This window comes from Sciurus carolinensis, chromosome 13, assembly GCF_902686445.1.
Source record: "Sciurus carolinensis chromosome 13, mSciCar1.2, whole genome shotgun sequence".
Classification (NCBI taxonomy): Eukaryota; Metazoa; Chordata; class Mammalia; order Rodentia; family Sciuridae; genus Sciurus; species Sciurus carolinensis.
The window spans coordinates 227790-296550 of record NC_062225.1 but is presented as its reverse complement, the minus strand read 5'-3'; the positions used below and the strand labels follow the sequence as shown (position 1 = coordinate 296550).

Genomic DNA, 68761 nt, shown 5'->3' with positions numbered 1-68761 from the left:
GCAAAGAAAACTTCTTCAGTTGCTGCCCCAGCCTCCTCCCTAGAGGAGCAAGCCCAGCTTCCGTGGAGTCAGGTCATCTTCTCCCCAGCCTGCTGGGCGGATGGCACGGACTGTCTGCTGCGCTCGGTTCTCTATGGCGTGGAAGTGGGAGCATCAGATCTGCTAACCTTCCTCTGCTCTCCCAGGAGATTCCCCTTTCTCCTCAGCCTTGTCCCTAGCTGCATTTCAGCGAACCACGGATAGATGGACTGAGGGGTGGAGGGGGAGCGTGGCAGGGAGGCACACAGGTAGGAACCACGGATAGATGGACTGAGGGGTGGAGGGGGAGCGTGGCAGGGAGGCACACAGGTAGGAACCACGGATAGATGGACTGAGGGGTGGAGGGGGAGCGTGGCAGGGAGGCACACAGGTAGTGACAGTCCCCCCTTCTGCTGTCCCCCAGGGGGAGTGGGGGCTGGGTTTGGAACGGAACGTGAGAACAGCACAATAAACTTAATGTCTAGGGCAGTGGCCCCCCCACAAAAAATGTATGGATTACGTTCAGCTGTGTTTATAGGTGTATATGAGTGAATTTCATCTTTAGTCTTGAATTCCATCCCCAAGATGTGTGTACACAAAAATTTTCCAAAATTATCAAGCATAGGCAAATACCCCAAGTCTAACACACACCGGGCTGCGGCCTGGGTCAGGAGTGGCCCCAAAGGACCCTGTGTGGGAGGCTCGGTCCTGGCCGTGCAGCCGCAGGGAAAGGTGGAGCCCTCCTGGGGCTGGCGGGAGGGCTGTCTGCCCTCAGGAAAGGAGCAGTCTGCGGCCAGGTGCTCCCCTGTAGCCGCAGGGCCAGGTGCCCTGGAGACCTCTGACCGGAGAGCCAGCCAAGCCTTTCCTCCTTTAAGTTCTCTATCTGAAGTGTGTCGCCCAGTGATGAACTAACTAACGCAATCCAAAATCCAAGACTCTTTTGGTTCCAAGCATTTGAAGTAAGGGGCACAACGCAAATGTCACAATATACAAGACGTTTTTTTAAAAAGGCGTGTGACAGTATAATTCCCAAACGTCGACAAGCTGAATTTCGTCACCGACCTTCATTGTAAATTGTATATCATAGATTCAGTTAGGTGTGACTTCCCTTCTGGACCCCAGGAGATGGCTCTGCACACCTTCCAGGGCGGGCACAGCACTGGGGAGCTACTGCTGCAGTCGGGGGTCTGCCACCACCTCATCAGCTGCCCGCTTCCTGGTCACACTAGCCAGATGGACACTCTTCTCAAGCACCCACGGAGACCTTCATGGAAATATGCTACCCCGGGGCCGACAAGCGGGTGTCGGGAGGTCAGGGTGAGCCCGGAGCATCTGAAGGTGACTCTGGATGGCCGCCAGCGAAACCGGCAATGCTGAGACGTCTGGGAGAAGGAATGGAGGGAAGTTGGAAGATGTTCTGACGGAATGGAAATGAAGCACAGCCCAGAAGGTCCGAGCGCCGCAGACCTCGGGAAGAACAGCTCCCCGCACCACACCTGCCTCAGAACCAGGACGCCCCTGTCGACCGTGCTGGGAACCGAAAACGGAGCCCAAAGTACGCTGAAGAAAGGAGATAATCAAAACCAGAGCAAAAAGTGATGAAATGAAATCAGAAAAACAGTAAAGAAAATCCGCAAATCAAAAATCTGTTTCTTAGAGAAAATTAATAAAATAGACCTCTAGCTAAATTGATCAGGAAACAAAAGAAAGAAACAAATTAACAATACCGACCCTGTGAGAGGTGATACGGTGGTAAGTTTTAAAGATAACGCAATATTGTGCACAAGAGACCAGAAATCACTTGAAATTATAACGGAACAAGATATTCTGATGAAGTGTAATGTTCATACAGAATTGTCACTCGATCGTTGTTGCCTATGAGATGTAATTACAATGCATAATATGTAAAAAAGGCAACAAAAAGAATCATCTATTTTCCAGAGTCTGACCCAACGTCATCTGCCACATCATCACCTCGATTCCTGAATGTCCGGAACTGGGAAGTCATGGTTACTGCTTTAAGCTGCTGAGTTTGGGGATTATTTGTTATGTGGCGCTAGATGATTTCGCTGCAGCCCTGCTGGGCACGTCCTCCGGCCTGGAGGGCTGAGTAACAGACAGAAAGACCGTAGGGAGCTTCCGTTCCTCGGAGCTGTTGGATCCACACTTCATCACTTTTTTTCTCATAGTCTATTGAGTCACGGATTTTAGGCAATTACTTGATTATAAAGAGAAAGAGACTCCGATCACAGAAGAAAAAAATAAAATAATAAAATAAAAGGAGTCTGTTACAGCATTTTTCTTTGTATGTATAAGGATACTGTATTGAGAGATTAAAAAGTTTAACCATCTTGAACCTTCACCAACATATATTAAATGTAATTTATTCAATTGCTAACATTTACTGGACTTATAGTTAAAATTTTCATTTTCAACAGATGAAATGGAGGTAAGTAGGGTTGATATTAATAGGGTTTTCGTGACAGTCGGTGACTGAGACGTTCTAGCGTTTGGATCACAGAACAGACTCTTAGATCAGAACTACTCCACTATTTAAACACTAGTGTTAGATTGAAAGAGGGGCGAGGGAGATAAAATAGAAACTTACGATCCGTTTTTTGAGGATGATGAAACGTGTCATTTTTCTCCCCGACAAGGATGCTGCCACTTTAAACCCAGCATAAAGCACCCACAGGCGCACACTTGTGCGTGACGTGTCCCGGAAAGTCGGTGATAGAGTCGCGAGGTTAGTGACTCAGGCCAGTGAACACAAACTGCCCACCGACAGCGGCCGGAGAGTGGAACTAAGTTGGATTTTCTCAGTGGTGAATGCCACATTCTATTCACTGGAAAATAGGCAAGAATTTTTTTCTCCTGACTATAAAATAGTGACGTATTTTATATAAAAAAAAAGGACTGGAGAAAAGAGTCAGAGGAGATGAAAAGTCACATGACAAGGAAGAGTGGACGCAAACAAAACCCGCTGTTACTATGGTTTCTTTCAGGATCACATGAATATTTCACTCTGAGTCTCAAGAGTTGTCACACAGAATTCTTGTCAGCCAAGTAGTAAATTGACTATGTGAAAATACAGCAAATTTTGAAAATTTCAGTTTTGGAAATAATTAAGAAACCATAGAAAAGAAATCATGTGTGTCATAGAGCATGTCCCCACATAAGAACCCACACACATCCCCACATGCATGTCCCACACACATGTTCCCACACATGTCCCATGCATGCATGTCCCCACACATGTATGTCCACACACACATATCCCCACACACGCATGTCTTCCCACACAGGTCCCCACCGGCATGATCAACATGTCTCCACACATGTCCCATGCACACATGTCCCCACACACGTCCCCACACACGTCTCCTCATGCATGTCCCCCCTCATATCATCCCAACACACATGGATGTACCCATGCATGTTCATGCACAATGTCCAAATGCATGCATGTCCACACACTCATGTCCCCATACACACATGTCCCCACGCACACATGTATCCATGCATACATGTCCCCAAGCACGCATATCTCAACACATGCATGTCCCCACACGCATGTCCACACATTCATGTTCCCCCAACACGTCCCAACACACGTGGATGTACCGATGCATATCCATGCACACGTGTCCACATGCACACATGTCCACACTCATGTCCCTAACCACGCATATCCCCACACATGCGTGTCCAAACACGTCCCCATGCAAGCCCCCTACACGTCCCATGCATGAATGTCCCCATGCATGTCCACACACGCATGTACCTGCACATGTCCATGTGCACACATGTCCACACACACATGTATCCACACACAAGTCCCCAAGCGCACATATCCCCACACATGCATGTCCCCACAAATATTTCCCCATGCAAATCCCCACACACAAGTCCCACGATGTCCCCACACATGTCGACACACATGTCCCACACATGTCCATATGTGCATGTCCCCATGCATGCATGTCCCTGTGTGTGCTCCTGCAGAGACGTTTGCTCTGAAGAGACACTGCCCACAGGGGGCTATTTAATGGAAGTGGTTCCAACTTGTTGCTCTACTGTGTTTGGGAACTTCTGTTTTGATGTAAGATCAGGCAGAAACCGACCATTCCTAGGATTCTTGGCTCCCCTGCCCTTCAGTGCTGAGTCGGCCTCCCCTTGGTCACCTTGTGCTGGGCCGAGCACGTGTGGCCCCGCTGGCCTCCCCTTGGTGACCTGGTGCTGGGTTGACCACGTGGGGCCCTGCCGGCCTCCCCTTGGTGACCTGGTGCTGGGTTGACCACGTGCGGCCCTGCCGGCCTCCCCTTGGTGACCTCAGGTTGCGTTGAGCACGTGGGGCCCTGCCGGCCTCCCCTTGGTGACCTGGTGCTGGGTTGAGCACGTGCGGCCCTGCCGGCCTCCCCTTGGTGACCTGGTGCTGGGTTGAGCACGTGCGGCCCTGCCGGCCTCCCCTTGGTGACCTGGTGCTGGGTTGAGCACGTGCGGCCCTGCCGGCCTCCCCTTGGTGACCTCAGACTGGGTTGAGCACGTGCGGCCCTGCCGGCCTCCCCTTGGTGACCTGGTGCTGGGTTGAGCACGTGGGGCCCTGCCGGCCTCCCCTTGGTGACCTCAGACTGGGTTGAGCACGTGCGGCCCTGCCGGCCTCCCCTTGGTGACCTCAGGCTGGGTTGAGCACGTGCGGCCCCGCCGGCCTCCCCTTGGTGACCTCAGGTTGCGTTGAGCACGTGCGGCCCTGCCGGCCTCCCCTTAGTGACCTGGTGCTGGGTTGAGCACGTGCGGCCCTGCCGGCCTCCCCTTGGTGACCTGGTGCTGGGTTGAGCACGTGGGGCCCTGCCGGCCTCCCCTTGGTGACCTCAGACTGGGTTGAGCACGTGCGGCCCTGCCGGCCTCCCCTTGGTGACCTGGTGCTGGGTTGAGCACGTGCGGCCCTGCCGGCCTCCCCTTGGTGACCTGGTGCTGGGTTGAGCACGTGCGGCCCTGCCGGCCTCCCCTTGGTGACCTGGTGCTGGGTTGAGCACGTGCGGCCCTGCCGGCCTCCCCTTGGTGACCTGGTGCTGGGTTGAGCACGTGCGGCCCTGCCGGCCTCCCCTTGGTGACCTGGTGCTGGGTTGAGCACGTGCGGCCCTGCCGGCCTCCCCTTGGTGACCTGGTGCTGGGTTGAGCACGTGCGGCCCTGCCGGCCTCCCCTTGGTGACCTGGTGCTGGGTTGAGCACGTGCGGCCCTGCCGGCCTCCCCTTGGTGACCTCAGACTGGGTTGAGCACGTGGGGCCCTGCCGGCCTCCCCTTGGTGACCTCAGGTTGCGTTGAGCACGTGGGGCCCTGCCGGCCTCCCCTTGGTGACCTGGTGCTGGGTTGAGCACGTGGGGCCCTGCCGGCCTCCCCTTGGTGACCTGGTGCTGGGTTGAGCACTTGCGGCCCTGCCGGCCTCCCCTTGGTGACCTCAGGCTGGGTTGAGCACGTGGGGCCCTGCCGCCTCCCCTTGGTGACCTCAGGCTGGGTTGAGCACGTGCGGCCCCGCCGGCCTCCCCTTGGTGACCACTCAAACACTGATCACAGGACTCGCTCCCCTTCATGTGCTGCTTAATCTCCAAAGTCTGAACTTGGAGACGAATCCCCTGGTGCCGCTTGGGGTGGATGCACACTCAGAAGGCTTAAGTGAACAGAATATTTGGTTACAAATCAAAATAAGCAACAATTTAAAAGAGGTGTGTCGGAGGGAAGGGGCTGGAGGCATGCAGATAGCGGCTGGCCGTCCGTCGCCAGCGGCAGTGGCTGCAGGCGCCAGGGCCCATCTCCGCGCCCATCTCTGTGTCCTCCGTGCCCCAGCTGGCGGTACTCCACAGGAAACTGGGATGAGGAGCTGACTTGGGAAGAGGTGGACAGATTGTCCACATTTCGTGGACATATCACTGACCCACCGCCAACGGTATTACACAGAGGAAATCACGGAATTTAAGAAGGTAGGTTTTACCTTCTGATCTCTTAGGATATCTTCAATTTGAGTCAAACACGGAAATGAAATAAAATAATGTTAAAACTGTTGTTATTAAACTTTCAAAAAATAACAGAAACTTTGAAATAACATCTAAGGAAATCTTATTCATTGCATTTTGATTTACAAATTTTTATTAATATATCTGGGCGTGGAGATGCATGCCTGTAATTCCAGCAGCTTGGGAGGCTAAGGCAGGAGGGTGGCAAGTTCAAAGCCAACCTCAGCAACTTAAGGGGGCCTTAAGCAACTTAGTGAGATCTGTCTCAAAATAAAATATTAAAAAGGGCTGGGGATGTGGCTCAGTGGTTAAGCAGCCTGGGTTCAATCCCTGGTACAAAAAAAAAAAAGAAAGAAAAAAAATTCATGTAGCTCAAGTGTTAGTGACATGAGATTTTCCTTCATAATGAAGAAAAACATGACCCTTTCCCTTTTGTTCAGAGGAACAAGGTGGTGGTTATGACTATAAACAAGATTGTTTTCTGCCTGTAGTGCCACAGAACCGTGGGGCTGTTGGAGGCAGCGGGTGTGGGAGGCCTGTGGATCCCGGGTCCAGGGGGCACGGCTGGTGGGCAGCCTGGAGCAGCTCCAGGGACCCTGCCTCCTGCTCCTGCCCTGTGCGCTGGACCGAGGCTGGGATCCAGGACCTGGCTTCTAGCCGTCAGTGTTCCATGGGGGAGTCACTCTGAGATTCGGTCCCGAGCGAGGGTGCCTGTCTGCTTGCTCGTTCCAGGGACTCTACAGTGAGGCTGGCGTGGCAGAGGGTGAGGGTGGTGCCGGCCAGCAGCCTGCGAGCGGCCGAGACACGTCCAGCAAACTGTGAGGACCCCGTCCTGCCGGAGCCCCGTGGAAGACCCTGGGAACACTGGCCCCCAGAGGAGTCCCCAGGTGACTACGGCCCGGCAGCAGCTGAGGGTGGCCCGGTGTGTGCTCCCAGGTTCCAGGCCCACCGCGACCGTGAGAGTACCTGCTACGGCGTTCAGCTTCAGAGTAAGCGTGGAATGACTCCGAGCAGTGAGTGACTGACGCTGCCCCAGGTAGCTTGCGGTCTGACTGTGTCACGGAAGTGGAATTGTGGCTGGCACACACCGTGTTTACTGTGTCAGGTGTCTTTCCAAGCATTTTACATATATGATCTTCATAGCTGTGAGGTAAGCATTATAACTATTGCCATTTTGTAGATGAAGAAACGGTGGCAACAAGAGCTTAAATAACTGGCTCACAATCACACAGCTGAGATTCAAACTCAGTTTGGTGCCATAGTTGTTCTTTTTTTTGTGGTACTAGGGATCGCAGGCTGGTCACGGGCACACACGGCTGCGCCTACTGTGATGCCGTATTGCAGTGCCTCTGACCATTTCAGATACCACGGTGCAAGTATGCACATGTATGCAGGTGGCACAGCGCAGGGAAGGTCAACAGCTGTGGGATGAGGAGAAGGGGGTGCAGACATGCACGCGGTATCATAAGGCGGAAGGCAAGCCAGGCAAATGCTGGTAGAGACCACCACTGTCCTAGCGGGGGGCATGTGTTACTACCCTCTCTTTTCATTATTGTTATTTTATCACTCCTTTCTAAAGCGTGCCATCTCTTGCAGTGGTCTTCTGAGTATGGTGAGCATCGTTTCCATTGCTCAACATGCGCTTCCTGAGCTCTAGTGAGCCATTACTTTCAGAAAGCCTCACACCTGACTCTGAACCCAGGGCAATCACAGAGGCTCAGAAGGAGTTGAACAACAGAAATCACCTTGTTTGTTTTACACCTGTGGTGATTTAGAGGATTAGTAACGGAGGCATCTGCCTCTTGTAAGGCACAGTTTATACGGTGCCCAGGGGCTGTCCACAGCGGCTGCTCTGGGGACAGGGGATGACAGGTCACAAACTGGAGAACCACAGCAAGTTTCTATATTTAAATGCAACTTTAATCTGCATCAGACACAGTTATACTATTGATTATTTGATAGGAAAAACGGGGAGAATAGAAGAAAGGGGGAATTAAGTGTATCAGAAATTGGAGGAACACTAAAGAAAGAAGAGTCTGTAGATAAAATAATCAGGGACAGAAGAAGAGTGGTTGCCTTTCCCCTTCATCACAACCACCCTCGAAAGGCCATTTAAACATTTTTTAGGTGTGTGTATATTTGCATACAATTGTAAAGAAATAATGCGGGATCTCATACAGCCTTCACTAGGTTTCCCCAGTCATAACACCTTGCATAACTACAGCACAATATCACAACCAGGAAATGAACACGACACAACCCATTGGTTTACTCACTTCTGTGAAATTCATCACGTGTAGACTGTGTGTCCATTACAATCAAGAGACGTGACAGTCCCATCCCAAGGACCCCTCATGGCTTTTAGCCACAGCCACTGTCCTCCCTCCCACTGTCCTAATCTCTGCAACTGTCAGCCCATTCTCCATGTCTACTGTTTTGTCACTTCAAGAACACTATGTAAAAGGAAACTTTGAGACTAGCTTTTAAGCTTAGCATAATTCCCTTAAAATTCACCTACGTGGTTGTGTTTCATGGCATGGAAGTACCCAATCTGTATGATCATTCGCCCCTGAAGGGCGTCTGGGGCATTTTCTGTTTGGGGCTATTACAAATAAAGCTGATATGAACATTTGTATACCGGTTTTTGTGAGAACATGAAATTTCATTTCTCCGGGATAAGTGCCCAAGGATGTGATTGCCAGGTGGCACAGTGGTGGGGATCCATCCTTATCCAGCACTCAGAGCAGGCGGAGCCATGGGACACCGAGGCCTGACTCCCAGGAACTGGCAGCCTCGGAGGAGGCCTGTCCCGGATCACAGGGGTGCGTGGCCCTGTGTGGGAGTGGTGCACCACCTGGTCACGTGAGCAATGGCTGCCCTACCTCCACCCGTCCTGTTCATCACAGAAGCCCCTCCGGTCTGGCCCTTTCCTGTGTGCTATGAATAAAGGGGTGGTGGGCTACTCCATGTTGTTAGAGGCCAGATCTGGCATGGCCCGACGCGTCACGCCACCTCTCACTTAAAGAGAGCACCGGCTCTTGTGTTTATGATCAGATAAGTTTGTGGGTATTTAATCAATTGATAGTCAACAATGTCCTCAGCAATCAACCCTTTGCTCATCCGCGTGGGACATGGCTGAAAACCCTTACACATAGTAAGTGCACGTTTAACTCTAAGAAAGAATCTGCCATGCTTTATTCCGGAACGGTCGTATCGTTTTACATTTCCACCAGCAGCCTATGAGGGCCCCACCTTCTCCACATCTCCCTGCAGCACTGGTGTAGCACTATATTTTGTTTTGGCTACACTGATAGGTGTACAGTACTACATTGTTGTGGGTCAATGTGGGTCAATTTGTATTTTGTTAGTACATAATAATTATTAAGTATCTTTCCATGTGCTACCTCTTATGCTTTTTAGTGAAATAGATGTTCTTGTCCTTTACTTTCTCGGGATTAGATTTTTCCCCACTGCTTTGAGTTTCATGAGTTCTTTATATGTTCTGGTTGCAAGTTGTCAGATGTATGGTTTGCAGATATATCCTCTCAGACAATACTGTTTTCCCCAAGCTCTTTTCAGTGTCTTTTGCAGAACAAAAGCTTTCTATTTAGATAATTTTCAGTTTGCGAATTTTACATTTTATGAATTGTGTTTTGGTGTCAAATCCAAGAACTCTTTGCCTAAACTGAAATCCCAAAAATATTCGCTGATTTTTTTAAAGTCTTACATTTTACGTTAAATCCTTTATATTTAGGTCAGTGATACATTTTGAGTTAATTTTGCTTCTTCTATTTTGGTATCGGGGACTGAACTCAGGGGCACTTGATCAGAGCCGCATTTCCAGCCCTCTTTGAGACAGAGCTTCACCAAGTTGCTGAGGCTGCCCTCACGCTTGCAATCCTCCTGCCTCGGCCTCTGGAGTAGCCTAATCGCAGGGTCCAGGCAGGCCTTCCCTGCGTAGGCCCACTCTGTGTCCTCTCTTCTATCCCACCGGCCTATCTGCCTGTGTCATACCTCACAGTCTTGGTTACCTAGTGAGATACTGAAACTAAAAGCAGTTCTTTTCACTTTATCCTTTTCAAATTTGTCTGAGCTATTTTAGGGGTTGCATTTTTCTATAGAAATTTTACAGTGAGCTTGCCTATGCTTTAACACATCTCGCCTGAGATTTTCTTCAGAATGAAATTAAAACCTACCATAATCAATTTGGGAGATTGATATTTTTATTATATTGATTCTTCCATCTCAGAAACATGTTTCTCCAATGTTTAGAATAAACTCTACCAAGTCATAGCATATAATTATTTTTTATATTGCTAGATTCAGCTCACTGGTATTTTTTTTTTAACACAGGGCTTGAACCCAGGCCTGTGGAAGCTGGGTACACACCCTCCCAAGTAACACCTTTGTCACTTGTATTTTTGCAACTAAATTCATGAGAAATACCTACCAATCTACAGTTTTATTTCCATGTGCTCTTTGTCTGATTTTGGTATTAGGGCAATACCAGTTTCATGAAGTGAGCTGAAAAGTATTCTTCCTCTTCTATTTTCTAGAAGAGATTGTATAGCATTGGTTTTAAATCTACTTAAAAGGTCTAGCAGAATTTTCTGGTGAAACTGTATGAGCCTGGAGGTCTCTTTTTTTTTTCAGTGCTGGGGATTGAACCCAGGGCCTTGTGCATGCCAGGCAAGCACTCTACCAACTGAGCTATCTCCCCAGCCCTTTTTTCTGAGAGCTTTAGAATCATGAAATCGATGTCCCTGATTTTGGGCTACTGGAATCATGATCCATGTGCGTGAGCTGTGGCGGTCTGTGTTTTTCAGCAATTGGCTTTCTTCGCCCAGGTGGCTGGACTTCTATGTGCAGAATTAGGTGGTATTCCTTTATCACTCTTCTGACCTCTATAGAGTCTATAGTGCTGGCCTGTGTCATCTCTGATATTGCTGATCTGAGCGTTCTTTTATTTTTTTTCCATCTTGCCAGAGGTTTGTTGGCCCTGCTTTGCTCATTGTCTCTTCTGTTTTCTGTGTTCAACTTCACTGGTGTCTTTTTTTTAATATTTCCTTCCTTTTACTTGCTTTGGGTCAGTTTCTTTTTTCTTGAGGTGAAACTTCACCTCTATCCATTTCTTGATACATGGATGATTATTCTTACTTAATACTGGGGACTGAACCCAGAGATGCTCTACCACACTGAGCTACACCCCCATTCCTTTTTATTTTTTGTGACAGGGTTTTACTAAGTTGCCTAGGATGGCCTTGAAATCGCAATCCTCCTACCTCAGTCTCCCAGATTGCTGGGATTACAGGTGAGCACCACCAAGACCGGCTTGACACATGGATTACTTAAATGTTTTGTTGCCAGTGTTTGAAGATTTTCCTTTTACAGTTCTGCTATTCATTTCTAGTTTGATTCCATTGTGCTCAGAGAACATACTTAGTACCAACTTCGTTGAGGTTCATGTTCCAGGAGACGATCCATCTTGGTATGTGTTCCACCAGCACCTATCAAGAATGCGTGCTCTCAGACATCACTTCCCTAGTTCTCCCATGAGTACGTGACCAGTTAACTCCACATCACGTACGACCACGAAAATGAGAAGTTATTCTCCACATATGTATGACACATCAAAATACATTCTACTTTCATGTGTAACTAAAAATAAAAAAGATTTAAAAATTAATGTGTGTTCTACTGTTAAACAGAATGTTCTGTTGATTAGATCCTGTTGGTGTGATGATTTTGAGTTCTTCTAGTTGTTTTATCAATAGTTAATAGGTGCGGAAGGGTCTATAATTTTGAATTGATCAACTTCACATAGTTTCAATTTTTTGTTTTCTTTTTGTTTCACGTATTTTGTAGCTTTGTTGTGTAGTGTATTTATACTTTGAATTGCTATGCTTCTTTGTGGATTAACTTTTTCTTCATGATATAATGTCCACCTCTATCTCTGGTAATTTTCTTTGCTCAGAAATCTTGTGTGGTAGTAGTATAGTAATTCTTGCTTTCTTTTAATCGATGTTTGCATGATGACATTTTACATTCAGCCTGCCTACTTCATTGTATTTGCAATGAGCTTTTGTAGACCTCATGTAGTTGGGGCGTGATTATTGATCTACTCTTCCAATTTTGTCTTTTGACTGCTCTGTTTGTAAATGTCCTTTACACCTTTTTATATTGTTGTTTTGCACAGTTCATTTGTTTTCGTGTATCCCCCCTATTTTTTTCCTGTCAACAGGTGGGCTACTTTTGTAACCATCACCTCTACCCATTTCTAGAAGCTTTCCATCATCCCCAAAGAAACTCTGTGTCTGTTAAATAACTCCTGTCATCCCCTTTATTGGTAGAGCTTTTTTGTTTTTGTTTTGAGGCAGGGTCTTGCTAAGCTGCTTAGGGCCTCACTGAATTGCTGAGGCTAGCTTTGAACTTGCAATCCTCCGGCCTCGGCCTCGACCCCAGCCTCAGAGCTGCTGGGATTATAGGTGTACTCCCATCACGCCAGGTGATAGTGTTTTCAAATGTATCTTTTTGTAGAGTTTTTAAAATTGGTGCCATAGGTTTTACAATATGAAAACATCTTCTGATGCCATCAATTTCCAAGTTCAAGTGAGTATAGAAACCCGACCTCCTTTCACATCATTGCCTCCCTGTTTATAATTGTTTTATTTCCTCAACACGTACTTAGAACCACACCAAACAGTGTTATAATTTTTGCTTCTGTCAATTTAGAAATTTAAAGATCTCAAGAGAAGGAAAGTCTATTGTAGGTGTTATCCTTACTGTTTCCTTCCTCCTGTCTTCCAAGGGTCTTTCCTTTTTCTCCTCTTTCTGCCTAGAACAGTTCTTTAACCATTTTTTGATAGGTCTGCTGGGGATGAATCCTCTTAGGTTTCCTTTATCTGAGAGGTTTGATTTCTCTCTCATCACCAAAGGCTATATCCACAGGATTCTGGGTTGACAATTCTTTTACTACTTGAAAAAAATGGATGTTTCTTCCTTCCTCCCTCCACAGTTTCAGGTGGAAAACCTACTGTCAATTCAAACTGGCGTTCCACTATAAGTAATGTATCATTTATTTCTGGTTGCTTTCCATATTTTTCTTTATCTTCAGTGTTCACACGTTTGGTTATCATGTGTTGTGGCAGAGACTTCTTTGAGATTATCCTATTTGGTATTTGCTCAGTTTCTTGAATCTGTTGGATAACATCTTTTGCCAAGTTGGGGGAAATTTTAGCTATTTCTTCAAAAGCTTTTGTTTATTTTAACCTATTTTATAAATCCTCATGACTCTGCTCATTCCCCATCCCACAGGAATTTTTTCCTTCTGGTTTGGATTAGGTATCTTCTATTGGTCTGACCTCAGATTTGTTGATTCTATCCTGGTATTTTCACTCTACTATTGAGCCTAAACAGCATGTTTTTCACTTAACTATATTCTTCAATTTCAGTTCTAGCATTTTCATTTAGTTCTTTGATAATTTCTCTTTCTTTCTTTCTTTCTTTCTTTCTTTCTTTCTTTCTTTCTTTATAGAGATAGGTCTTTCTTTATAGAGACCCTGCTAAGTTACTGAGACTGGCTTTGAATTTGTGATCCTCCTGCCTCAGCCTCCCAAGCCACTGGGAATAATTTCTGTTTCTTTGCTGGATTTTTACTTTGTTTCAAGACTATAACAGTTGAAGCACTTTTATGATGGCTATTATATCACTGTTCAACAATTTCAACCTTCGATTCATCTCAACATTTGACATCTGTTGCTTGCCTCTTTCACTCGTGTTGATATTCCTGTTTTAAATATGTAAATATATATATGCATTTATATATGTGTGTGTGTGTGTGTGTGTGTATATTTCTTTTTTGTTCTGGGGATTTAAGTCAGGGGTCCTTCACTGCTGAGCTACATGCCCAATCTTTTATTTTTTATTTTGAGACAGGGTCTCGCTAAGGTGCTAAGGTTGGCCTAGAACTTGTGATCCTCTTGCCTCAGCCTCCCGGGGTGCTGGGATTACAGGGATGCGCCATTGTGTCTGGCTCTTGGATAATTGCTTAATTGTACCCTGGACATTTTAGATAGCATATTATGAAACTCTGGATCCTGTCTTCATTTTTTCCTAGCAGGCAGTGCCCGGTGGGCCAGGTGGGCACCACGCGGGTCAAACTGCAGGCCGCGCACAGCCCTCCTGTGAGTGGTGCTGTGGAAGTCCAGCGGCAGCTCTGCCCGTGGCGTGGCACCAGCTCCTACCGCCTCCTGCTGGTGGCCAGGGTGTGTGCTCACCGCTGTGCTGGACCTGCTGAGAGAACCACTGGGCTCTGGAGCGCTGCCTCTCCCACAGCTCCCTAGTCAGCCTCCCAATCCACCCACAGGGCAGTGGACAGCTGCCTCCAGTCCGTGGCCTACGGCTGGGAAGGTCAACTCTGAGGCTGGACCACTGAAATGTGGGGCACGGAGTGCGGTTGTTCTGTTGGTTTGCTGGTTGGTTCTACACTCGCTGGTTCCTTCTCTGTTCTTCCTTTCTCTATGTACGCCTGAGTTCCTGGACTACCGTTTTCCTTCTGAGGGTTCACGGGTTACACACACACGATATAACACTGCAAGGTGAATAAATCATTCTTTCTTTTTAAAACATACAGGATCATTTGGTGAGGGTTCTTGCCAGAGGTTGACAAGCTTGTTTTTTGGGTAACGTCCAGATTTCTTTAAGGGAGGATCTGGACTCACCTTGGTGGAGCCAAAGTCTCCTCAAAAGGCTATTTTAAAACCCTTGCTTGGTTTAGGACCTGGAGTCTCCCCAAGTGGCTAAGAGCCATGAGTCCTTCACTCAACAGCTCACACCCTAGACACCTGCTCTGCATAAGCAGAAGCCCAGGGAGGCCTGACATCCCCAGCCCCCCACGCAAGGAGCGGAGCTGTCCCTGTTCGAACACGACACACCTGCACAAACCAGGAAAAACCAGCGCTAGCCCTCTGCAGACTCACTAGAGAAGCGAGGTCAGAGCGTCAACTGACGCCTGCTGCCGACGGGCGGGCAGGCTGACACGGCATCGCAGGCTGGGCCAGCCAGGCAGGGCTCCACCGTGCACGCTGGAGAGAAACCCCTGCAGCTTCTGGGAGGGAACGGGGACAAGTCATCATTCCAAAATGATGAGAGCACTTGAAAATAACAAGATACATTAAGAGGCTGCAAACGGAGCTGGGTGTGGACGTCCACGTGGAGAGCGGTGACTTGGACCATGGCTTCTGATTCCCTCAGTTGGGAGCCTCCTGTGCAAAGGTGCAGGTCAAGATGGCCCAGTGCCACGGTGACACACGGCCAGAGGCTACCGCAAAGGCACACAGCTGTATCAGTTGGAACCCTGAGCACAGGTACCAAATCCCAGGGACAGAGAATTCTGGGCATAGCAAGATGACCTCGATGTCTCACAAGTTTCACTGTGCCCTTCAGATTGCCTGTATTTCTGAAACTTTCTCACAAAGAACCCTCAGATGACAAAACCTATACAATAAACATGCTGAGCTCGCTCTGGGTCAGTCAGTCTCCATTAGAGGGCTGCCCCCTGGCCCCAGCTTCTCTCTCTCTGTTTATCTTTTTTCACCCCACATCGCCCCTCACAGGTTTCTGAATCCACGGCCGTTCTGATAGCGGCAGGGCCACACCTTGAATCCCAGTCACTCAAGGCTGAAGCAGGAGGATCAAAGTTTGAGGTCAGCCTGAGAAAGCTAGCCTGACCTGGTCTCAAAAAAAAATTTAAAAAGGGCTAGGGATGTGACTCAACGGTAGAGCACTTGCCAAGCCTGGGTTCATCCCCAGCACCACACAAGGGGGGAGAGAAAGGCTGCTTTGAGAACTGAGGTAAGCACAATTTTGAAACGGAGTGCCTAGCCTATTGTAAGCTCTCAGTAAATAGCAGCTATTATGAGAGATAAATCAAGCCCCACAACCCCAAAACAAAATACAAAACAACATTATTGCTTACAATCCTATTATGATTCAGATCACAAGCTTTCGTAAACAGGAGGGTGCGCCTGCCCCATTGCTGTTTGGTGGCTCCTCACTCACTACTGCTTAATAAGCACTGCCGCCTCTGCGATTTCAAGGCATCTGTTCCAAGTTTCTCATTTTATAGATGAGGAAACTGAGTTTGGGAGGGGCTGGATAAACTACTAGCACTTCTTCTCCACCTGGTAAAGCACACAGAAGAGTGATCAGGAAACAACAGGAAGACAACTAGATTCCAGAAAGATCCAGACAAATCAGGCCTGCAGTAGCAGGTCCACGGTAATAAACACTCCTATGGACTGGGCACCAGGCATGAGGGTACTGCCTGCCTTTGCCTCTGGAGGTGGTGGAGGCCAGGCTGGAGGCTCACTGTTGAGGATAGGCTGACTCTAAAAGGGCAGTGCGGTCCAAAAATGGGTGGTGGACACAGAAGGAATGTGTAATTTTCAACACTGCCCCGTCCCTAAAAGTGAGGCATGATCTCACTCTGCCAACAGACAGCACTTACACATCAGGTGCCCAAACACACAGGGGACAGAAGAGCAGAAGGTAATCAGATGGGTACCTTTTGCCAGTAGTTGTGCTTTCGTGCATTTCTCAAGTTGGTCTTTGTAGTAATTTCTAAAAATGTCTCAGTTGGAGATTTCAGTTTTTGCCTGAAGAAAATTGAAAAGGAGTGATATTTTTCCTAATGTATTTTATCAGTTACCAGTATTTTTATACCAGATGTGACTAGAATTAAGTCAGGATATTAGTTAAGGTCTGTGTAAATCTTGCTGATTCATTTTCACAATTGTAATGATAAAGTCTTTCTTATTTGAAAGCGTATCTTGCAGGAAAGAACATTTTTAAATCAGTTAAAAAATTTTTTTATGGTTTCTCAAATCTGAAAGAAATGAAATTTTGGCTATATTTTTTTTAACCATGCCTCATTTGGTTTCAGATTTCTAAGTATAAATCAAGAGTTATACATTTTTTTATTAGAGAAATAAATGGATAACAAAAGAAACTTATAAAATAGTACCTGTGACAGTTACCTTTTATAAAAATACACATATGGGTGTATGTATTTGCACAGGAAAATCTCTGGAAACTCCAAATGTTAAAGCTGATTTTTTCCCTTCTGGGAGTTGAGATTTCATGGGATCTTTCATTTCCAATTATTTTATTTTCTAATTTTCCTACACTGAATATGTTTTTGGTCTGAAGACAAAAGATTTCTTTTTCCTCCTCCCCCCCCCCCCCCCGGGCCCCCTTGCAAGGCTGGGATGGAGCCCAAAGCCTTGTGTATATATGTGTCTCACCACTAAGTTACATTTTTAAAAAATGTTTAACTACATGTTATAAAGAATCAAATTTAGGGGCTGGGGAGATAGCTCAGTTGGTAGAGTGCTTGCCTTGCAAGCACAAGGCCTTGGGTTCGATCCCTAGCACCCCCCCAAAAAAAAGAATCAAATTTAGAGAGGAGAACCAAAGCAAAGCACAGAGTAATTACAAATTAAAGGTTCTCCAGATTGAACAGGATGTGGAGGCAAGTGTCCATTCCACAGGAGAGTGGGTATTCTGGTGTTTTTGTTTGTTTGTTTTGGTTGCATGGTACAAATACAATCATAGAAAAACAATTTTGCAGTTGCTCTAAAAACTAATCCCCCCATTTGTTTCTAAAGATCCTTCTCTGAGGATAAAGCAATTATGCACTGGGTAGGAAGGACCAAAGCAAACTAAAGAGGGAACAAAAAAGTCTCTGCCCATACAATACTATTTTTGTCTCTTTTCTCAACTAAATTTGGAGCCAGTCTCCTCTAATTTGTTCATCCTCTCCTTTAGCAAGTATTAGATCAGTACCTTTTGCCAATAGTTGTGCTTTCTCTGCTTTTCCTCTGCCGATTACATCACAAGAGAAAAAAAAGCAGTCAGTCCTGCCCTGGGAGCTGGTAATGTAGTTGAATAAACCAGGTACACACAGGGAAACCAGAAACATGGGGTGGTATGCACAGGAGCATCAGACTAGCTCATATGGCAAGGCAGGGTTGATGACCGGGTGGGGCAGGGGGTCCTTTGGCTCAGCACTGTCCAACACAACTTCCTACAGGGATGGAAATGCTCGCTGGCTGATTAACAAAGTGGCCCCTGAGTATTCAAAATGTGGTTAGTACAATTAGGCCGTAAAGGTTAACTTCAATTTTAATTTAGATAGCTACATATAGCTGATGCGTACTGTACTGAGCAGTGTGGTCCTAGTTCTAGAAGGTGTCAATAAATAAAGCCTGTCCTGTTACTTGAAGAAAGGGACGGTCTGAAAGCTGAAGAGAGGCAGATTCCAGGACAAAAAGCATGACTCAGCTGTACTCACACCAGGAGCTGACTGCTGGTGTCTGGGTAGGGCTTGTAATAGGTTATCACACTGTGCAGACCATGCAGTTGAGTGAAGACTTGAAGCTGTTGATAATGAGGAGTCTTGATTATTTTTGCTCAGTGGACAGTAATAGCTCTTTCCTTGTGCCAGGCATTATGATGAATGCCCTACATGGATACTTTCATTTAATTATTGTAACAACTTTTGAGGGGTGGGGAGACAAGGGTGACTTGAGCTTATGGAGGAGATTCTTGGAGGAATGGGATGAACAAATATAGACTTGTCTGTGCAGTGCGAGAATGAAAGGATTAAGTAAGAGAAAAACGGCTTGAGGAAAGTTAAGTGAAGGTAGCCCCTACACACCTAGGGTCAGACTCTTTCAGCCTGAAAGGAGGAAGAACCCAGAGCAAGAGGAAGAGTTGGCAGGAATGAGATGAGGTAGCAGTCCCAGGTTTGCACAGGGGAGAGGGGAGTCCTGTTCCTTTAGGTACAGAGAAGTTTCACAAAACTGACGGTAGAAATTTTTCAGAGAGGCAAGGTTGCCAAAGCTGGATGGTTTCTTATCTCAGTGAAGCACGAACTAGGGCCAACTGCCAAGACAAAAGGGAGAAAGAGAAATGGGACGCATGGGGAGGAGAAAGCTCTTCACAGCACCAGGTGGGGTTGCCCTAGTAACCACCTGTTTATCATGCGACCGGCATGGATGGTCACGTGTATTGCCCAATTCAGTCTAACAAGCCCGTGAACTATTATTTATTCCAATTATTTCCAAGTCATAAAAAAGGAAATTAAGGCTCAAAAAGGTTACCACCTTGGTTAAAAAACACCGACGACCATGATGTCCAGCACCACTCTAGGTAAGAAGGGGCTGCCCTCATACTTGCACTGAAGCAGTGCGGACGGAACGAAATAAATGAGGCCGAGCTCACGTCGGGAAAGGGTCACGACAGCAGGTCTCACAATGAACGCGGCAGCGGCGCGGGGCGGACGCGCGGGCAGGCCTGGGAGCTCGGCAGCCCGGCAGGGGCAGAGGCTCTGCGGCCGGGGAGGCAGGTCAGTGCGGTCGAGCTGAGTGCTCGGGGGTTCGGGCCGCGCTGGCGGCGCCCGGGGAAGTCGGGAAGGAGCGGGCGAGGCAGGAACCGGGTCCGGCCCGGCGGGGCGGGCCTTCCGGGCCAGGGCCAGGCGGCCGGCTGGCGCCGCGAAGCTGCCGGCGCGGCACGGGCGAGGTCGCCGGGCAGGAGCGCCTCCAGGCCGCGGGCGTGGAGCGTGGCCGCGTCGCCGGCGCCCGGACGACCAGCAGCGCCCTGCTCTCCAGGACCCCAGTCGAGACCCGTGGGCAGCCGGGCTGTTTTCCACTCGGGCGGCTGGCCCTTCTGCCAAAACTGCGGAAGGTCGGGCCTCTCCCTCGAGAGGGCTGGGGAGACGAGAGGCACTGTGGCCGAAGCGAGGCTGCGGAGCGACCCTGTCGACGCCCGCCGCCAGGCTCGCCAGGGTTTCCAGAAAGGACTGGCTGCCCCGGGCCCTCACGTCACCCCTCCAACAGCGAGCCCATTGGTCTGGCCCTCCACGCGGATTGGCTGGGGGCTCACGCCGCGGCCGGGGATTGGAGGACGTGGGCTTCCGGCCTCTCCCACGCCCATTGGCTCTTTCCCCGGAGCGCTGGGGCCCCCGCCCTTGTTTACGCAGCGCGCAGTCGCCCCGCCCTCCGCGCGCGGCTGTGCGGCGTACACCCGGCGGCTGGCCAATCGCGGCTCGCGCGCCCCTGCGCCACCCCTCACGCCCGCGTGGTACGGCCCGCGCTCCCCCGCGGTGTGGTACCGCCCTCCGCCCCTCCCCCTCGGGTCGCGGGCCTGGTGCGGCCGGGAGGACCGGGTCGGCGGCGGCGGCTCCGGGAAAACAAAACAATCGCGGCGCCGCGGGGCTGAGCGCGGCGAGCGGGACCGGGACGCGGCGAAGGGCCGGGCGCCATGGGGCGGGCGCGCGCGGGGCTCCCCCGGCGCCGTGGCTAGCGCGCCGCCTCCGCGCCGGGCCGCCGGGACGCGCGCGGGAGCCTCGCGGCCGGCCGCCGCGGACGCCGCCCGGCATGGAGCAGTGCGTGACGGTGGAGCGCGAGCTGGAGAAGGTGCTGCTCAAGTTCTCGGGCTACGCGCAGCTGTGCGAGCGCGGCCTGGAGGAGCTCATCGACTACGCGGGCGGCCTCAAGCGCGAGATCCTGCAGAGCCACGGTAGGGCCGCGCGCGGCGCCCGCTCCCCGCGCCCGCGCCCGCGCCCCGCTCCCGGCGCCCTCTCCCCGCGCTCCGCTCCCGGCGCACCACTCCCGGTACCCGCTACCGACGCCCCACTCCCGGTGCCCGCTCCCCGCGCCCGCTCGCGGCGCCCTCTCCCCGCGCTCGGCTCCCGGCGCACCACTCCCGGTGCCCGCTACCGACGCCCCACTCCCGGTGCCCGCTCCCCGCGCCCGCGCCCGCTCGCGGCGCCCTCTCCCCGCGCTCGGCTCCCGGCGCACCACTCCCGGTACCCGCTACCGACGCCCCACTCCCGGTGCCCGCTCCCCGCGCCCGCGCCCGCTCGCGGCGCCCTCTCCCCGCGCTCCGCTCCCGGCGCACCACTCCCGGTACCCACTACCGACGCCCCACTCTCGGTGCCCGCTCCCCGCGCCCCACTCCCGGTGCCCGCTCCCCGCGCCCCACTCCCGGCGTGCCCCACTCCTAGTGCCAGCTCCAGGCGCCTGGTGCCCCGCGCTCGCTCCCCGCTCCCGGCGCCCGCTCTCCGCGCTCGTTCTCTGCTCCCGTTTCCTGCTCCCCGGGCCCGTTCCCCGCTTTCTGTGCCCGCTCCTGGCGCCCCACTCCCCGCGCCCGGCTCGCTGCGCCGCTGCTGCCTACTCCCGGCGCCCGCTCTCCGCGCTCGACATTCGCTTGCCTCTCTTGGCGCCCTGCGCCCCCCTCCCGGCGCCGGCTCTCCGCGTCCCGATCCCCATCCCGGCTCCCTGCTCCTCGCGCCCCGACCACCCGAGGCTGCGACCTGCCTTGGCCCTTCAGCGGTCCTTGGCCTCCGGTTGCCCTCGACCTCCTGTGGTCGCCAGTCCGGGCAGTAAGCAACCCTTTCGACTCCCCTGCCCGGCCCGGGGCCGGCCTCCCTCCTGCGCTTTCCATTTGGAAGCGAGTGTGGTCCCAGCTGTGGTTCTCGGGCCGCGCTCCCGCAGCTTCTAACTCATCACTTGGTGGTCCCTAGCAGACCGCGGCGCAGTCACCCAGCCTCGGGATCCCTGGAGTAGCCTCTGATGAGAACGAGAAGCGAATTGCAGCAGGAATTGCGGATTACTCGCTTTACCTGGTTGAGTTTGTTCTTGTTTTCCTTGTTGTCAGGTTTTCTGCAGAAGGCATTCTGCCAAGATGATCTGTTACTGCCTTAAGCCCTGGGGACAGAGCCTTGCAGAGTTGACTTGTGGAAGTGGCTTGGGAATGCGTTTTGTTTGGGGTTTTAAAGTAACAAGAAAGATCAGGCTCTTGTGTCGGAATAGTCATAGAGGCGATTGCTTCTGAGTGAGGAATAAAGAACATTTTTCGAGGGATTAATTCAAGAGTGTGAGCCTTTCTCTACCCGGGGACTCTTACAACTCTGAGCACAGAAGCCACTTTTGAACTTTGAGAAAGAGCATGGTGGCTAAATGCTAATACTGTAAAACCACTTTAACTAGTAAGTGCTGCCATAGTAGCATGTGGGGAAAGCAGACTTTGGCACTGCCTGTGGAAGAAAAGGCTGACGGTGTTGCTGGTGTCTGAACTTGGCACAAATAGGAAGTAGGGCGTGGTGAGGCAAGAGGTTGCATTTGGGACGTAAGAGAGAAGGGTTTAATGAAGATTGTCAGTGGGTAGACACATTAGTCAAGTCTGCTTTCCCTTGTCATTTCAAGGGGACAGCAGAGGTGATCACTTAGGATGCCTAGAGCAAAGACCCTAGGGTCCAGCCACAAGCTGGAGGGTGGAAAGCCAAGGCGGAGACCTCAGAAAGGGAAGGGGCCGGGCTTAGGAGAAAAGAGGCTGCTCTGCTGTCATCACAGTCTGGGAGCCAGTGACCCTGTGCTTGCAGTTTGTGGAGTTCTTAGAACAAGTGGGCTTACCTGGGGTTGGGAAGGCCATGGTTGTGGAGAAGGAGCTGGAGGCTGCTCCTGCTCAGCCCTTGAAGCACCTCCCCAGGAAACCTGTCTTGTTAGCGGTTGAAAGGAGGGAGCCAGGGAGTGGAAGGAATGAACGAAGGGTCCAGAATCAGAGATCAGATGGGTGATTGAGGGGTGGGTAGGCTGGATTTAAGAGGGAAAGGGTGGAAAATGAAGAACCTTCCACGAGAGAGAAGATATTGGAGGGGTATGTGGTTAGGAGGTCTGTTTTAGGGAATCAAGGGCCCGTACCAGGTGGAATTGCTGAGGCAGGAATTTGTTTTAGCCCCTCTACTTGGTATAGGAAGTTCATTTCAGAATCATCCCAGAGATAAAGATACCTGGAGATGAAATAAGTCTTCACCTGTTGAATTTGAAGCACCTAAAAATCGAACTATCAGACATTTAAAAACAGCCCATGACTCCTTGTTCCTGTGCAAGGGTGTGAAGCCTCTGTCCTCGTGACAGCCCTTGGTCTGTTCTCTGCCCCAGGACCACTGTTCCTCTGTACCATGCAGTGTTGCTGTTAAGTGTGAACTTTACTGGGCCCTTTCTCTCGTGCTTGGCTTTGTGACACACTGCGCTGGGTCGTTAGCGACCTTCCTGGTCAGAGCACCTATCTGGGAACCACCCTTCTGTCTGAAAGGTCAGGGCTTGAACAACAGATGCTGTACTTCTACTTGGCAATTTACCAGCCATTATTTTACTCCCAAAAGTTTATTTTGTTTCCAGGATCTACCACCCTAGGAAGAAGGCTGGTTCTGTTTGGGCCTCGCTTTCCTCTGACTGGGTCTCTGTTGATCCTGGGAGCTGAGGTGGCTCTGAGGAAGCCCTAGGCTTCAGTGGGCCACTTTAGTCCTCTAGCGTTTTGTTTTGTCACACTAGGGATTGAACCTGGGACACTTTACCACTGAGCTACACCCCCAACCCTGTTAAGAAGGTTGTCTTTAGGTTGAGACAGGTCTCAGTTGCTCAGCCTGGCCTTGAACTCACCATCCTCCTGCCTCAGCCTCCGAGTCCCTGGGCTGATGACGGGTGTGCAGCCTGGCTGGCCCTGCCTTGAGGAGGACCCGTCTTGGGTTCCTTTAGCCTTTCTTTCTTCTTTGTGTTCCCATCATATCTTGATCGTGGAGACACTGGTCACGTGGGGACGCTCCTTGGACCTGCTGGCACCTCAGCGCCAGTCAGAGTGAATCTGATCGAGATGTCGCAGGTCTCCTCTCCTGTTTTCATTTTGTCTGGATTTCGCTTTGTTTATTTTTGTGTTAACACTTTTAAACAAGTGGGACAACAAAGTTTTCCCTTCAGAAGCCTTAGTGGTGCCTGATTTCTTCTGACTTTTTTAAATTTTATTTTTTTAAAGGAAACCAATCTAGGCTGAATTCTGGAGTAAAGCCATCCGAGGTCCGAGTTTTCATTTGCACCCTTAGAATTTTGTTTCCTAAGTAGATTTTTTTGTGTATCTGCATCAAAACTCGTGTTCCATTTTGCTCTCCGCTGAATTGTGTCTGTCCTCTTTGTGAAGGTGGAGTTAACTTTGAATAACTCGTCAGAGCTCAAATGCAATACGTGTAATATTTATAAACCCGGCTATTCTAGTGCTCTGCCTCCAGGATATTCATAGTGATTTCTGGGGAATCTGACTCTGTTTCTACCAGATAGTCTGGGCCTAGGCGGGAGGTTGTGGGGTTGCTGGAACCCTGGGTGTTGGCAGCACCCCCTCAGGTTGGGCTCACGCTTCTGTTCCGTGGGCTCCGGTGCGGTGGGGCTCTTCTCTCCCTCTGTGTTTAAGACTCGTCGCCTGTGCTTGGTGGTGCAGTGGCACCTTTAAATGGCCTTTGATGAGCTGCCGGGCCCCAGGGGAAGCTGCCTGCTTTCAGGGCTGTGGTGCAGTTGTCCGAGGCCCTCCCCAACCTCCTGTGACGAAAATAAGGGGCAGGCAGAAAATTGGAAGAGCAGATAGCAAATAGGAATTGCTGAGAAATAAAGTTGTCCTTCCTGGGGACGTCGTCGTCTCGATAGGGTTAGGGCCAGAACACTGAGCGAGTCTGGTCACGTAGTTGAACACGTGTGATCAGCACCGAGTCCAAAATGCTAGAACTACCTTGGAAGTTAGTTTTGAAAATGCCGGTTCAACTAGAAAGTTCAGGGTTTTTGGCTTTGTGGCATCCAGACGCTCCTTTGAACTTGCCCTTCTGTAGGAGTGCTGGTACTGGTGAAGAGGTGTGTTTCACTGGCTCTCGGACACACCTTGGAGTAGTTTTCTTTTACAGACAGACTGACTCAAAGGTGACGAAGCCAGTGAATTCCAGAAGTGTGTGTGGGGTGTAATTTAAAGAGGGAGGACGCTTGCCACCGGGTGTGGGCGGAGGACTCTTGTGTCTTATTTGAGAATTGGTGCGTGTGTGTATATGCAAAGAATCCTTGGATTTTCTACTCAGCAATTCCATTGGCAAATAGGGACAGCACTATTTCACAATTTATTTGGTATTTGGTGTTGATAGTGGCAGTCTCCAGTGCTGGCCTGAGAGTAGGCAGCATATAATTTATTGTTTTTATATTCATTCATAAGTAGTTACTGAATGCCTATTATACGGCAGTTCTCACGCGTAACCTGAGGACTGGACAGTCATTGCCTCTCTTCAGTTGATTTCACGGGAGTGATAAGACGGTTAACTATTAACAATGAAGTGTGCAACCCCAGTCAGGAATGACAGGATGCTGTGGACACAGACACTATCTAATTGTTGTTTCTGTGAAACTAGTGGGCGGGAATCCTGAAATGGCCAGGCATGGAAGCCCAAGGGCAGATCTTGAAGTCTTTCTTAGTTAGGCTTTGCAAAAAGCAGTTCAGGAGTTAACCCAGTTGTGCCTAATTTTTATTTATTTTTTTGGTACTGGGGATTGAACCCAGGGGTACTTAACCAGTGAGCCACATCCCTATCCCTTTTTCTTTTTCTTTTTAGGGTCTTACTAAGTTGCATAGGGCCTCACTAAATTGTTGAGGCTGGCCTCTAACTTGCAAACCTCCTGCCTGGGCCTCCTAAATTGTTAGGATTACAGGAGGGTACCACACCCAGCAGTTGTATCTGATCTAGTTTGGCAGATGTCTGCTTTTGGAAAGGACTGTGACTGCTGCAGTTCCTGAGAACGTCATACTTACAGGCTATTTATAACAGCAGTTCTATTTTATTGAAAGGAAACCACTTTAACTTAGACCGCATGTGTGGATTCCTTGCGTGGACTTAACTTGCTAGTTCTTGATTTGATCAGGTCCTAGAGCGTGTCTGTAGCCTTCGGCAATGGCACTCCCCGTTACCATGCTTGCATTCGAGGTCTGGCTCCAGAGAGTTGGGAGGGCGGTTGTGGCAACAGAAGACACAGTGGGTACAGGACTTTGTCCTGGGTGACAAGTGACTGCCATCGTGGCCAGGCTGAATCTGGTTTAATTATGGCTCAGTACTTCCCGGGCTTTATATCCAGGAACTGGACCTAATCAGATTTATTTCACAGCAAGGTTCTCCTGGAAGCAGGTCATGTTTCCACAGAGACCAGAGAACATCAGAACTGCCCCTCGGAGTGGGCCGGACGTCGGTCGAGTCTTAGCCTGGCTGTGCTAGTGGCTCGCACCCTGTCTCTTCTTGGCTGCTTTCCACGGGATCCATTTGCAGATGCATCAGAGGAATCCTTGCCTCTGTCTCTGAGCAGGGCTTTCCCAGGTCCTCTTTCAGTCATTCCACTGAACTTGTCCTGGGCCTGCAGACCCAGCCCTGTGCTGCCCAAGCAGGAAGGCCCTCTGAGAAGCACCTCCTGGAGGTTCGCTGCTGCGCAGGCTGGCAGAGCCGCCTGCTTGCCTCGGCCGTCTCATTCAGCCTGTCTTGGAACAAGCCATCTCTAGGCCACCTGTGACTGTCCCTTGTAGGGTTGGCTTTCCTTGGAGAGTACTGAGCATTCATTAATTAATTGACCATATACACAAGTATCTATCATTTACAAAACCAAAACAAAGAGAAGAGGAACTTGTGGATGGTAAAGGAAAAGAAGGAGCTAGTATAGCTCTGTACCCCAACTATGAGTTGCTGATGTTGGAAATTCTGTGGAGTGCAGAGTTGGCGCTTGGAAGTCCCAGAGGGCCCCTCTGCTCCGTCCAGCTTGGCCTCTGCCTCCTCGTTTTGAACCTGGCTTGTTGTTTGTTGTTTACTGGTTACAGAACAGATGGGTGGGTGGGTGTTATGGCTCCCCCTGCTCCAGTGGGGCAGGAACTGTCACCAGTGGGGCTACACTGGGAGACAAGGGGACCGTGTCCTGGTGTCGCCAGGGGCTGACAAGAGACCTCAGGTTTCATAGAAAGCAGAATGAGATGGGGGGTGGGAGGGGCTAGCATTAGGTTTAGGGTTAGGTTTAGAGTTAGGCTAAGGAGAGCAGTAAGAATGAAGGAAAGAAGGACTGTGTAGAGGGAAAAGAGGGGTGGGAGGGGTGGGAGGGGTGGGAGGGGTGCGGGGGAGGGGAAAAATATAATAAACATCATTACCCTATGTAAACGTAAAAAAAAATAAATAAATAAATTAAAAAAAAAAAAAAAAAAAAAAAAGAAAGAAAGCAGAATGAGGACACCACTCGGGGCTTTTCACAGCTGCCACCGCAGGTGACCCTGACCAGGTGTGTCTGTCCATCATCTCCTCAGGACTGGTCAGGCAAGCCTCGCTGGGAATCGGAAGTTGCTGTTGCCTGGCAGGGTGGGCGTTTATCAGATCAGACCTTGTTCCTGGCATCCCAGTGACTTGGAGTAAAGGGGATGGAGCCAGAGATGCCAAGCCTTTAACCCTGCTTTAGCCGCGCTTTGGACGTTTACAGGAAAAGCAGAGTCTCAACTCCTCGTTACAGTCCCTCCACCCTGTCTCTCGCCCGTTCCGATCTGGTTGTGCAGGTTTCTTGGCTTGGTGATAATAGTCTTCAAATGGTGGTTGAAGGAAACAAACGAGAAGGGTCAGATGCTTACGCTTCGAAGCACAAGTGTCAATGTCAGAAAGCAGCAGACGCAGCGCGGTCGAAGTCTGAGGAAACCCAGCCAGATAAGTCACAGAGGGTCCTCTCTTAACAGGCCCATGAGCGTGGACGCCTAAGAACACACTGGAGACCAGGAAAAGGTCGTCACTGCGCGTTTTGTCTAAGTCGGGCCTCGCGCAGCCCAGTCCCTCTCCGGAGGTGCCGCTTCTCAGGCTGGCGGACTCTTGGGGGGCTGGCTTGGTGCACGTCTTCCCGTGTGTGCCTCCTGTTGGCCACCTTTCTCCTGCCCTCCTGCCAGCACGTCTCCTGTGGTCCTGCTGCCCTGCTGAACCTCTTTCCTTCCTTCTGTCGAGGTCTGCCAAGACTCCTCAGGGCGCTTTGAGGAGCTTTTGAGGAGCCTCTGCTCCTTCAGTCTTTTCCTCTACCAGTTCTGCCGCCTGTCAGGATGTGTCAGGCCTTGCTGATCACAGGTGCTTCCCTGGGAAGTGTCAGGACAGTGCCTGTGCAGTGACCCTCCTGCAGATTGTGCACTGGTTGGCTTCCTGCTCTCTGGGGTTCTTGTGATCCCCTCCTCAGGAGATCGGGTGTTACGGTGTAAGGATTCTTTGGTTGGGGGGTGATTTGCTGACCTACCCTCCCCTTCTGCAGGAGCTGGGCTGGTGGATCTCCATGCTGGCACTTGGCACAGGCTTCCCAGCACAGCCCCTGGAAGGCCCTGCGCCGGCCACCCCTGCAGTGGCCTGTTCTGACAGCCGTTCCGGGCTTTCTGAGCCTGGCTCACTCTGCTCTCCTCAAGGCTGCCACGCCTCGCCCGCTCCCGTCTGACGGCCCACGGCCTGTTTGTCCTTGGGGCCTTCTGACTGTGATGCATGAGGCCCTGAACATGGGTGCGTAGGTTCCAGCCGAGCTGGATGGAGTCACGTGCTGAGCGTCTTCCTGAGGAAGGGCCGCCTTGCTCGCTGGGAGGCTGTGGTCTCACTTCCTCGGCAGCAGCGCTCGGTGTCCTCTGCGTTGGAGCCACCTTGTGGGTGTGGAGTAGTATCTCGTGTTGATTTGGATCTCCCTGATGATTAATGATGTGAAGCACCCTTTCACATGCTTATTGGTCATTTACACGTAGTGTGGGAAAACGTCTCTTCAGTTCTTGTGCCCATTTTTAAATTGAATTGGTGGTCACGTAATATTGTCAGGTCGTAAGAGTTCTTAATTTACTCTGGATATGTTAACACGATTTGTAGGTATTTTCTCCCCTTCTGTGAATTGTCTTTTCACTTAAAAGTGTTTGAAGCACAAAAGTTTTTCATTTTGATGAAGTCCATCTTAATTGTTCTTTGGTTGCTTTTTGTTTTGGTGTTGTACTTAAGAAACCATTGACTAGTCCAGGATCAGGAAAGCACCTGGTTCTTTTGTGTGAACCTAATATTTGTGTGAACCTAGTACTTTCTGCTCTTACTTTTTTTTCTCAATATGATGCAATTTTTTTTTTTTTTTTTTTTTTGCAGGTGGATATATTGTCCTGGCAACATGCACTGAATATGGCTTTCTTTGGTTGGGGGGCACTGGGGATTGAATTCAGGGGCACTTGACCACTGAGCCACATCCCAGCCCTATTTTGTATTTATTTAGAGACAGGGTCTCACTGAGTTGCTTAGTGCCTCGCTTCTGCTGAGGCTGGCTGTGAACTCCAGATCCTCCTGCCTCAGCCTCCCGAGCTGCAGGGGTTACAGGCATCGGCATCACTCCATTGTCTCACCAAGTGTCTGACACATTGGCAGGCACTTCTTGTCCAAGACTGAAGTCCCTGTTCATAGTGAGACCTCTGTCTTCCCTGGGGCTTGCGTCGATACCGAGGGTGACCTGTCACTGGGTGCTGGGAGTGAGTGGTGGCGAGAACAGTCAGCTAGAGCCGAGAGCAGAGAACGAGGTCCCCGGAGGAGGTGGGGTTTGGTAGGCTTGGTACAGAAAGGCCCAAAATGTACAGAGCATTGTTGCTGAAGCAGCCAGTCTTTGGTTCCAAAGGATGTATAGAACGCCTTTTAGAAAATTTTGAAATTTTCCTGGAAATTGGAAGCGTCTGATAGAAACTTTGTGCAGCATGTTGGAAGGTAAGAGCAGTTCCTGTCCCTGCTGTGTCCGCCTGGGTGCACGTGGGCACTGGCGCCTGCTTCCCAGCACAAGCTCCGCAGCCCTGCAGACTGCGTGGTTGTTAGTTCTTTCATCCTCTCTGCAGGCAACTCTGTCTTTTTGCCAGGCTTAGGGGCACAGATCTTGGGGACACCTGGGGGAAGCCCTGATGGCCAGGCATGGAGAGGCCCCCCCGAGTCCCTGCCCTCGGCTCGTCTTGCGGCTCTGTCCTGCGTTCTGCTGGCAGAATGCTCGTACTGAGCCATTGCGTCAGCTCCTGTGCTTCCTCTGCCTACAGCCTTGTGGATCTCCCTTTGACTCAAAACGAAAGCCAGTCTTTTTTGTTTTTTAAAGATTTTTCTTTGTTCTTTTCAGTTACACACGACAGCCGTGACAGTAGAATGTATTTTGACATGTCAAACACACATGGAGCATAGCTTCCCGTTTTCCCTGGTGTTGCACATCTTGTGTGCACATGGCTTCAGGAAGGTCACGTTCCACTCCTGCTCTGTTCCTGTTCTCACCCCCTCATCCCCTTGGTCTGTCCAGTGAACTTCTGTTCCTGCCTCCTTGTTGTGAGTCAGCATCGCATATCAGAGGATATTCTGCCTGTGGTTTTTTGGGATGGGCTTATTTCACTAGCACTATACTCTCCAGTTCCATTTACCTGCAGGTGCCCTGATTTCATTCTTCTTTAAGGCTGAGTGATATCCCATTGTGTACGTCCACATTTTCTTCCATTCATCTGTCGAGGGGCAGCGAGGCTGGTTCCGTGGCTTAGCTGTTGTGAACTGAGCCCCTGTGAATGTGTGGTGGCCGCATCACCACAGCGTCCTTCGGGTGTATGCTGAGGAGTCGAGTGGCTGGGTCAAATGGTGGGTCCATTCCAAGTGTAAAGCCAGAGTCTTTACAAGGCCTAAAAAACGCCACAAAACCAGGACCCCATCACCTTTTGAACCTCCTGTCTTCCTTTGCCAGAAATTTACCTGAGACACACTGGTCTGTCCCCTCAGCCTGGGACGCTTACCCCCAGGTCCCACGGGCTGATTCTTCGCTTCTTCCGAGTCTTCACGCACACGTCCTGACCTCAGTGAGGCCTGCTGTGCGTCTGCCCTGTTTGTGCAGCTGGTTGAACCCACATCCTCCCTCTTGCTCTGCCCTCCTCCACTAGCGGGCGCCATTTTTTTGTCCTACATGACTTGCTTACTGTGTTGTTGGTCTCTCTCCAGAAGGTAAGTGCTAGGGCAGGGATTTTTGGTTATTACAGTGGGTGTGCATAGTAGGTATTTGTTCAGCGAAGAAACACTCTTGGCTTTGTGTTCTTGGACTTGCTCTTTTTCAGATTCTTGGGCCCTACCTGTTGAGTCAGAAGCTTTGGGGAGGGGACAGCTCTTGAACCAGGTCACTGGTGATTCTGATGTACACAAATGTAAGAACCATCCCTGTGATATTGGGTGGCACTCCAGAGACCAGGCCTGTTGCCCACTGGTGAGATGTGGAGATGTAACTAATTCAAATATTGGACCGGATTTGTTTGTTCTTTCTCTCCTTCTCTTCCTTCGCTTTTCCTGCTAGAGGAACATTTTGGAGGCAGGTAGCACAGGGAAAGAGGCCATAAGCTTTAGGAAGCTTCAGTGAATGTCTTAGGGGTCCTGAGACCACCCTTAGGTCCAGAGAACCAGGAGGACCTTTACGACTTGCGATAGTGGCGCTTGTCAGTAAGATTTATTACAGCAGAAGGATGCTGAGCAGAATCAGCAGAAGGAAGAGGCTCGTAGGGTGACGTCCAGAGGAGCGGGCAGAATGTCTCCAAGGGTCCTCTCCCAAAGCAGCCACAGGGGACATGCTTAGCCCCCCAGACTTGGGACAGCACGAAACGTGGCCTCAGGGAAGTCCCTGGCGAGTCAGTGCCAGGGTTTGTTGGGGACAGGTCACACAGTGCCCTCTCCCTGGTATGGACCAGAGGGCAAGCAGGTGTTCAGTGGGCCACGTTGTCCAACTGTTCGGGACAGTTCTTTCCTTTCAGGGGTGGTGGACCCCCTGAACCCAGGCTCCAGGTGCTGGACAGGGCCAGCTCTGCAAGCCTACCTTTGTAAGGACGTGGTCTCCGACCTGCTGTGATCTCTGCTGCACTTCCTGGTATCCAGAGAAGTGTGTTTGACTTCCTGCTGCTTAATTGTATGGAATAAAAAGCATTTAGACTAAATCTAAGAAAGTTCAGTGACGACCAGAAGGCTGTTTTGTTTTGTTTCTGGCATCAGGGTTGAGCCCAGAGGCACTCAACCACTGAGCCGCGTCTCCAACCCTTTATATATTTTATTTAGAGACAGGGCCTCGCTTAGGGTCTTGCTAAATTGTTGAGGCTGACTTTGAACTCACAATCCTCCTGCCTCAGACTCCTGAGCCTCCGGGATTACAGGTGTGTGCCACCACGCTTGGACATAACCAAAAGGTTTTGAGAATATGCCTTAAACATTTTAACTGAGTTGAGTAAGTGAATCTATTCACTTAGTCATAATTCTCTGAAAAATACTGCATTGGTGGTGTTACTCAGTTTGTGCTGATGTTCATTACAGAAGTGGTTTATTTCATACTGATTTTCTTATTCCCAAAGAGTACTGTCTTTCTGGTATTCACTTGAGAAAATAAGGTCTGTGAAGCGTCCCTGTGCTTCCGAGCGGGTCCTGCCTCTCTTCCTTTTCCTCGCCTTCTGCTGTTCTGGAGGGTCTCTGTGAAACTTGCTGTCTTTGGGTTTGCTTTAGTGAGTAATCTACCTTTCTTTTTTTATAGGCCAAGATGCTGAATTATCAGGGACACTTTCACTTGTTTTGACACAGTGCTGTAAAAGAATAAAGGATACTGTTCAAAAGTTGGCCTCAGACCACAAAGACATCCACAGCAGTGTCTCTCGGGTTGGAAAAGCCATTGACAAGGTTGGTATCCAGGGCACCCTGCTCAGCCTTCTCGCTGGCGCGGTGCCGGCAGCCTCCCCAGACGCCCCGCGCTTCCTCTGCCTTTGCTTGTGATGACTTTTGCTGAGCTGGTTTTACTGTTATTCTTATTGACGTGCCCTATTATTTTAAAACAAAAATGAAAACAAAACAAAACCCTCTCCCTTTTTTATAGCTTTGCTGTGTGTCCATGTGCTTCTGTGGTCAGAGCCCTGACGCACGCAGGTCAGGGTGGCCGTACCCGGGGTGCGGGAGCTTGCTGCAGGAGGCGCGGCCTACCTCAGAGTGCCTGCTCTGTGCGTCCGTCCGGGGTGTGGGACCGCCCTGGCATGGTCTTCCCTGCTGGGTCCGGCCTGTGTTCCTGGGGTGCCAGGTGCCTTTCTTTAGCGTTGCCTTTTTTTGGTGCTGGGGACTGAACCCAAGGGTGCTTTCCCCGAGCTGTATTCTCAGCCCTTTCTAATTTTTATTTGAGATGGGGCTTGCCGAGCTGCCTGGTGCCTCGATAAGCTGCTCCCCAGTTGCTGGGGTCACAGGCGTGGGCCTCCCTCTGGGCGGAAGGGAGTTGTTTGCTAGCTGTCGAGGCCTCCTTGTAGGGTGGCTTTTTTCTAGTGACGTTTCTTGAATAAGTGGTCTTCTGACTTAGTGGTTAACGCAACTGTTTGAGTTTTTGGCCCTGGACCAGTTTTCCCCACGGGATTCGGGATTCACAGTCCTAGTGGGGAACAGGCCAGGGTTACCCGCCGCCCCATAACTGTGCTTCGGCCACCGGGGAGACGGCGACTGGTCCTGGGCACTCTGCTTATGCAGAGGGTGGGAGGGGGGTGGTTCTTCATCGCGGAGGCATCTGCCTCGCTGTCCGCAGTGCTCAGTCTGCATGGGGACCAGCGAGAACTGTGGGCAAGTGTTGGGCGCTGTGTGTCTAACGTGGCGTCAGGCGGGCGGCCCAGCTGCTGGGATGACCCCAGGCAGCAGCAGTACTGAAAGGCTAGGTTCAGGGTATCTTGGGAGCTGCTCTTCACCGGAGGTGTGGACGGCGGGGCTGAGAGTGCCTGGCGCTCAGGGCCTTGTGTTGGCCGTGGCCTCCAGAAGCATCCCTGGCTTTCCAGAGAGGTCTCACCACGGCCGTGGTGCAGCAAGGGCGTGGCTCAGCAGGAGAGGTCAGAGTGGTGTGCACAGGGTTCCGCCACACTGCTGGTCGGTGGTGGCAGTCGCAGCCAGGCCTGGGAGGCGGTGAGCACTGACACCTCTGAGGTCGAGCAGCCTGTTCCGCAACCCCTCGGCGGTGCCACGGCTGTGGCCTCGGACCTGCCCGGGGCCGTGGCGTTGGAATTCTTCAGTCGGAACCTGGAGTGGTTATTGATGTGTGTTGGCCTAAGGGTCGTGGGGGTGGAAGTGGGGCACTTCAGGGATGGTCTTGAATGGCTCGTGGGTGGGGGCCCTCAGTTCTTCTAGGGCAGAACTCCTGGTGGTGGTAAGAAGCTTCAGATTTTGGTGGTGGACGGTGACCAAGGCATCCTCGTGATTCTGATGACTCAAAGCACAGAGAGAACCCTGGGAGGTTCCTGGGGACATCTGCTTGACTGCCAGGCTGGCTGCTGGACAGCAGAACCAGAAGGTGCCCTGATGGTGAGAAGATCTGATGCTTCCGAGGTGGCCAGTCAGAGCTCTTGCTGGGAAGAGGTCCCCGGTTCTCAAAATCAGCAGGGGATCTCAGGAGCCACGGCTGGCGTGTGTGGACTGCCCACCCCCAGGATCAGGATGGCCAGGCAGGCGAGGCGCAGCGGGAGGACTGTCCTCTCTGGTTGCCCAGTTCACGGGTTGTGCTGTTGAGATGGTCAGAGCACTTCTGCTCCTAGCACCTCGCGGCTGGTGACTCTGAGCCATCTTCTGGTCTGTACAAAGTACTCACCACGGTTGTGGGTGTGTGGATTCATCTCTAAGGCAAAGCGTGTAGGGGTACCTGGCGACAGACGCAGAAGTGTCTCTGCGTGCAGGGGCAGGCTGTGGTGGTGGTCTGCGCCCCTTCTGAGGACAGGTGTTTAGGGGCAGGTTGTCGTGGTGGTCTGCGCCCCTTCTGAGGACAGGTGTTCGGGGGCAGGCTGTGGTGGTGGTCTGCGCCCCTTCTGAGGACAGGTGTTTAGGGGCAGGCTGTCGTGGTGGTCTGCGCCCCTTCTGAGGACAGGTGTTTAGGGGCAGGCTGTGGTGGTGGTCTGCGCCCCTTCTGAGGACAGGTGTTTGGGGGCAGGCTGTGGTGGTGGTCTGCGCCCCTTCTGAGGACAGGTGTTTAGGGGCAGGCTGTGGTGGTGGTCTGCGCCCCTTCTGAGGACAGGTGTTTAGGGGCAGGCTGTGGTGGTGGTCTGCGCCCCTTCTGAGGACAGGTGTTTAGGGGCAGGCTGTGGTGGTGGTCTGCGCCCCTTCTGAGGGCAGGTGTTTGAGGCAGTTCCTGATTGCATGATGTACTCTTTGGAGAACATTTTATTTTCATGTATTTGGAAATTATAAGGACATTTTACAGTTTCTTTCAAGATTGTTTCATGTTCCTATGAATGTAGGTTCTAGGTGACCTAAATTCTTCCATCCGTCCCATGTGACTTTTTAATAAAAGTCTGTTTTGGTTGTAGGTGGACACAGCACCTCTATTTTGTTTATTTTTACGAGCCCTGAGCCGCAGCCCCTGGGTAACGCTCTGTGTGTGGATCCTGCAAGTGCGCTTGGGGGGTGGTCCAGACTCGGGAGCCCGGGTCTCAGCCAGGGTCCACGCCTTTCAGTCCACTCTTGCCGTGTTTTTGATGCTGTCTGACTGGGCTGAGGGTCGTGGCTCCCCACCTGAAGCCCTAGCCTTGTGCACAGGCGGGCTTCTTGCTTGCAGGAGGAGTTCTGCGGAGGTGCTTCCCGCGTGCGGCTCCTCTGCTCCCGTCGGAGCCTGGTCATTCCTGCGGCTTGAAGGCTGGGCGGACACGAGGCGCTGCTGAGCTGCAGGATGGGGCTGGAGATGCGAGTGGCAGCTGGATGCTGCCCCAGCAGCGAGTGCCAGCTCGTGGACTTGCCTGCCTCTCCAGGTGGCCGGCGAGAGCCAGGGCCTTGTGCTTGCAAGGCAGGCACTCGACCCGCTGAGCTGTGTCCCACCTGGGGAGTCCACCGGCCTGGCCTCCCTTCTCAGAGGCTCTGGGTGGAGTGTGGTTGTCGCCCCTTCTGCAGGTGGTCTTCAGAGGCCAGCCCCAGGGCGCGTGCCGAGGTCCAGCCCTGCACCAGGAGCTGTGGAGTGCTCTCTGTGAGGATCGAGCTCAGAGCACCTGACCACTGAGCCGCACCCCAGCCCTGTTTTGTATCTTATTTAGAGACAGGGTCTCCCTGAGCTGCGATGCGCCTTGCCATTGCCAAGACTGGCTTTGAACTCACAATCCTCTTGTCTTAGCCTCCCGAGCCGCTGGGATTGCAGGCGTGCGCCACCATGTCCGGCAGGAAGAAACTTTTGAGGGAATTTTTGACATGCTAAATGGTAATTTTTTTCCTTTAACAGTTTAAGACTTCTTGTGTATTTCAGTTCTAGTTATTCTCCATAATGTAAGCAGAAGTCTGTGGTGTCAGCCAAGACATTTTCTAGGCGTTCGGTTATAAAGAACCAAAAAAAATTGAAGATTTCTGCTTAATGTGTTGACTGTTTTCATATGCCATAGCCTGAGCATTATTTTATTTTTTAAAAATATTTTATAGTTGTAGATGGATACAATACCTTTATTTTGTTTATTTTTATGTGGTGCTGAGGATCAAACCCAGTGCCTCACATGTGCTAGGCAAGTGCTCTACCACTGAGCCCCAGCCCAGCCCTAGCCCTGAGCATTATGTTAACAAAGCACATCAGCTCTTGGATTCCATGACGTGTTTTTTTTTTTTTTTTTTTTTTTTTTTTTGGTACTTGTAAAAATAGTAGGTTGGGCTGTTTTTAACTGCATTCCCTGCTTTTAGAAAATGTAGAATTCTGTCTGTTTAGGGCACTTATTCACTGTTTTTAATTTGTCATTGGCTTTTTAAGTTTATTTCCTGAGTAAGAAAAGCCAGTAAAAACAACTACTGCTGCAGACTTCCAGGTGTGTATTTCCGTGTTAAAATAATAATACTGAGACTTTAAAGCTAAAACAGGACGTGCCCACTGCAAGATTCCAGGCCAGTCTGGTCATGTGAGGGTGCTTTTTTTATGCACACAGTAGCTGGAAAGTTCTGCGGCGACAGCAGGGGAGTGCCGTCCCTCCTGGGTGACCTGAGACAAGGAGCAGCAGTGTGCTTCTCTTAGGACGGAGGAGGGACAGCAGCAGCTCACCCTGCGGGTGGGCACACCTCAGGCAGAAGGCCCCGCGGGTGTGGGTGGGTCCAGCAGGAGACCAGAGAAGAGTAAGCCAGGGAAGCAGCGGAGGGTGGAGGAAGCAGGGATCAGAGCAGGTCAGCCCTTCACGCGGGGCCATGCGTGTCCGGGTGCTGGTAGGCCTTCCCTCCTTACGTACAGGGAGGCTGAGGCTCAGAGGTGTTGACCGACCTGCTCCAGGTGTGAGCTTGGCAGTGGTGGGCACAGCTTGGGAGACGCGCTCACCCAGCTGTCCCCTCTTGTCCCCACTTGTGCTGGAAGATCAACCTGCGATGGCCGGGCCGCTCGTGTCAGGAGGGACAGGGTCGTTGGAAAATGTGCCACTAGGTGGAGCGTGTGCACTGGTGACACCAAGGCCCGGGATGGGGACTGCCCAGGGGTGTGCGAGGGCGGGAGAGGGTCTGTGTCCCCTCCACAGGGCAGAGTGGCGAGGCAGGGTGAGCCAGCTCTGCCTGGCTCCTGGCACGTGTGCCGCGGACGGGTCCTTCCCTCCTGGAGGAGTGTTAGTGTTAGGAAAGGGAAACGGAAACGAGAAAGACTGGGTGATGCCCGCTTGGTGAGCAGAACCAAGTTGAGTGCAGAAGGATATGATTTGTTAGGGTGTTGGGGTAGGATTTTTAGAATTAATGAAAGTATGTAGTTGACAAACTAATAAGAAAATAGTGATAAAGAGCCAGAAACGAGTGAAATAAGAGCCGGGTGGTGGTGTGCAGCTACAGTCTCAGTGACTCCGAAGGCCGAGGCAGGAGGATCACAAGTTCAAAGCCAGCACCAGCAACCTAGGGAAACCTTGTGTCAGGATGAAAATAAAAGGGCTGGGCTGTGGCTCAGTGGCACAAGGTCCCTGTTCACTCTCCAGTACCAACATCAATAAGTAAGCCACATCAAATTATCCTCCACCCAAAAACACGATCCAAGAAAGTGAAGCAGGCACCATCCAAGTTTTCACAAGCCATTTAGTTATTCGTGAAAACATGTGGCCAAGATGAAAGACGTTGCTTTTTAAATCATGCGATGTGAATAGGAGCTGCCTTCCTCCCAGTCCTGCGCTTGGCCACAGCGCTTGTTCTGAGGACTGGCCTGGCCGACCGGCGTGGCCCAGGTGTGCTGGGGGGCGGTGGCCCTGCGCCCTCCCCAGCCTTTCCGTTTGCCTTTGAGGAGGGAGGGGCTGGAATACGAGCTTCGGCGCCATGAGTAGCCCTGGCAGCATCGCCAGGGAAGGGCACAGCCTCCCAGGCCGGTCACCCTCCTGCCTGCCCGTCTTCAAATTCAGTGTGCTTGGCAAGAGGACTTGTCACAGGAACCGCGTGTCCTGACTCGGGCAGGGCTTGGTGCGTGTGGCTCCTCGCTGGCCTCAGCCCCTGTGGGCAGGTGGAGCTGCCCTCGCAGTCTGAGGGCGGCACTGTGTCTGTGGCTTGGTGTAGGTCTGACGTCCTGCTCCAAACACACACTGCATCATGGAGGTCAGGGGGGGGCTGGGGAAGGCAGAGCAGGCCCAACGGGGACCCAGCGCTGCAGCCAGCGTGGGCCGCAGGTCAGGGCCCCACGGCCCAGGGGGCCCGCTCTGCCTGCAGTCGAAGGTGCTTAGCCTAGTGCTGCTCAGGTGAGGCAAGAGGAGGACCTCGCGCCTTCGTGCGCGCCAGCCGATGCAAACGGTCTGAAGTTAGTGGACGTGGGGTCAGTACCTCTGTGGTCGTACACTTTGGTCTGTTTGGTTTTGTTTCTGTTTCTTATTACGACTCTTAAGCGTAGCATCCGAAGATTTGATGGCCAGGTCCACTCGGATTCAGCTGCTGCATCTTGAAGTGCAGCTGGATGGAGACAGAGGGTTTGACTTAATCTCCAGCACTTTGTAAGTGGGGGTGATTGTCCCTGGATGTAAATGTGAACACCGAGACTTAGGTTAAGCCACCTGCCCCAGGTGACAGGGCTAGAGAAGAAACTAAAGATCTGGGGTTCCTTGGCGGAAATATTCCTTTGTGCCCTAGGGTGCTGACTGTGTGCATTGATTCTACTCCTCTGCCTCTCACATAAGAGATACATTGTTGGGGGGAAGTAATAAATAAGCGCTTGAATAAACTTCTCTGGTCGGTTCAGGTAAGGAGTCATCTGTGGGGAGAGCAAATGACCAGGCCAGAAGTAAGAGTACGCGGTCAGGACACAAAACCGTGACAGATGGCGAGATTTGCAGCATTTTAAGGATCTTCAAAAGGCTGTTTTTGCTTTTCGTGGTGCTGGGGATCTTGAAAGCTGAGTGGCTTGTTACGTGCTCCACTTTCACGAAATCAGTGCCCACCCTGTGAATCTGCCCCCATGCCCCCGGGGGTGTGGAGCGCCTCAGGAGGTGGCGTTGGCTTCTGAAGGCGCGTCTACCGTGCCCACCGCACCGCACTGCCAGGCGGCTCCCACCGGTGGTCTGCGGGCACGCTTGCTGGACGCGCTCGGGACGGCCTGCTTCGTGCTGGGCCAGGACCCGCCTGGGCTTCCCCAGGCTCTGCCACTTCCACACCAGCGTACGGTCCCACCGGACGCCACGGTTGTGTCCCATCTCTCCTCACTGACACCTGGAATCATCAGGCTCCGCAGGTGGCAGAGACATGGTGTCCAGGTGTGCCCCAGCGTTGCCCCTTCTGCGAGCCTCAGGGTGTCCGCAAAGTCAGGAGCCTTTGGTTCCGACTTCAGCCTTCTTGTTGGAGGGAGCCGCCATTTTACGCGGGTTCTCGCCCAGCAGCCTTCGCAGTCGCCCTCGCTGCCGGCCAGGCGAGCCCCCGCTGGGAGGGAGGCCAGCGGCTCCTCCGCACAGCCTCGCGCGTCGTGGGCCCACGCTCTGCTTCTTCCTGGAGGTCGGCGGGGCGGTCACGAAGATACGTGGACGGGGTCGGAGGCCGGCACGTAAGATCTAGCACAGATGCTGAACTTCACCTCACCACCGCTGGCTGCGCAGTCGTCGCGAGCAGTGAAGCTGGTCCTGAGCGTCTGACCCCTGGGACCATGTAGGTGACGTGGCGGGGGCGGTAGACCTGTCCCCGCGAGGCGTAGTGGAGTCCCTGGACCTCCCGGCCGCGGCCTCCTTTCCCGAGCCATGACAGCTCCGCGGAGGGACACACCCGGTTCTTACGTGAATCTTAACCTTCCACTGAAGGACTTCGTGCAGGCGCTACTCTGCTTAAAAATGTGGGAGGAGAAAGTATGATGAAGCCGAAGGCGGCGACGCAGGCGGGTGTTCCCGGCGGAGGCGCGGTGCCGCCTGTGTCCGCGGCAGCCATGCCGTGCTGGACCCAGCAGCCCGAGCCTGCGGCGCAGCCTGTCTCTGAGAGGTCTCCTGCCGCCCTGGGGTGGGAGAGCAGTTACAGAGGTGCGCCTTCTGAGCCTGGCCACTGTGCATGGAGCTGGGGTTCTGGGGCGCCCCACGCTCCCCAGCCACGTGGTAGTGACGGCAGTGAGCTTGGGGAGGACGGGTGTGGAGGGGCCGTGGAGGGCTGAGCCACGGCCAGAGCTGTTAAGTGGCAGACTGTCGGCGTTTACTTCTCTGTGGTCGAGAGAAGTATTCAAGGATCCTTCTGTTCGGTGGGAGCAGAGGCTCTCTGCTGGTGGAGACTGTAGTCGGTATCTGTGTTGAACTGATTAAAAATCAGCGAGGGGTCTCAGTCACAGGGATTCTGGTGAGGCCTTCAGTTAGACACGAAGAGGGACAGGCAGATCCTGAGTTCACAACAAGCTGTTGTCTCCAGGTGCCTTCTTGATTCGTTCTGATGGACCTTGGTGGAGTGGAATGTGAGGCGAGGCCCGTCGCCTCTGGACGGCTCGTAGGATCCGGAGAGAGGCAGAGCGCTCCAGGCCTGTGGATGTCACAGAAATAGAAACACTTGCCTAAAAGCATGGATGGGCTGTTGTGGAGCTCACTCTCCACAAGCAGAACCTGGTAGCGGAATGGACCTCCGGAGTCTTGCACAAGCAGCGCTTTCTGGGTGTTAGGGAACAGGCAGTCCAGTGTGTGCACGGGCCTCGTTGCCTTAGCATCAAGGTACTTTGTAGTCTTTATTTTTTTAAATATTTTTAGCTGTACGTGGACACGTTATCTTTATTGTTATCTTTTTTACGCGGTGCTGAGTCAGCCCGGAGCCTCCCAGGTAAGCAGGTGCTGCAGCCCCGCCCTGCCCGTGCTCTGTAGTATTTCTGTTGTTTAGGCAAGAGGACGTCTGTAACCAGAGAGTAAAAATTCAGGCTGGTGGCCGTCCCGGCGTTTCCAGAAACAGGGTGGAGAGCTCTGGGGAAGGAAGTGCTGCCTCCTGGCACTGTAGAGGCAGGTTCGGGGTGGCTCTCGCCGCTGCGTCCTGCCTGCTCTGAAGTCGTCAAGTAGTCCCAGCTTGGCCCACGCTAGTGAGCAGCGGCTGGTTGCCCTGTCTCATGGAGGTCGTGTGCTTTTTGAACAGCAGGTGCTGGAGGCTTGTTCGGTAGTGCCCGTCGGGCCTGGGCGGCGGGAGCTGCTCCTTCAGGCGTCCGGCTTCCTGCTCTGTCCAGGGAGCTCCCGGGAGCAGCCCTGGCCGCGGAGGACGGCTCATTTCCTCTTCCTTCCTGAGGGCGTGTTCACTCGGGCCCGGAGCTGGGAGTCCTGCTCTGCTCTCTTGGAGCTGGAGAAACGCCGCAGTCCTTTCTGGACTCAGGAATCAGGTTCCCTGGACGTGAGCTGCCACCGTCGCTGGCTGCTGGCGGTTTCCTTGTCTGTGTCGGCTTGGCCTCTCGATCTGCAGGCTGTGTCTGGTGGACCTGGAGGGACGGTGCTCTCCAGCTCTTCTTCCTCCGCCCTGTTCCTCTCCTCTGATTCTGAGGGCACAGATGTCAGCCTTTCTGTTTTCCCGCACGTTGTTGAGGGAAGCTGTGGAGGTCTGTTCTCTTCTTCTCCGGCTCGGGTTGGATGGTTTCTGTTGCCTCACTGTGTTCTGCCCTGGAGTCCAGCCACTGAGCTTCGATTTTGTTCACTGTGTCTTCATTGTCTTTTGCTTTGAGTGTTGGCCCTTCCTGTCTCTTGGACCCTTCTCCTAAGTTACCTGAGGTCCCTTGATCCCAGTGTCCGTGTGGCTTTGGCGTTGGTGTCTGCTGGTCGTCTTTTCCTTGTGTCTTGAGCTTCTCCTGGTTCTTTGCGTTCCAGACTGTCACACCGTGTCCTGGGCGTGCCGACCGCCATGCTGCGGTCCAGCCAGGCTGGTGGTGTACGTCTGTGATCCTGCCACTCAGGAGGCTGAAGCAGGAGGACCCTGAGTTGGAGGCCAGCCTGGGCAGCTTATAAGACCCTGTCTCAAAAATAAGAGGCAGAGGATGTGACTCAGTGGTAGAGTGCACCTGAATTCAATCCCTAGTACCAAGAAAATCGTGGAGGATGATTGATCTGTGTGTTTGCTGGTTTTAGCAGGTGGTTGAACTGGCTGGATTCGGGCCACAGGTCCTGACCAGCGTTCTGGTCGTGGGTGCAGATTGGTCTTGCGTGTCCCACGCCACAGCTGGTCTGCCTTAGTTCTGCTCTCAGATCCCCCCAGTGCCGTTTAGACGGAGCGTGCGAAGCCCCAGGTGCAGAGCTGCTCTCTTGATCCACTTGCTGGCTGCAGCGTGGACCGCGGGGCAGCCCGTTGGTGCAGTGTGTCGCCCAGCCTCCGCTCCTGCGCCCGCCATCGTGTCTCGGAAACCCTGATGAACTGTTTCCAGTGCTCTCCACACGTGTTCCTGGTCACTCCTCGCGTGATCCCTGAGAGTGACAGTTGTAGAGAGGCCGTGGGAAGGTCGCCGGCTGCCTGCGGGAGGGCGTGCATAAGTCGGAGTTGGGTACTTACAGGGGCACTTCAGAGCGAAGTGTGGACCTTGTTAATGTGAAGTAAAGCAGTCATGGACTCCGGGTTCTCTCTCCTTTCCAGAACTTCGATTCTGACATTAGCAGTGTGGGCATCGACGGCTGCTGGCAGGCAGACAGCCAGCGGCTTCTCAACGAGGTGATGGTGGAGCACTTCTTCCGGCAGGGGATGCTGGACGTGGCCGAGGAGCTCTGCCAGGTATCCATGTGTCCGCCTCCAGGACCGTGGCAGGGACGCGGGGAGCCGCTTGGAGTTGGCGCTCTGCAGAGTGGGGTTTGAGTCTTCTGCAGACTGACGATAGATTTTTTTTTTTTAATATTTTAATTACCAGAGACAGCCTCGTTTTGCTAGTAAATCTTTTTTTTTTTTAATGGTGCAAATCAGTCCTAAAACTTAACAGCCTTTTGTTCTTCTCTTATTCTTACCCAGAAGGTTGGGCCTAGCTCATGAATCAAGGGGCTCAGAAGGGAGACTACTTTCCCTCTTTCCTCTTAGACGGAGAGGGTCGCACAGCAGAGAAGCAGCAGGACAGAGCGCTGTTTGTTTCCTGATAGCCCAGGTTAAGGACATCCACTTACCCAGTGGATTTCAAAGCAGAGTCTGCTTCCTGCGCAGTCTGTGTCTGTCAGACGTGAGAAGCCTCAGTGCAGGGGCTCCTCAGGCCCCACCCTGCAGCCCCAGGAAGTGGAGGTCATTGCTCCCACTGCAGATGAGGGGCGAGGGCTGGGGAGGCGAGGAGCTGGCCCGGAGCCACACCTGTGGTGACCACCTTGCCGGTGGCACCTGCGTCCAGTCGAGGGGCTGAAAGGATTGGGTAACTGAAAGCCAATCTGCAAACTGGACCAGCAGTCGAAGCCTTTTCTGTTTTAGAATTCAAGTAAACGATAACTTGAATCTTTCCCTGAGTCTTTTGGGATTTTTTTTTTGTTAGAATCTTTTTTATTTTTACAGACTGCTGTGTGTTTGTACGAATTTCTTATCATGAATTATATCATTGAGGGTTAAGTCTATTTTCAAATAATGAAGACCCAAAAGAACAGTGGCTGCAACAAACTTGAAGTTTATTTTCCTTCAGTGATGGGAGGTGGTGAGAGGCCCAGCATGTGATGGCTGTGCTCACGCAGCCCCAGGCCCCTGACCCGGCCATTTCTCAGCTGTCCTCGGCCCGTGGACTGAGCATGGCAGCGATACCACTGATCCCAGGCAGGGCAAAGAGAGCATGGTTGTACTTGACGATTCAGAATTTCCTTCTTGCAAAGCCACACCCACCTTTATTTCATGGCCATGTGCTCCCTGATATTTGGAGGGAAGAATGGTGGAGTCATCATCTCCATGATAGAAATATGTGTTCAAGAAATGGTCAGTTGTCTCTGATCTGGAATGTACTTGGTACTCTGCTTTTATTCTGATTACTGCTAACTAAAGTTCTTTTCTTTTTTTTTCAGGAATCTGGTCTTTCTGTAGACCCAAGTCAGAAAGAACCATTTGTGGAGTTAAATCGAATATTAGAAGCATTGAAAGTCAGAGTTCTAAGACCTGCCCTGGAGTGAGTTCCTGAATTTGCTTTCTTTTGGGTACTTTGAAGGAACTGTAAGAAAACTTAATTAGAAATCACTTTAGACGTTTTAAAATGTATTTATCTAACCCCTGGGGTAGATGTCAGAGAAATCTAGGGAGAATATTTCTATTCGCCAAGTGAAGTGTGGGGACGTGGAATGGGAGAAAATGGTCAGACTTATTTAACTGACCAGCTGCTCTGAGTTGCGCGCAAGAGGTTTCCTGGGTCCTGCTGTCCGCCACTTGTGTGAGCAGGCCTTCTGGCTGCAGCCCCGTTGCTCCGGCTGTGCTGATGGCGGGCGGGTCTGAGCGTCCCTCATGGCTGGATTCTGTGCTAGTTTCTAGGGAATCGTTGAAGTAGTACTGGAAGGAGTGGCGGGTGAGGAGCGCAGACGCTGGGTGAGGAGCCCCTTTGTGATCACTGTTCATTTTGATGCTTCATTGAGAACAGATCGCTGACAGGAATCGTCTGAAGTCATGCGTAGGCCACAGCGTTACGCGGGAGCCGGGCCAGCAGACTTTTCAATAGAGGGCCACATCGCAGCGGCTCCGGCTTTGACCGCGTCACCTAGTCTCTGTCACGTGCTCGTCTCTGTTTCACTTCACACTCTTACGTCTAAATAGGGAGTCAGGCGTGGTGGCTCGCACCCGTGACCCTGGCAGACCGGGCGTGGTGGCTCGTACCCGTGACCCTGGCAGACCGGGCGTGGTGGCTCGCATCCGTGACCCTGGCAGACTGGGCGCCTGATGCAGGAGGATCTCAAGTTTGAGGCCAGATGGGGCAACTGAGCGAGACCCTGTCTCAAAATGAAATTTAAAGAGGTCTGGGGTGTAGCTCAGTGGTGGGCACCCCTGGGTTCAATCCCAGTACCAAAACAAGTAAATAAAATTGCCTGCCAGGCTTAAGAGAAACTGTGTTTGGCATCTGTGAGGGTCTGGGTTTGATTCCCAGCCCCACGGAGTGAGAGAGGGAGGTCGTGGGTGCGGCTCATAAGCAGGAGGCAGGACATCCCCACGCAGGGCCTTGGCTCTCGGCTGGCTGTGAAGCCGTTCCTGCCGCCTGCCTTGTTCACTGTGGCCTCCTGCAGGTGGGCAGTCTTCCTGTGGAGGAGACAGGCTCTCGTGTCCACCAGGGAGCCGGGCGGTCAGGCCCAGGCGACTTCCTCCCTGTGGTCCTGGTGGGAAAGGCAGAGGGGGCGACGGTGCGCTTCCCTTTGCTCTGCCTGCATGCCGGTCTGGTGGAGGAAAGGGCCCTCCACACAGGAAGCCCTGGACGGCGGCAAGGTCCAGAGGGAGGGCGTGGAGCCAGAGCAGGTGGAGGCAGAAGGGGAGAGGCAGGTGGGGCTGACACTGTTCTCTGTTGTCCACTGTCCATTTCCTGCTGGCTCAGTGTAGAGGACCATCTCAGACCACAGCCATTTCTCAGGAGAGAGCAGACATGACTAAATATGTCCTCCCAAGGACTGAGCAGTGCTGGAACTGAGTGGGCAAGTAAGGCCCAGAGCGACGGTTGACCTGCAGCCCTGCAGTGAGGCCACCTTGAGGCCTTGGCCTGTTCTCAGCACTCGGGTTGACCTGCAGCCCTGCAGTGAGGCCACCTTGAGGCCTTGGCCTGTTCTCAGCACTCGGGTTGACCTGCAGCCCTGCAGTGAGGCCACCTTGAGTCCTTGGCCTGTTCTCAGCACTCGGGTTGACCTGCAGCCCTGCAGTGAGGCCACCTTGAGGCCTTGGCCTGTTCTCAGCACTCGGGTTGACCTGCAGCCCTGCAGTGAGGCCACCTTGAGTCCTTGGCCTGTTCTCAGCACTCGGGTTGACCTGCAGCCCTGCAGTGAGGCCACCTTGAGGCCTTGGCCTGTTCTCAGTACTCGGGTTGACCTGCAGCCCTGCAGTGAGGCCACCTTGAGGCCTTGGCCTGTTCTCAGCACTCGGGTTGACCTGCAGCCCTGGAGTGAGGCCACCTTGAGTCCTTGGCCTGTTCTCAGCACTCGGGTTGACCTGCAGCCCTGGAGTGAGGCCACCTTGAGTCCTTGGCCTGTTCTCAGCACTCGGGTTGACCTGCAGCCCTGCAGTGAGGCCACCTTGAGTCCTTGGCCTGTTCTCAGCACTCGGGTTGACCTGCAGCCCTGGAGTGAGGCCACCTTGAGTCCTTGGCCTGTTCTCAGCACTCGGGTTGACCTGCAGCCCTGCAGTGAGGCCACCTTGAGTCCTTGGCCTGTTCTCAGCACTTGGGTTGACCTGCAGCCCTGGAGTGAGGCCACCTTGAGTCCTTGGCCTGTTCTCAGCACTCGGGTTGACCTGCAGCCCTGCAGTGAGGCCACCTCGAGTCCTTGGCCTGTTCTCAGCACTCGGGTTGACCTGCAGCCCTGCAGTGAGGCCACCTTGAGTCCTTGGCCTGTTCTCAGCACTCGGGTTGACCTGCAGCCCTGGAGTGAGGCCACCTTGAGTCCTTGGCCTGTTCTCAGCACTCGGGTTGACCTGCAGCCCTGCAGTGAGGCCACCTTGAGGCCTTGGCCTGTTCTCAGCACTCGGGTTGACCTGCAGCCCTGCAGTGAGGCCACCTTGAGTCCTTGGCCTGTTCTCAGTACTCGGGTTGACCTGCAGCCCTGCAGTGAGGCCACCTGGAGTCCTTGGCCTGTTCTCAGCACTCGGGTTGACCTGCAGCCCTGCAGTGAGGCCACCTTGAGTCCTTGGCCTGTTCTCAGCACTCGGGTTGACCTGCAGCCCTGCAGTGAGGCCACCTTGAGTCCTTGGCCTGTTCTCAGCACTTGGGTTGACCTGCAGCCCTGGAGTGAGGCCACCTTGAGTCCTTGGCCTGTTCTCAGCACTCGGGTTGACCTGCAGCCCTGGAGTGAGGCCACCTTGAGTCCTTGGCCTGTTCTCAGCACTTGGGTTGACCTGCAGCCCTGGAGTGAGGCCACCTTGAGTCCTTGGCCTGTTCTCAGCACTCGGGTTGACCTGCAGCCCTGCAGTGAGGCCACCTTGAGTCCTTGGCCTGTTCTCAGCACTCGGGTTGACCTGCAGCCCTGCAGTGAGGCCACCTTGAGGCCTTGGCCTGTTCTCAGCACTCGGGTTGACCTGCAGCCCTGCAGTGAGGCCACCTTGAGGCCTTGGCCTGTTCTCAGCACTCGGGTTGACCTGCAGCCCTGCAGTGAGGCCACCTTGAGTCCTTGGCCTGTTCTCAGCACTCGGGTTGACCTGCAGCCCTGCAGTGAGGCCACCTGGAGTCCTTGGCCTGTTCTCAGCACTCGGGTTGACCTGCAGCCCTGCAGTGAGGCCACCTGGAGTCCTTGGCCTGTTCTCAGCACTCGGGTTGACCTGCAGCCCTGCAGTGAGGCCACCTTGAGGCCTTGGCCTGTTCTCAGCACTCGGGTTGACCTGCAGCCCTGCAGTGAGGCCACCTGGAGTCCTTGGCCTGTTCTCAGTACTCGGGTTGACCTGCAGCCCTGCAGTGAGGCCACCTTGAGGCCTTGGCCTGTTCTCAGCACTCGGGTTGACCTGCAGCCCTGCAGTGAGGCCACCTTGAGTCCTTGGCCTGTTCTCAGTACTCCGGTCATGCGGTACTTTGGTGAAGATGGGATGGTCCACCTGTACCAGCAGGTCCCGTGGCCGTGACCTGGTTGTGGCGGCTGCGTTGCCTGGGTTCTCAGCGTGCGGCTTGCTTGTTTGCCTGTGTCTCTGCACGTCCTGTCCTCAGCAGGCCCCTCATGGCCTCCTAACTGCTTACCACGTGCCAGGAGCCTGCAGTGGGTCCTGCTGGCTACCTGCCCTTAGCCCTGTGTTGCACTTATTCCCCTCCTGGCACCAACCTCTAGGCTTTCTGGCCCAGCTTCTCTCAAAAGGGAAAGGGGAGGCCTGAGGTCTTGGTGAGGAGCAGAAGGCCATGGTGCTCTCTGGTTCTCTGAGGGCCGTGCCGTGGGCCACAGGCACCTGGCCCGTGAGTCCCTCCACTCCTGCCTGGCACTGGGCTTCTCTGGGCCACCTTGTCTTCACCAAGCCCTCTCCTGCCTCTCGACCGTGCATCCTCCCTGCTCTTGGTGTTCGCCAGTGGACCTGTGGCCAGTGCGGTGGGCGTGGCTGCCACAGGCACAGTGACATAGCTCAGACCTGCAGTGACGTGGCTCAGATTCCAGGCACCACCCTGGTTGAACAGGGAGCTTCATGAAACACAGACCGTGCTGCATCACGGTCACAGCCAGTCCCTCGTCCGGCATGTCGGGACAGGTCCTGCTGCAGCTGTAGCCCTGTGCCCAGTGCAGACCACGGGCATTTCACACAGACGGAAAACACGGGTGGGTTGCCGGACATGAGATGGGATGTGAAGAGAAAGCCCGAGGATGACGGCGGCCGTGCTCCGCCCGGTGGGCCGATCGCGTGGGAGCCGGCGCAACGTGCTGGAAGGGCCTCAGGCTCGCCCGACTCCGCAGGCCGCCATCTTTAAGTGGCAAGTGCTTCTCGTTGGATGGGAGACTTCCTTTAAAAAAGCAGATCCCAGCCTGACACTCAGGCCAGGTGTTGAGGCCGGTGGCGTGTCGAGAAGACACGGATACAAGAATATTGAGGGGCGCGTCCCTGCCAGTGACAGATGGCCTGTCGGCTCAGGCGTCATCGAGAGCTGACAGCATCGGGCTACCTGGGGAGGCAGCCTGTGGACCGCAGTGCTGCCTGGAACTGGCACCAGCTTCCAGAAACGGACATGGACGAGGGCAGACCTGCGGAGAAGGGGCAGAGGACAGTGTGGAAGTGGCACAGGAGAGCCCCGACAGGCGGCGTGTTGGCGCACTCCAGAGAGGCTTTGACACGGCCTGCGCTGTCTCCAGTTAACTGGCCAAGGAGCCGAGGTCAAGGGACACAAGGGTGCGTCCACAGTCACAGTTCTGGGGCTGTCTTAAACGTGCTTACACGTGTGAGATAAAAATGGAGCATGCCATCCTTAGTTTAGGAAAAGCTAAGGACGGGAGAAGCACGGAGTCCTTTTGCCCTGTAGATCTTAGTCTTCAAAGTACCCAGGAGAAGTCCCATGAGGCCAGTTGTCGGACAGCAGAGCCACCTGACCAGCACGGGGGCCAGGCTGGCTCAGTGCCCAGCGCTGCCTCGCCGTGCAGGGCCCAGGCTCCTTCCCTGCGCGGAGTGAGCCTTGTGGTGTTCCGTTTTGAAGTGGGTTTCTGTTCCGTTCTCTGTTTTTTGATGAGGAGAGGACAGGTTTATGTTAACTTTATTCTGATTGTGGCATGATTTGAAAATGTGTAAACATAAATTCAAATAGTAAATTAGGAATTACATTGTCTAAATGCCTCTTCAAGTTTAAAAAAAAAGGACTACATGTTCATAGTTTGAAAAACTTAAGTTCATAGTTTGAATTTTAGGAAAAGTAATTTGTAATTGTTGTTAGTCAAGAAATTTTACCTAGGTGCAAGCGCAAGGGTAGCAAGGAACTGCTTCCAGATATTAAAGTAGCATTTTGTTACTGAGAACTCTGGAGAGGTCGTTCAGGAAGGGCTCCAGGGGTCGGCCCCTGTGCTGGGGTCAGTGAGTCAGACTGCACAGGGCAGGCGATGAATAATGCTTGAACCCAACATTCCAAAGTAATTCCTGCTACAGTTCTGGTAACCAGAGCAGGCAGGGGGTGCACACCTGTATCCCAGCGGGTTCAGGCGGCTGAGGCAGGAGGACCAAACGTTCAGGGCCAGTCTCGGCGACTTAGGGAGACCTTGACTTACATGAAATAACTACAAAGAAGTGGGGTGGTGATGCTGGGCTGGGCTCAGTGGTAGGGCGCCTCCCGGGCCCGGGTGAGGCCCACCACATATAAAGAAGATCCATTGACGACTAGAACATATTAGAAGAAGAAGAAGGGGAGGTGGGGGTGCAGCTCAGTGGGAGAGCACGTGCCTAGCTGTGCAGGGTCCCAGGTTCACTCCCCGACACCACGGGGGAATCTGCTACCCAAAAATCTTTTCCCGCTTTAACACTGTATTACGAACACTTTCCTATGGAGACGAGGTCGTTTTCTCTTGTGAATCGCTTACGTGTGGGCTTTGCCTGTTTTCTGTTAGCTTCCACTTCTACTGAATGTGCAGGCGCTCTCCAGCTCCCCGCCTGACTCTGAGCTCCTGTGTGAGTGTGCCTCGGATCGGGAACAGGAAGGGAGGCCTGAGCGAGCGCTGCGTGGCCCGACTTGAGGAGGTCTTGGAGCTGTGACCCCCTCGGGCAGGCAGGCGGGGGCCGCGCCCAGCCCAGCACCACGGGTGCTCATGTTGGGGCGATGTCCACAAAGGAGGCTGCCAGGAGGGCCCGGCCGTGTCGGCAGGGCCACCAGGCACGAGCGCAACTTGACTGCGTCCGCTTTAGTGCCAGGCAGGGGTCGTGGCGTTACTTGGATAGATATTTCTGAGCTCCCGATCATTGATGCTTTGAAGCTCAGCGCGACTCTGAACTCAGCAGCTTTATGCTCTGACTCCAGATGCTGAGCTGGGGTGGTGGAGGGCGTCCCTGGGTGCTGAGCGTGGGGCGGTGGAGGGCGTCCCTGGGTGCTGAGCGTGGGGCGGTGGAGGGCGTCCCTGGGTGCTGAGCGTGGGGGGGTGGAGGGCGTCCGTGGGTGCTGAGCGTGGGGCGGTGGAGGGCGTCCGTGGGTGCTGAGCGTGGGGTGGTGGAGGGCGTCCCTGGGTGCTGAGCGTGGGGCCGTGGAGGGCGTCCGTGGGTGCTGAGCGTGGGGTGGTGGAGGGCGTCCGTGGGTGCTGAGTGTGGGGCCGTGGAGGGCGTCCGTGGGTGCTGAGCGTGGGGCGGTGGAGGGCGTCCGTGGGTGCTGAGCGTGGGGTGGTGGAGGGCGTCCCTGGGTGCTGAGCGTGGGGGGTGGAGGGCGTCCCTGGGTGCTGAGCGTGGGGTGGTGGAGGGCGTCCCTGGGTGCTGAGCGTCGGGGGGTCAAGGGTGTCCGTAAGCAAGCACAGGCCTGTCAGGGACAGGTGACCCAGTACGTGCTGCCCTGCCAAGTCCCGTCCATCAGCTGATCGTGGAAACTCGAGACGTCGTGCCCCAGACTGCGTGTTCAGACCCATTTCAGGCTCCACTGGTCCCTGGTGAATTGGGCTGTGGGGATACTGGCCCAGCCGAAGTCAGATTAAAGAAGGTGGCACTGGCCACTTGTGTCCTGGGCTGTGCTTGGAGAGGTAACTCATGCCTTCCCACAGGGTTGGTCTCAAGTGTGAAGTGTGAGCTTTGCCGCTGGCCTGATGGCGTGGTCCCAGCTCGGGGTCACCCCACTGTTTGTGCCCTGAGGCCCGAGTCACCCCACTGTAGACGACTTGGGACCCGGCTTGTTCCTTCCCTTGTTGACAGCGCGTCTGCGTGGTCTTTCTGGCACAGGAAGGTGGCACAGTTGATCTGTGTGGCCTTACTGTGAGCCGCTCGGTCTCCCAGCTAGTGAAAGGTAGAAGTGGGTGGTTCCCTTGGGCTGTCAGCAGGCCGTCCTCTCGGGAGAGGGGCATCAGGGAGCCTGGCAGGTAGCCTGCTCCCGGCGTGGCCCTGGTCATGTCCAGGTGATTCTGTGACGTGCAGGCCTGTCCTCGCGAGAGGCCTTTCTGGCTTCTGCCCTCCAGCTCAGTGTCCTTTTTCCAGGGACTGGAGGGCCTCCAGCTGGCAGTGCCCCCAGCCTTCCACGAGGGGCAGGCAGACCTCCCCCGGTGCTGGGTTTCGGGCAGCCCCCAGCTCGCCTGCCTTCTCACTGTCGGTGAATCCTCTTTTCTTCAGGTGGGCAGTGTCAAACCGAGAAATGCTCATAGCCCAAAACAGCTCCTTGGAATTCAAGCTGCACCGACTGTACTTCATCAGCTTGCTAATGGGTGGAACTACAAACCAGCGAGAGGCACTGCAGTATGCTAAGAATTTCCAGCCATTTGCCCTGAATCATCAGAAAGGTGAGTCCAGAGTCGGTTCCATGTCTGGAACAGGCTGTGCCTGCGCTGGGGCCTCGTGTTTGCTAATAGAGTAGGACATGCAGATGAGAATTACTTCTCACAAAGAGCCGCAGCTGGTTGGGAACTTTCAGACATTGACCCTCCGCGGAGGGAATGCAGAAGCAGTGCGGAGTCGTGGGTCCCTGCTGCCCGAGGAGGCTGAAGAGGGCAGCCGCCTGCCTGCCCCCTTGCTGACCCTCCTCGCTGCTGCGCTCCTGGCAGCCGGCGGCTCCTCTCAGGGTGTCGTGGCCGCCGTCCTGGAGAGGGACGTTTCGCCTAGCCCGTGGACCAGGTCTTAGCTCGCGGGGGGCGTGGGGAGGCCCGGCCTGCCGCCTGCACCTGCCCTCCAGGTGAGCACACCTGCAGACGCTGCTTCCCGTTAGACATTCAGGTGCTGATGGGAAGCCTGGTGTACCTGAGACAAGGGATCGAGAACTCGCCGTACGTGCACCTGCTGGACGCGAACCAGTGGGCCGACATCTGCGACATCTTCACGCGGGACGCCTGTGCCCTGCTGGGGCTGTCTGTGGAGTCCCCGCTCAGCGTCAGGTACGGAGTGGGCGCCCAGCTGCTCCCTTAGCTGGTCCTGGAGGCCGAGCGGAGAGCAGCCTGCGGTTGGTGTTGGAGGAGACCGAGCCCCTTGGCAGCGGTTTCCAGAATGGCACGTGACCCCGGAGTCTCCACTGCTGACCTTGTGCAGGTGGCACGGACGGTGGTGGGTGACCTGGGGACAGTTCCAGCCACACCCAGTACGGGCCAGCACTTTAAGGATGGTCATTCTGGATAAGCCCGGCCGTTGAGCACAGGCTGTCGGGGTCCTGGGTGGTAGAGTGGGGTGCGTGCAGAGCCCCTGGGCGCCGCGCCTCCGTGCGGCCTTTGAGAGAAGCCCCGGGTGCAGATGGAGTTGGGGGCTGAGCCCGCAGAAGGCAGTCCTAGGGAATCACAGACCAGGGGCTCGGGGTCACTTCTCCGAGCGAGTGAAGAAAGCCTGTGTCCAGGGAAAGAGCGGACAGTGTCTTGCTGTGATGTCAGGTTCAGGACTTGAGCTGGACTCGAGCTGCCCAGCACAGAGCCTGCTGGTGCCCGTGGTGTTCACAAGAGGCCTTGGGACATTGTGTGACGGAGAGGCGTTCACAGGTCTTGATTTAGCATGGTTCAGAAAGTCATGCCCGGCTCAGAGCGTTGTTCCGAGTCCTGGTGTTGCCGTCGGTGTTGAGTAGCAGGGTACAAGACCCTCAGTAGTCAGGTGGCTCTGCAGCCACGGGGGCTCGGTCACTGCCGAGTCCTGGTGTTGCCGTCGGTGTTGAGTAGCAGGGTACAAGACCCTCAGTAGTCAGGTGGCTCTGCAGCCACGGGGACTTGGTCACTGCCGAGTCCTGGTGTTGTGCTGGAGTCCGTGGTTCTGGAAAGGCAGTGGAAGCGCTGCGTGTCTGGGAGCCTCTGCGGCAGGTGGAGCCTTAAGAACCGGCCCCTTCTCTGGAGTGAGCTGCAGGGAGGCGAGGCCTGAGCGCCTTCGTCCGCAGAGTGGATGTGTACACGAGGCACTTAGGGTGGCGTAGCGTGGTGTGACGTTTTTAAGTTAATCGGTTCCTATTATTTGTTTTAGCTCCTGATACGTTAAATTGTAGATATTACCCATGAAAACAAAACCTCTTTGAGATCCTTGATACCTAAGCACATGGTAGGATCCCGAAACCAAAGTCAAAGGCCCATTTTAAGAGAACGACAGTCTTGGTGCTCTGCTCCCTTAACTCCGCAGGGTTTGGATCCCTGGTGGTTCCAGCCTGTGGTTGCAGTGCCTCTCTCGGCCCCAGGGCTTCGTCCTAGCGCAGGACACGGGTGGCGTAATCAGCTCTGGTGCCCATGGTGTTGCCATCTTGTCCGGCTTCCTGGGGCAGATGCGGAAGTGGGGGTGTCTGCACAGGAAGCTCACCGGGTCAGCCCGAGGCGGGTGTTGGAGTGAGGCAGGTGCCGCCAAAGCCTGTGCCTCCAAGGCGCTCTGTGCGGCGTGGCCTGCGGGGTTGCCCCACGTTGCCAGCGGGCTGTGACGTCTTCGTGGGGGCCTAGGTCAGCAGCGGAGGACAGCCCTGCGGCGCGAGGGACTCTTCAGATCTGAGAAGCCGTGCTTCCTCCCTGGCAGGGTGGTCCAGCTCTCGGAGGAACCAGGAAGAAAAAGGGCCACTAGTGACTGTGAAGCAGAGCCTCTTAAATGGGGCCATTTGGTAAAATATGAAGACTTTTTTTGCACCGAGATGGTGCGGTAAGATTGCCTGAAGGCTCCGTGTTTGAACTTCCCTAGCGAGCATGTGCCGTGGAGCGTTCTAGGAATGTTCTAGGGAAGGTGGGGGTCAGTGTCCTGGGATGCGGTGCTGAGGGAGAGTCGGGAAGGGCCGCGTGGATGCCGAGACCTGCGTGTGGAAGGCCGTCGCCCTCAGTTCTGTCTGACTCCGTCCTTCGCTCCACTTTGTGTTTCCTCCCTTTCAACACTGGATGCCAAAGCGCTTCCTCTTCTCAGGGACGGAACTCTTTGTTTTTCTAGTTGCCGAGGAATCGAGCTGAAATTACTACCCGATCAGAGCGTGACAATTTTAAAACGTCAGATTTCTTAAAGCTTCCTTTCTCCCCCGTTGATGAGGTTGTTCAGTAATCTTAGGCTTGGGATCTTGTTTTTAAACTGGGATCGCTTTTCAGGGACTGTAGGAACCGTGCGGTGAGTCTGGGCAGGGGGCGCGAAGGCGAGCTACCTCTCCTCGTGAAGAGGCGGGCGTGGCTTTGGGTGAGCGGCAGCTCTGGTCCTTTCCCAGCAGGGCCTGCGGCAGGGGTCTGAGGGGCCGCGGCTCCCTGGACCAGCCTGACCCGGCCGGCTCCCCAGTTTCTCAGCAGGTTGCGTGGCGCTGCCCGCTCTGATCAACATCAAGGCCGTCATCGAGCAGAGGCAGTGCACTGGCGTGTGGAACCAGAAGGACGAGTTACCGGTGAGTTCCCTTCTCTTTGAACCACGTACCTTTCCTGTCTTGAGAAGAACTTGTGTTTGAGGGTTTAAACTGTCCATTTTGCCCTTCAACTGGGAAATAACCACTATGGCCATTTGACAGTTTTGTTTTTTAATGTTTATGTGACCGTGATTAAAACAGGGCTGGGGTGTGGCTCAGTGGGAGCACCAGCCTGGCTCGCGGGGGCCTCGGGTTCCGTCCCCAGCACGTAAAAACAGAAGTGAGGCCTAGGGCTCTGGAGGCGCTAGCGCAGCGCTGTCCTTTGACCTCCATGGTGCTGAAGGGCGAGGGGGGACACCAGAGCCAGTCAGGGTGGTGCAGACCAGCGCGGCACGTCTGGAAGAGTGCCTGACCTCTCCTGCCGGCCGCCACAGCCCACAGCGCGCTCAGAGTGACCCGGGGCCGCTGCGGCAGGTGCAGCGTGAGCACGGCGTCGTGTGTGTCTGACCTCGGCACCAAGGCGGGCCTAAGTGTCCTTCCTGTGCCTTGGTGCCCAGCCCCGCAGGGCACCCAGAACACGCGTCTGCCTTTCCTGCACACCTGCACAGGTCTGTCTGCGGTGACCTTGTGTGACCTTGTGCTCCCAACCAGCGCCTGTGGCCGGGCCTGTGGTGAGTGGGGCACAGCTGCCTTCCCAGGCCTGAGTGTGGTCAGGGCCAGCTCCTGGCGGTGTCCGGACTGGACACGCAGCCCCCGCCCTCAGGGAGGAAGGCAGCTGGCGTCCGAGCCGCCGCCACGAGGTGCCCGTTGCTCTGCTGGGTGCCTCGCTGTTCCTGCTCTGCTCTGGCAGTGCGGGAACTGGGCCCAGAGCTCCTCCACCGAGCACAGCCCCAGCCTCTTGTCTGTTCCCAGGCAGGGCCTCAGTAAGTTGCTTAGACTGGCCCTGAACTTGCAGTCCTCCTGCCCCAGCCTCCCACGTCACTGGGATTACAGTACTGCCCCCACACCCAGATGGTTTCAGCGTGTATGACTTGTTTATTCGCAGCAGAGAACGGGTGTAGGTGCCGTGGGCTTGATGTGTGAGCGCATAATGTTCTGTTGAATCTTGCCTTAACGCCTGTTTCAGGTGGTGTCTCTGGACCATTAAAAAACATGGAGGGCTGGCGATGTGCTCAGTGGTTAGAGTGCCTGCCTCGCAAGCACAAGGCCCTGGGTTCAGTCCCCAGCACCGCAAAAGAGAAGTAGGAAGCTTGATCTGAAACTCAGCCGAGAGGCAAGCCACACGCAGGCTGCCCTTAAAGGGCGCCACGCTGAATCCACCACCTAGCTAAGCGTGCTGGAGAAAGTCGGGTGCCTGGGGCTTTGCATGGAGTGTGTTCAGGAGTGTGCGGGACGAGGGTGTGGCTCTGGGCGGCGCTGCAGGCAGGTCGACCTTTGACTCCGGGACTGTGGGTCTCTGCACTGAGAAGAGTGGGTCTGAGGGAGCCTGCCGCTGGCAGGCGGAGGCGCTCTGAGCTGTAACGCGCTCTCCTTTTTCTTTGAGCAGATCGAAGTGGACCTTGGTAAGAAGTGCTGGTATCACTCTATATTTGCCTGTCCCATCCTTCGTCAGCAAACAACAGATAGCAACCCACCCATGAAACTGGTCTGTGGTCATATTATATCAAGAGATGCCCTGAACAAGATGTTTAATGGCAGCAAGTAAGTGTCCGGCCTTCGCGAGACTGAGCCAGTCTGTGGGCTCAGGAGGGGAAGAAGAGCCCGGGTGCGTGAGTGGAGCGAGGGTTGGGAGAGCAGGCGATGGCTTCTCTTCTGTCAGTCTAATTTGTTTGGATTTGGTGAATAGACTTGTAAGCACGACCCTCAACTCTGAGGTTTCCGGGTGGTTGTGCACTTGACGTCTTTCACTACCATTTGTCTTGGAGGTGTTTCTATACAGTGGAAAGAGCCCTCATTCTTTTTTTGTTAAAGCTAACATACTCCACCCTGGGGAAATAGGATTATTTAGCCGGTTTCCTATTGATGGCTGCTTTTATAAATGATCCATGTGTGACATATAAATTCTTACAGCTGGAATTGTGGATTCAAAGGGTAGATGCATTTATGATTTTTATGGGGTAAGAGCTTGACCTTAAAAACAAGCACAGAAACCTGTCTTGGGGCCTGCTTATTGCTTGGGCAGCTGCCTTCATTCAGACCCGGGCGGTGAGGCCCTTCCTTCGTGGGAGGTCCTGCCTGCCAGGTGGCTGGTCTTGCACAGACTGCTCTTGGCGAGGCCTCACCTCCGGGCTGTGTGATCCACACGTGGAAGTCATTAGACAGGAGCCCAGAAACCTGTGGGAGAGAGGCTGGATCTGCTTCTCACACCTGAGAGCGGTTTTCGTAGAACTACCGTGGTTGAGAGCGTCTTCTCTGATCTCCCCTCGGGAAGAGCCTTGGGGTGAGGCCGGCCCCGGCGCCAGACATTGTGCAGGAGCAGCCGCGAGGCGGAGGAGCGCACAGCGCCCCTGCCCGCCAGCCGGGGCAGACTGCCGCGGGTGAAGATCACCTGCCACGCTGTTGGGCGCGGGGTGTGATGGGCAGACTGCCGCGGGTGAAGATCACCTGCCACGCTGATGGGCGCGGGGTGTGATGGGCAGACTGCCGCGGGTGAAGATCGCCTGCCACGCTGATGGGCGCGGGGTGTGATGGGCAGACTGCCGCGGGTGAAGATCCCCTGCTGCACGGATCTGCTCCTTGACCAGCCTCTTCTGTCTTTTCAGATTAAAATGTCCGTATTGTCCAATGGAGCAGAGCCCAGGAGACGCCAAACAGATCTTTTTCTGAAGAAGTGAATTTAGTTTGCGGTCTGTACGTGAAGCTGACTGTGGGTGCACTTCAGAAGAGGACATTCCACCGAGTGCCGCCGACCAGGACTCCGTGTCACACAGCCGGGCTCAGAGACCGCGGCAGGCCTGCACGGGAGGCGCCCGGGCGCAGGGCTGGCCGTCTCCACTCTGACCCAGTCAACACCAGCAGTCTCCAGCGCAGGCTTTTCTACGTAGTCATTCAGAGGTTTTTACTCACGGGCAGACAGAAGCCACGCTCTCCGCCGCACGCCTGCGTCCCTCCTGCTTCACTTTGGTCGTTTCTTGATAATTGTCGGCCTTGAGAATGTTTGTGAAAAAGCTTTCTTACTGGTTGTGTGTACATAATTAGATGAAAACTCCTCAGAGAACGTTTGACACGTTGAATTGTGGTTACAAACCTACTTTTGCCTTCTTTTCCTTTGTGCTTGGGTGGAGAGGAAGCTGCCCCAGAGTCCACTCTTGCTTTCTGACGTGTTCTGCTCCGGCCTCACCCGGAGGTCGCACACCTGCCCGTGAGCTCTTTCTGGCCCCAGCAGGCTGCCTATTTAAAACACCGTCATGAATTTGGCAGGCTAGTGTGAGGAGTCTTCCACCAGAACAGAGTGGAAGGAATATTATTTTTTTTAACTTTAATTTGCTTAGAGGTGCTTGTTTTAAAAATGTGTTCAATAAAATGAGATTCTGAAGTCAGCAGTGTTCTCTTGGTCTGGCAGCCCTGTCCTGGAAGCCGCCTTCGGGACCGGCCGCCTGCCGCACCTGTGCTCCACAGCAGTGTGGCGCCCGCCTGTGCACAGCGCTGCCACTGCGCCTGAGGGGAGGAGCGGCTCCGGCCCCGCCGCGGCCGCCACGGACCCTCCTGGGCCTGAGACCCAGCTTCTTCCTGTGGAGCCGGGTGTCCGCGGCCTCTCCGGGTTGGTTCGGGAGACTGTCGGTGCCTCTGGACGGAGGCTGCGCCCTGCTCAGGCGGAGGCATCTTCACCGAAGGCACCGTCCAGAAAGGGCCGTCCTGAGGGCTTGCTCGGCGCGAGGAGTCGTGGAGAGGACGACGCGACTCCGACGTCGACCCACGTGCCGCTGCTCGGAGGACGTCCCGTGGAGATCACCAGATCTGGCAGCGTGTTCCGTCTGACGCGAAGCTCAACACCAACACGAACGCTCTCACGGGAGTTCAGAGCGGAGAGCGGAATCAGATGCGGCGCTTCCTGCAGCGGCTGCGAGTGGACTTGGTTTGGGGGGAGATGACAGATTTGGGCTGGCAGCCTTGTCAGGGGACGCCAGCGGGGGGCTTGGTCCTGAAATGTCTCCTGGAGCCCTGGGGCCTGTGCGCGGAGGAGGAGGCTGCTGCAGGCGAGCTGGCTCTGCCGCGGGCTTGTTTCGGGTGGGAGGCTGTTCAAGCCCCTCCACGGCAGCAGCGAAGCAGGAGCCGGAAGGAGCAGGCGGTGCCGGCCCCTGGACGGGCGGGTCCTCTGCATGGCGACCGCCTCTCTTTCTTCGCGTTTCCTCTCTAGGCCAGGCCTCCGTATTTGCAAGTTTGGGGCCACTCTAAGGCCACAGGCCAGAGCTCTGCCTCGTCCCTCTCAGTGCAGGGAGCCCAGTGGCCTCTTGCTGTGCAGCTCCTGAAACTCTGAAAGGGACGGGCTTTAGCGAGCAGCGGCTTCCTGTGTGAGGCCTTGTGGTCCCCAGCCGTGGCAGGACGCCGGCAGCCGTTTGCACTCCATCACGCCTCTTGACCTTACGCCCCTTGGAGAGCGAGTGTGAGGGAGAGGCCAGACTTAACCAAAGAAGCTGCGGTGCCGCGTTCTGGCCCTCCTGCTAAGGAAGCGCCTTCCCGCAGGGCTTGGCGCTGGTGGCACTGCACCTCAGCGGGCAGAGGATGCCCTTTGTCCCCTGCCTCCGCCTGGCAGTGCATTGAAAGAGTTTCAGAATGGCTTCTTACGCTCCCTGAGGAGCCATTGCCATTTGCCAGTTGTGAACAGAGTCCTCGGGACTCTGCTGGCCTGGCCAGACCTTGCAGCCTGGCTGCCGGGCCAGCTCCCTCTGCCCCGGGCTCAGCCGTTCCCACGCTGTCCTCGGGCTCGGGCATCGCAGAGGCGTTGCTGTTCTGTGGACGATCATGAGACTCTGACACCTCAGCTAACGGGTATTGGTGCCTCTACCTAAAAATGCCGAAGAGCCACCTTGTCTTCATGGGGTGTGTGTCTTGTGAGTGTGAGCGTTTAGTTGAAAACAGAAGGTTGTGAGCAGTCTTACTTTTATTTTTCTGTAGCAGCAAATGTGAACAGACACTAAAACCCACACAGGCCACGTGGCCAAGGGTCAGGTTCAGTGTTCTCCGCCGAGCCGTGTCCACCTCCCTGGGCGGTCTCGGCCGCGGAGACCGCAGCGACAAGGGCTCTTGGTTTTTCTGCACTGGAAGGGCTGCTGCCCATCTGACAAAGTGGACTGGTGGCCTCTGGTCAGTCTGTTTCCTCCGCAGACTCAGGTTGTCTTCAGGGAAGGTGTGGAGACCTGGCCTGGTCAGTTTCGTCGCTGGGACGTGTGAGGGGAGCGCAGGCAGAGGCCTTCCTCCACTGGGCTCTGCGACCTTGGCTTTGGCCTTGGGCGCCCGCTGAGCCGCGGGCGTGGGGTCGGCAGGCCTGATGCTTCATGGACTCCTTGCTGGACTGTAGTGGAGTAGATACCAAAAATAGAGTGACAAATGTATTTTAATAGCAGAGGAGGCACTTAGTTTTAGGGTGAGGTTCCCACTGTTGGTTTTACTTCAAGATGTAATAAAAAAATAAATTTTGTTTTTAAGACATTTTTAAGCTGCAGTTGTAAACTAGCGGCACAGGCTTCGTTGACTTCCAAAGAGGCCGGAGCCCCCGCAGCACTGCAGCCGGCGTCTCGTGTCGGGGGAGGACCGCGCCTTCCCGAGCTCGGCCGCTGGGCCGCTGGGGTTGGGTGCCTGGCCTTCTCTGTGTGTACTGGGGGGGGAGGGACAGGAGCCGGGTGTGGACTCCTGTGGTCGCGGGGGAGGCGAGGGCAGGCGTCGGGTGGCTTTGCCAGGACCACGGTGTGTGGGCGTCCCTCCTTGGTGTTTTCTGAACTTACGTGAAGGGTTCCTCAGATCGTCTGTTCAGATGGCTCAGGATCGTGTTTCTTTGCTTACCCTGTGCTCTTGGGTTCTATGGTATTTCTATGACTATGTAAGGAGAATAGTGTTGCACTGTAATCTATCATATAGAGCTATATGTACGGACAGTTTCGATCTGTTTTTTAAGAGATGTATCCTGTTTGCAAAGGCACGATAAAGTCGCATCTTATAGATTATAGGCAATAAAGCTAACAATAAACCCTACTTTCCACAAACCGTGCTCATTCTCTGTTCGTTTGATTTTGGAAAAAGTCAAGCATATCTAGTAGTTTCAGGGATTTCATTTAACTTAAAAAAAAATTCTGATATATTTAATTTATAAATTTCAGACTGATAATAGAGTTTTGGAAAACTATAAGAAATGCTTTGTTGTGTGTACTCCTATGTGAAACACATGGCTTCTCCTGTGTATATTTTTAACAATTAAAGAAATGCACATTTAAAAAGTGTTTTGTGGAGCAGTTTGTGTGCACAGAGGGCTGAGGAGGCCCCGGGGGTGGGCGAGCGGGGAACAGCGCCGCTCATGGCAGGAAAGGCCTTTGTCCCCCTCCCTGGTTCTGTGCCTGCAGCAGTGTGTGGGGTGCCCGCCACGTCCTGGCTTCCCCGTCCGGACCCCGTCCGGACCCCATCCGTCTCCTGGCTGCTGCGCTTGCCTGGGACTTGGGCACCATGGCACGAGCAGCGGGCCACACTCGCTGCCCAGGCTCCTGGTTGGAGGGCAGCAGCTGTTGGGCACCATGGCACGAGCAGCGGGCCACACTCGCTGCCCAGGCTCCTGGTTGGAGGGCAGCAGCTGTTGGGCACCATGGCACGAGCAGCGGGCCACACTCGCTGCCCAGGCTCCTGGTTGGAGGGCAGCAGTAGGGCGTGGCCGAGAGGAGGAGCCATATCTGTCCTGCTCTGGCGCGTTGGGTGGTACAGACTCAGAGTTAGTTTGTGCTCTTTGTTCTCTTCCGGGAGGAACCTGGTCATATCTGAGACTTGAGAATGGTTCCTGCCTGTGGGGACCGTGCAGGCCCCACCCAAGTGGCATTTGGAGCTGGTGGCAAAGGTGGCAGAGAAGAGACCAGCGAGTCCCTCTCCCTGGAGACGCGTGCAGGCCACTGCCGTGTGCAGGGCTGCTGAGGTCCATGGCAGACGTAGTGGGGCTGGTACCCAGGGGCCGGCGTGGACGGGGTGCGGAGTGCCGAGTGCGGTCAGCGGACCAGGGAGCTTCCAGCACCTCGCTGTCCACTCTTCAGGTTCGGCCACCGCCCTAGCAGCTGGGTCTGGGGAGTGCGCGTCTTCCTCCCCTCGAGGGAGGGACAGTCGTTGCTCCCGTTGTCCTGGGTTATCCAGACACGACGTCACCTGCCAGAGAGCACGCGGGTGGTGCAGCCAGGAGGCGGTCTTGTCCTCCTCTGGTTCCTGCTGGCAGGCACCTCCAACGCTGCCCTGGGAGCCGGGCAGGGGCCGCCTGTCCAGGGGGTCCTCGGACAACTCCATGCGGGGAGGGTGTGCACAGGCCTGGGGCAGCTGGGGGACTTCAACACTGAGGAGACAAAGGACAGTTTCTTCTCTGTTTTTTTCCTTCCACAAAAATGATGTTTTTTTTAAAGAAATGGGTGTTTGTTAATGAGCCACATTGAGGCTGAATCCTGGCCAGCTGATACCAAGATCATGGCCCCAGAAAGGAGTCATTTCTTCACCTCCTATTTTTCAGTGTCCAAAAAAAGAAAAAAACGTGTTGTAGGCATCGGTCACAGATCGTAGAGCTGGTTTTAGGCTAGTGATTGGCCAGCGAGACGTCGGGCCTGAGGCTGGCCTCCTGCAACCCGTGGGTGCCCCTGCTTGTGGGGGGACAGGCTGGACACTGGGCGCCGGAGCCCTGAGCCCGAGTCCCAGCCCACCTCTGGTGTGCAGTGGCCTGCAAATGGCTGCCCATTTTCTCTCTGGGCCAGGTTGGCAGCCCTAAGGAATTTTCATATGTTGATATTTTTAATTTCAAAATGGTTATTTGCCATTTTACTGGAGTAAGCAAGACCTTTTTTTTGAGCCAAGGAAAGACCTGGGGCCTCGTGGGTGCTAGGCAAGTGCTGGACCGCCAAGCGGCCCCAGCCCAGCAGTGAGATCCTCTGTAGAGGGGAGTTTCACAAAGTGTCTGACTCCGCGGGAGCCTCCACGGCTGGTCCTCCCATGGCTGGTCCTCCCATGGCTGGTCCTCCCAGGGCTGGTCCCTCCCACGCCTGGTCCTCCCACGGCTGGCCCCTCCCACGGCTGGCCCCTCCCACGGCTGGCCCCTCCCACGGCTGGTCCCTCCCACAGCTGGTCCCTCCGCTGGGGGCAGGTGGGCTGAGGCTGGAGAGGAGGCGCTGCCCACGGTGCTCACCCCTTCAGGGCATGCTCAGTGGGGTCTTGACCTTGGCGTTCCTTGGACGTCATCACCAGTTTCTCCTGGAGGAGGGGAGCTGCCCGTCGGGAGGCGGCCTCAAGCCCAGGTGCCTCCGGATTCTGATCTGCAGCCTGCCTCTTAGAAATTTGCTTTCCCTTCTGACAGGCACTTCCCTAGGAGTGTCCCCAGAATAAAGGTGGTCAGCTGGGTGTGGTGCATGCACCGCCACAGCCCCGCCGCTCGGGAGACAGGCAAGGGGGTCTTCTGAGCCCAGGAGTTATTGGCCTTGCCAGTGGCATCGTGAGACCCCACCTCTTAAAAGAGGGGATGCATCTCAGTGGAAGAGCACATGCTTAGCATGCCTGAGGCCTTGGGTTCAATCCCCAGCATCCCGTCCCCCAAAACAAGGAGGCGGTGGAGCGCGGGCCTGAGGGGCGGGCGGGTGAGCTCCTGCCAGGACGCTGTGTGCACTGAGCGGCACCTCGGGACTTGGGTGCTGCTTTACGTGCTGTTTCACCTCAACACCAAGTGGAGCTTCTGTGACGGATCCTGAGTGTTACCAAGAGCGAAAGGAGGGAAGCAAGATGGCTGGCTCCCCACAGCCCCACCCCCGCCTTTTTGGTGCCAGGTTGAACCAGCTGTTCCTTTGGCTGGTGTAATGGGAAGTCCAGGGCAGAGCTGAGCCCTGGCCTGGTACCTCCTCCAGCTGTTGGCCCTCCAGAAGGGTGTGTGCGGAATTCAGAGGCGTGGAAAGGTAAAAACCAGGCTAGGCAGCAGGTACGTGTGACACGGCCAAAAATGGAATGCTGCTTAGCTGTTAAAAAGGCTGCGGTGAATGTTTTTATGAAACCAAGATGTGCGCTTTACACACGCGGAGACGATGACGGGAGGAGGGCACACCACTGCGTCCACAGAGGGTCAGGACTCGGCGCCTCGCCCACCTCTAGGCTCTGTCTGTGGTGTGCACCGCGGCTGGGGCAGCGGTCTGGACTCTGAGCCCCCTCACTGGTCTGTTCTGTCTCAGCCTCACCTCCGCTGGCCGTTGGGGAGGCCGGGGGACCTGGGGAGGCTCTCCCGGGTCTTTGCAGCGTGAAGCCGCCCGTGGTTCTAGGAGCATGTTCCCCTGGGCTGCCTCACGCTGGAGACTGCGAGCCTCACAGGTCCGCCTCGCCCTCGCCCTGACAGGCCCTGGGACCTCAGTTCTGCCTCCACGCTGGAATTTTACGGTTCTGTTTTAGAGACGCAGGGATTCATTTCCCGGGACTTAGTGTGCGCCTTCGGCTTTATTGTGGAAATCTGTGCTGACCGCTCAACTGCACGAAGCTTGGTGTCCAGCCACATCAGAGGCCACGACAGGTTGCGGGCTCAGGGCCCCAAAGCTCACACCCCGGGGCTAAGGAATGCTCACCCCCTGTGGTGGGAGACAAGCACCCACAGGCTCGGCTCTCCAGGAGACGGGCACGGGTGGGGACAGCCTGTGCCGCACCTCCGGCTCCCAGCTTGACCCCTGTGCCACTGACCAAGTGGCTCCCACCCCCAGGCTTCAGCCTCTGAGAAGAGGTGGAGAAGGTGAGACCCGGAGTGGCAGGGGCCACTCTGCCTGCGGTAGCTCTGCCCGCTGGCCCTCGGCCCCCGTGTGAGTGCACAGCACGGCTGGCCAGGCGGCTTTCTGTAGACAGGCAGTCTGGTGCGAAGCCAAGTGAATACATGCGGAAACCACGACCCATCCCACCCTGCCCACCGCGTAAGGAGAATGAACACAGGAAGGAGGACCAGGGACCGGAAGAGGAGGGCAGGCTCTCTTGCGGGGAGGGCTCAGTCTGGAGCCACGTAGTGGCTGTCCCTGGCGCCATGTCAGACGGATCTCTCTGAAAGGCCGGGCTTGCCTTCTGGTCTGAGGGGTCTGAAAGAGAAGCAGGCGACTGTCATGGTAGCAAGAGCCCCTTCGGCGCAGCACCTGGCCATGACCAGCCCCCAACCCTCAGCCTCTCAGGGGCACCTCGGCCACCTGCCAAGGGCTGTTCCTGCTCCATCCGGTTTGACCTCACAATGATGCTGGGGTCGGCACAGGCGGGAGGGGCTCGAGAACTTGCCCCAGGCCACACACCAGGGTCCCAGCCCAGTGGGTCTCTTCTCAAAGCCCTTGTCCAGGCCCCCAGAAGGCAGGAGGAGGAGGAGGCTGCTCACCTCCACCAGCCTCGCCACCCCAGCCAGGCCCTCCTCCCGAGGCTGGCAGGCCGGGACCTGTAAGCAAGTCAACACCCCCAGCCATGCAGAGCCACTTCCGACCAGACGTCCCTTTGACAGCCTAGACTTGGTGTCACTAAAAGTGCATGTTAGCTCAGTACTGGACTGGTGACTTCCAAGTGGACGCACGAGGGTCATGCCTGTTGAACCCTACATGCCCGTGGCCATCGCTGAGCATGTAAACTCTGCTGTGTGAATTCCTCAGATGTGTATCATCTTTTCTGTTTGAAGGCAGGATTGTATGTTGTTATTCCTTTCAAAAGTGAAAGTTTTCAGGAAAGATGGAGGGATTCTCTTGCAGAAACTCCCAACTACACTCCAAGTAATAAAAATCCTCAGTTTTTAGAGATTATGACCTGGGTACAGTGTATGCATTGGAAGTTCAGTACATTTCCATCGTTTAGTGTGTAAGATGCTGAGCTTGGATTGCTGCAGGGAAATACAAGAGTGTAAAAGCAAACCCAGGTATGACCTGTGGACTGGCTTATCTGCTGGAAGGAATCGTGCCTGCGGGTGGCCAGCATTCAGTCACTGCCTCCCCTCGGCAGCCCTCAAATGTCTGGAGTTTACAGTGACCACCCGAAAGATCCTTCTAAAACTTGAAATTCAAACACACACAGTTGCCACTCATATCCACGGGGCTGGTTCCAGGACCCCCACTTGGACGCCAAGCTCATGTGCAGCCAGAGTGTGCAGAGGACCAACATGGTGGGCTCTGCCTAGGGTCTGCTGCTGATCCTGAGAGTGCTCCTGCCCCTCTCCTAGGAAATCCCATGCGGCCCCAGGGCCTGCCGGAGAGCGCGAGGCCGCCCCTACCTGAGGGCCAAGGGGGACGGATGCTGGCCTCCTGCGGACTTTTTTTCTAACCGTTTCAGGATGGGATTGGAGTTGGATGGGTCTGTCACTTGACCAGCCAGAGAGCTAACACCCCTGCCTCTGCGCCCCCTTTCCCCCAGGCCTGGCAGCAAATCAAGGCCCCGCTTTGACACGGAAAATTAGGAACTGAGGCCATTATTAGGTTCAGAAGATAAATGATTAACTCCCTCAAAAAACTAGACCAGCCAGAGGCTGGAATCATGGAGAAAAAGAGGTCAGTCCGGCATCTGAGGGACCAGGACGGATGGGAGGAACGTCCTGGAGCCCGCTGCCTCCCCAGACCAGCCTCCTGCTGGGGTGAGCTGACCCCAGGCTCCACTGCCAGCTCCTCTCGCTCGGACGGCCTTTCACCATCGGCCACCTGGTGCCAGGACCAGGGCTGAGAGACTCACCTGGGGCATCTGCAGACCCGCCTCCGGTTTCCTAGAGGAGCAAGAGCAGGGAGAGTGAGTGCCCGGCCCACCCAGCTTTCTCCCCTGCCCCTTTGAGGACTGCATCTCTCTTGGGAGCTCCTCAAGCATTCGTCTGACCAACGCTGCGAATGCAGACCCGGGAGCGCGGCCGCGGGGCTGTAGGGAGGGCGCCCAGAGGGAGCCTCCAACTGGGTGCCCCACCGGCCCTCCCGCTGGGGGTGCAGGGTCCCCTGCCGCCTGCCGTGGGCATTCCTTCTTGACGGATGCAAACACCACTGCACTGGGCCTGGGGCTGCCTTCCAGGAGCTTTCTGGAGGGTGGAAAGGGGCCGGAAGATGTCCCTGCTCCTAGCTCCAGTCAAGAAATGCCCGAAGCAGGCGCAAAGGCCGGAGCCGGCAGAATCCTGGCATGCTGATTCTCGGGACTTACGGTGGTGACAGATGACGGTGATGGCCAGGGACAACAGAAGGACCACGCAGGTCCCGGCCAAGGGTGCCCAGATGTAGATGTCACAGGCCAAGTCCAGCCACCTGGTGTCCACTGACAACACCAAAGAGGCCCACAGTGAGGAAGAGGCCCAGTTCTCCCAACCCCTCGACCGCCCTGCCATTCGGAGCTCTTCTCTCCGCCCGGGACTCGGTTTCCCCACCATGTGGACCGCCCTTCGGGATCAGGGTCGCCGCTGGCCAGGCCCCTCCCCACGGTCCATTACACCTCCGGCCCACCCCACCCGGCCCGCGCCCAGGCCTCACCTGCACCACCCGCCGCGGGTCTGCAAGCCGGGGGGCGCACGGACCGGGGCAGCGAGGCAGTGGAGGGCGCCGGCGAGGGCGGCCTTGGCGCTGGCGTCGGGGAGGGCTTGGCTGCAGGAGCAACAGGGTGGTTGGCCTCCCTTCCACCCGAGGGCTGGCCTCCTCCAGGTTCCCCTGGGCAGGAGAGGCGGTTTCCCTGGACGAGCCAGCCCGCTGGCTGCAAGTGCGGTGCCCGGCGCCGGCGGCTCTGCCGCGAGCTCAGCGGGGCCGGACCGCGGGGACGCGGGGACGCGGGACGCAGGAGCGCTGCGCTCCACCAACCGGCCGGGCTCGAGCAGCGACCTGTGAGCCGCGCTATCTCCGGTTCCGCCCCAGCAAGCGAGGGGCAGGGACTTAAATGGCTCGCCCAGGGCCCCCCATCCCTGGAACCAAGCCTGGGTCAGCCGGGCTAAAGGGCCGCTGCGTCCCCGCGCGGCCGCACGTGGCCTCAGTTTCCCCTCTGGGAAAGGGGAACCATACGGAGTAGCCCGCAGGAGCGCTGGGGCTGAAGGCGGGTCGCCTGTCCAACAGGTTCAGAGGGGACCCGCCCACGCCGGACCTGGCAGGAAGACGGGCACCAAGGGGCTGAAGACTATCTCCGAGCTGACCACCACCGAGCAGAAGTAGTAGCCTTGGTTCTCCTCGCGGAAGCTGTGCAGGGTCAGGCGGTAGCTGTCCTTGGTCTTCGCGCCCGAGAACTGCTCGGGGTCCAGCGTCTCGGCCAGCTTGGTCCGGTGGGTGGAGATGTACAGGACGAAGGTGGGTCGGGCGGCCACGCCGGGCGGCTGGTAGAGCCACGAGCAGCCCTGCGCC

The 68761-nt window shown here is 54.6% G+C and overlaps 2 protein-coding genes across 5 annotated transcripts in view; one reads left to right on the top strand and one right to left on the bottom strand.

The window, feature by feature from the left end:
• Positions 1-20247: 20247 nt before the first annotated feature.
• Rmnd5a (required for meiotic nuclear division 5 homolog A) lies at positions 20248-61554 on the top strand. The gene is made up of 9 exons (XM_047522511.1): positions 20248-20610; positions 32463-32605; positions 42890-43024; positions 44272-44372; positions 52127-52293; positions 52716-52881; positions 55205-55307; positions 56812-56966; positions 58028-61554. The coding sequence occupies exons 1-9, from the start codon at positions 20469-20471 to the stop codon at positions 58089-58091; spliced, it is 1176 nt and encodes a 391-aa protein (XP_047378467.1). The 5' UTR covers positions 20248-20468; the 3' UTR covers positions 58092-61554.
• A 3340-nt stretch (positions 61555-64894) lies between these two features.
• Positions 64895-68761, bottom strand: part of Cd8a (CD8 subunit alpha) — a 5302-nt gene continuing 1435 nt past the window's right edge. For all 4 annotated transcript variants that reach the window (XM_047522852.1, XM_047522853.1, XM_047522854.1 and 1 more), the window contains 5 exons: positions 68508-68761; positions 67910-68020; positions 67587-67697; positions 67137-67167; positions 64895-65524 (listed from right to left, as the gene is read on the bottom strand). The exon at positions 68508-68761 is cut by the window's right edge and continues 109 nt beyond it. In XM_047522852.1, coding sequence (XP_047378808.1) covers positions 65476-65524; positions 67137-67167; positions 67587-67697; positions 67910-68020; positions 68508-68761 — 556 coding nt within the window. In that variant the 3' untranslated portion in view covers positions 64895-65475. The remainder of the gene's footprint in view (positions 65525-67136; positions 67168-67586; positions 67698-67909; positions 68021-68507) is intronic.

What these genes read in the sequence shown, in the direction of transcription:
- Rmnd5a (XM_047522511.1), top strand. Translation starts at nt 20,469, where the DNA reads ATGGAGCAGTGCGTGACGGTGGAGCGCGAGCTGGAGAAGGTGCTGCTC. An exon ending in GTTCTAAGACCTGCCCTGGA is followed by an intron (nt 44,373 to 52,126) that starts GTGAGTTCCTGA and finishes TCTTTTCTTCAG; the next exon opens with GTGGGCAGTGTCAAACCGAG. An exon ending in GAGTCCCCGCTCAGCGTCAG is followed by an intron (nt 52,882 to 55,204) that starts GTACGGAGTGGG and finishes CCGGCTCCCCAG; the next exon opens with TTTCTCAGCAGGTTGCGTGG.